The sequence below is a fragment of the Microtus oregoni genome, unplaced genomic scaffold (genome assembly GCF_018167655.1).
Source record: "Microtus oregoni isolate MIOR12 unplaced genomic scaffold, Mior012 000030F_ref0000283, whole genome shotgun sequence".
NCBI classification, from domain to species: domain Eukaryota; kingdom Metazoa; phylum Chordata; class Mammalia; order Rodentia; family Cricetidae; genus Microtus; species Microtus oregoni.
Window position 1 is genome coordinate 2,729,003 of NW_024543089.1, and position 72,089 is coordinate 2,801,091.

General features: G+C 42.9%; 1 protein-coding gene across 1 annotated transcript; it reads right to left on the bottom strand.

Moving 5' to 3' along the window:
* Positions 1 to 1,556: 1,556 nt before the first annotated feature.
* Positions 1,557 to 47,490, bottom strand: Map3k7cl (MAP3K7 C-terminal like). The gene is given in 7 exon segments (XM_041678531.1): positions 1,557 to 1,921; positions 12,184 to 12,299; positions 22,528 to 22,589; positions 35,244 to 35,352; positions 37,788 to 37,916; positions 46,301 to 46,399; positions 47,344 to 47,490. Coding segments are annotated over 7 exon segments (843 nt in total). The 3' UTR covers positions 1,557 to 1,740.
* Positions 47,491 to 72,089: the final 24,599 nt, after the last annotated feature.

The following is a 72,089-nucleotide window of genomic DNA, read 5'->3' on the forward strand; positions in this document are numbered from 1 at the left end:
GGTGGTTGCTGCCAATCTGAGAACCTGGGTTCAATCCTGAAGATCTACAAGGTAGAAAAAGAAAAGTGATTCCAAAGTGATCCTCTGACAATCACATGGGCACCATAGCACACATACACACACTCACTCGCATGTCTGAAGATCTACAAGGTAGAAAAAGAAAAGTGATCCCAAAGTGATCCTCTGACAATCACATGGGCACCATAGCACACATACACACACTCACACGCATGTCTGAAGATCTACAAGGTAGAAAAAGAAAAGTGATCCCAAAGTGATCCTCTGACAATCACATGGGCACCATAGCACACATGTACACACACACTCACATGCATGTCTGAACATCTGCAAGGTAGAAAAAGAAAAGGGATCCCAAAGTGATCCTCTGACAATCACATGGGCATCATAGCATACACATACACACACACTCACACACATGTGCATGCACACAAACACACAGATAATAAACATATTTTTAAAAGGAAAGAAATGCCTCTAAACACTGTCATATATGCCCTAGGGGGACATCATGCCTGGACAGGAACCACTGTCTACATCTAAGGTCATCTTAGCACCTCCTAGTCAGTAGTAGTGCTCTGAGGATTTCAGGCCCCACAGTCAGTAGCAATGCTCAGAGTACTTCAGATGAGAATGCTAAGTGCTTCCGTGGAAAAGGACTTAGTTCTTTTTCAGCACATCCTGTGGAGAAGACGTTCTAACCAGGGCAACTCCTAGCACAAAGGGCTCAAGAATGAAGCAAGACACAGAGCTTCACTTTTGATCATGTTTAATGAAAAAGAAGTCACGTGAATAGAAATGGACACAGAACAGAGATGGCGGGTGGGAAAGCATGGCGGCTGGAACAACAAGAAGTCGCTTTGCTTCTGACTTCACAGGCACATCCCGTCAGTTACTACTGACCTAACCCGATTCCGGAAACCCCAAACATCGCGATAGTATGCCATTCCACTGACCTTCCACAGACATGCAACCAAGTGTGTCCGAATGGTGTCTCTCCACTTTCCCCCAACCCAGATCCCCAAAACGCACGCGGCCAAGGCAAGCGTATCCACTGTGCGTTATCCCGGAGTGAGGAAGCGCAGCAGCCTTGGCTCTTTATTACACAGCAAGTCAGCACTGGCCGGTGAGCTCTGGGCACGGACACGACGGCTGCTAATATTTTCATGAGGAGAGCACTTAAGCTACGCAACCGTTTATTCTTAGGACAATCAATCGCTGGAGAGTTACATCTGACTCTGCCAGCTTCAGCTATGTGGAAAGACGTTCCTATGGTTTGTAGCTGAGCAGACGTGAAATATGAAAAGGCATAAAGTTTTAAAATGCACAGATGTGAAACTACACTGATCATCCAGGCTTGTTTTATGGCTCATGATTTTCAGTGGGACCAGTCAATATTCTATTTTTATTATTTTCTACTCTAATGAATAGTATGATCATATCATTCTAACTAGGAAATATACATATATAAATCTTTGGAAAAGAACTCTGATCTCTGAAAATATATACTGGTGAGAGCTTTGCAGTAATGACCTCGCTTAAAATAAAATATCCCTCTTTCAAGCTGGAAGCTAGGCAGCACTAAACTCATTCTAGACATTTGCCATGTGGGTAATAAAGAGAAGCAGTAGATTTTACTCTCTGTCCCCTTTAAGATACAAATCTTGTTGGCCAGGGCAAAGCAGCCAGCAACCTCGTATGCTCACATTTCACCGACTGATGTTAGGAGGACCCTTGCCTCTTCTGATACTGGATGCGGAGTTTTTCCAGTTGTTCTACACATTGAGACTGGGCCATCTTCAGTGTCCGGTTCTCTTCGGTCAGAGCCTCAAATTCCCGGACCAGCTGAGCAGCGTCCAGCTTCTCCTTCTCTGCCTGGTCCAGCTTGGCAATGAGCTCCTTTCTGAAATTCAGAACACAGGGAAGAAGCATGGGCTGTACTGCACACATACCCAGCAATCCACACTCCCCTCTCTGTGCTTCTCAGTGTCTGCCCTCTGACCGCCAACCACACCCCTTACTTTTTCCTCTTCTTTTCTTTCCCTTCCCTTTTCTTTCAGTATCTTTATGTTTTTATTAGCTTACAACGCAACAGGTTTCCTTCCACATGGGATGTTTATACATCTCTCCCTCTTTCGCTCCTTCCCACACTGTACCCTTCAGAGCCCAGTCCCCCCCCCCCTTCTACTATGTTCTATGACTGTCTCCACACTTCCCTTGAAGCCTTTTCTTCCACTCTCATGGGCCACTTCCCAGATTCCTGCCCTTTACTCATTTACATCCCCCTGGATGTGAGTATTTAACAATTAGAAGTTAGGATCCAACTCAAAAAAAGTCATGATCCACATGGATAAGTCAGTGTCTCTGTAGCAAGATGTATAGCAAGTCTTTTGGGTGTGTGCCTTGGAGAGGTAACTAGGTCATAGACTAGTTCTATTTTTAGATTTCTGAAAAGCCTCTCACTGGTTTCCATTGTGGCTGCAGTGTTCTATCCTCACATCAACAACAGACAAAATAAGGCCTCACTCTACAGACCCAAGTTGGCCTGGAACTCACTATGTAGCCCAGTGATGGAGGTGGGTCTTGTATCTTATCTGTTGCTCTCATTGGTTAACTAATAAAGAAAACTGCTTGGCCTGATAGGACAGAAAATTAGGTAGGTGGAGTAGACAGAACAGAATGCTGGGAGAAAGAAGCCGAGTCAGGCAGTCACCATGATTCTCCCACTCCAGACAGACGCAGGTTAAGATCTTCCCTGGTAAGCCACCTCGTGGGCTACACAGATTATTAGAAATGGGTTAGATCAATATGTAAGAGCTAGCCAGTAAGAGGCTGGAACTAATGGGCCAAGTAGCTGGCGGCCAGGAGCCGGGGCAGCAAGAACTTAGCCCGCAGCTCCTTTAACAGCCCAGGGTGACCTTAAATGTGCATCAATCCTCCTGCCTCAGTTTTCTAAGTGCTGGATTTATAGTTGTGAACTACAATGCCTAAGTATTGATCTTCTTTTTTATTTTAATTTCTCCAAAATCATGGGTCTTTGGAATATGTTTAGGACCCAGAGATCTTTCAATCACTCAAAACAGTGATCTTTCAAATTATTTAGTGTGTGTGTGTGTGTGTGTGCATGCAGATGTGTGTGTGTGCCACAACATGCAATAAAATCAGCTCTCTCCTTCTACTATGAGTTCTGGGGATCCAGCTCAGGTGGGCTACCTTGTATGGCAAGAGCTTCTTGCCTGTTAAGCCATCTCACTGGCCTGCGATATTGTTACAGAATATTTGTTGAACTATGTACAAATGTGTTGCGTTTGTTTTAACTATGTACAGCTATACTGCATTTAACTATGCATAGATATTTTGCATTTGCTTTTAACTATGTACAGCTATGTTGCATTTGTTTAACTATGTATAGATATTTTGCATTTGTTTAACTATGTATAGATGTATTGCAATTGTTTAACTATGTGCAGCTATGTTGCATTTGTTTAATTGTGTATAGATATGTTGCATTTGTTTAACTATGTACAGATGTATTGCAATTGTTTAACTATGTGCAGCTATGTTGCATTTGTTTAACTATGTACAGCTATGTTGCAATTGTTTAACTATGTACAGATGTATTGCAATTGTTTAACTATGTGCAGCTATGTTGCATTTGTTTAACTATGTACAGATGTATTGCAATTGTTTAACTATGTGCAGCTATGTTGCATTTGTTTAACTATGTACAGATGTATTGCAATTGTTTAACTATGTACAGATGTATTGCAATTGTTTAACTATGTGCAGCTATGTTGCATTTGTTTAATTGTGTATAGATATGTTGCATTTGTTTAACTATGTACAGATGTATTGCAATTGTTTAACTATGTGCAGCTATGTTGCATTTGTTTAACTATGTACAGATGTATTGCAATTGTTTAACTATGTACAGATGTATTGCAATTGTTTAACTATGTGCAGCTATGTTGCATTTGTTTAATTGTGTATAGATATGTTGCATTTGTTTAACTATGTACAGATGTATTGCAATTGTTTAACTATGTGCAGCTATGTTGCATTTGTTTAACTATGTACAGCTATGTTGCATTTGTTTAACTATGTACAGATGTATTGCAATTGTTTAACTATGTGCAGCTATGTTGCATTTGTTTAACTATGTATAGATATGTTGCATTTGTTTAACTATGTACAGATGTATTGTAACTGTTTAACTATGTGCAGCTATGTTGCATTTGTTTAATTGTGTATAGATATGTTGCATTTGTTTAACTATGTACAGATGTGTTGCATTTGTTCATGTTACAGAATATTTATTCAACTATGTAAAGATGTGCTGCATGTATTTAATTATGTAAAGATATGTTGCTGTCTTACCTTGCCTGCCTAAAGCACCCAATAGATCTAATAAAAAGTTGAATGACCAATAGTGGTAGAGGAGGTATAGTGGACTTCTGAGCAGAGAGAGTAAGTAGCAGGAGGAATTTAGGCTCAGGGAAGAAAGAAGAGGACAGATGGTGTGGGAAGTTCTTCTTAAAATGTGTGTTTTTACTGGTTAATGAATAAAGAAACTGCTTTGAGCCTATAGTGGGGCAGAATGGAGCTAGGCAGGGAAAACTAAACTGAATGTTGGGAGAAAGGAGGCAGAGTCAGGGAGACACCATGTAGCAACCAGAAGGGAAAGACACAAGCTGCCAGCTAGAACCTTGCCAGTAGGCCATGGAGCCTCATGGTAAAATATCAACTAATAGAAATGGGTTAATTCTAGATGTAAGAGCTAGCTAGCAATACACTTAAGTGATTGGCAAAGCAGTGATTTAAATAATATACTTTCTGTGTGATTATTTTGGGAGTTTGGTGGCTGGGAAACAAACAAGCAGCCTCCTATAACAGACAAGGAGATGTGGGGATGAAAGAAGCAGGAATGTAAGGCATACCGAAGGAAAGAAAAAACATAGATGAATAGAAACAGGTAAACTTAAGTTATGTGTTAGCATATTCTATACACTATAAAGCATACTCAGATATGGATATGTAGGACAAGTGGGTGAAAGAAAATCTGATGAGGAACAATATTTTTTCATGTTCTCCAAGTATATTCCCACAAAATCTTATGAACTGCAAAGGATAGACGAGAAGAGAAACCTGGGTGACTGCTTCAGCCAAATCAAGAGCATTGTTGTCACCATGGAGACAAATAGGTACCACATGCCTGTGAGGAACAGGCATTACAGCTGTGGTCTTGCCCACCCAACCTAAAATGCATACACTATACATGAGGAATATTAGACAATTACAGGAAAAATATCCCTCATTGGCAGGAAAGAACAAAGCATGTTCTGGGAAAGTTTTAATAATAAATCCAGTAAAAGACACAAGAGGATTTGTGACACTTCCTTTTGGGTTTTCTGTACGTTTGAAACCTTCAAAATTATCTATGAAGGGGCAAAAGTTAAATCAGAATATTTCTTTCTATACCTGATAGACTCCCTTAACCACTCAATTTGGTATTGGCTGAGCAAAACCAAGCTTTCCAAAAGATGGAGGACCCAGCAGGACCAAAGGGGATGGTGTGGAACACACAGGCACATACACTAAGTCCATGGGCTCCAGCTGATCTCTGGATCTTCCAAGATGTTTACAATAAAAACTTGGCAAATGAATAATTGAAGAAAAAAAAGTACTTCAGGGAAAGATCATTTATATCTTAAGAGAAAGGAAACCTAACTCAAAGTGCTCTAATTAAAAAAGCCACACAGCTAATAAAAAAAGGCATAAATCAAGCCTGTCCTGATTAAAGTCTTAGTGTTCTGTGTCCCTGAGCACAGGTAAAGCAGAAAATGCTGATAATTAAATATTGATCAGGAAAAGTTCTCTTGTAATGATCTTAAAGAAATTAATGAGAAAAACCCTACATGGGGTTGAGAAAGAGAACTGTGGCAAATTCTCCACCCATCAGGTCATCCCTGGTCTGCCTGGGGCCCCCTCTCACTTTAAATTACCTACATCACACAAACCATTTAGAGTTCCACTTTCACTGCACGGTCTGGGGGTGGCTAGTACCAGGTCCAAGGATAGCTACTTTCCTGGCTTTCTGTTTGACTTCAGTTAATCCCCTGATGCTTTCTGTCTGTCTTTTGTTTTCATTTCTAGAGATGACCAACTGCAGGATCACTGACTTTCTAACTGCAGGGAATGGTTGAGACTGTCTAGTTCCATCTCTCTACACTAGAGAATGTCAATAATAATTTCTCCTTTACTACAATCAAGAAGCCTCGGCTGATAGGTTTCTAAATTAGCTTCATGTAAGTAATTATATAGATAGCCAATAAAAACTGCCAAGATGTCTGCTGTCTCCTGTTTGGAACTTATTTATTTAGACACATTTATGTTCATCTATTAGCAAGTCATGAGTAAGGCCAGGCACGTCAAGCTACTGAAGCTATTTTATAAACAGATCATTCCAACAAGAATTCATTGTTTACAATGAGGCAAAATATGGGCCCAACTTTGACCTTTCAGGCTATCGTGTCTATCACTCATCCACTGTCATAGAATGTGGGGGAGGGAGGACATAGCTATGGGAATCTTTTTTTGATGCTAAGAATCTGTAGCCTAATACTCTACATGTTGTATCCCAGCAGTCTGAGGGCCACACCCCTAGGATCTACCATGAATCATCAAATGTTCCCATCCTAAGCCACAGACTTGGAAACGTTCTACTTGTAAAGAAAAAGGAGAGAAGGGAAAGTATTAGAGAAAAAAAAAGATTAAAAATATGTGGAAATTAGTTTCAAAATGTAGGAAATTCTTTAGGTTCCAAGAAGTTGATTCATTGATAGTACAAATACTTTTTGATCTAGAGAGATCACTCTTGGGCTGGAGAGATGACCCAGACATGAAAGGCTAGGCTAGCAACCCAATATACAGGACTGGAAGAATCACTATCATGGTCCTTGGTGATTGCAAAATTAACTAGGGATTTTTATCGAGAAAAAGTTACAATTCTAGACAGTTCGGCTCTGATGAGCTAGTAGGATAAACTTTATTTTAAAAAATTCAAACCCTTGACTTGGTGGCGCTTATATGTTCAGAGGCTCATATTTATATAGGAGAGAAAAAGCAGATGCCTCCAGATGAGTGAAGGATTGAAGATCTTACCTTCCTTTTTTTAATGATGGAGAGATAATGAATGATGTTGAATTGAGGCTTCCAAATTCAATCTGCCAATGGTGCTAATGGCTCATGAATAGTAAATGCATACATGTACTAGGAAATGAGGAGGCAGAAGCAGGCCAGAGGACAACACTGTACCCTTGCGGGGTGGGGGTGAGATTGAGTCTAAGCAAAGGTTTGTTTAATGTGAGTATGGTTGGCATTTAGACCTGAAGAGTCTGCTCTAGACAATGGCATTACAGGAAGCTTAGCATCATCCTTGGCTCTCAATCGCTAGACGCTAGACACAACTTCCTCACTTCCTGGTCAGGAATTCAGACATTTCTCTAGATATTAGCGTGGTCCTGGGTTGGCGATGAGGGAGAAGAGTCTCCTTATAAGAAACACTATTTTAAATAAAGAAGGCTGCAGGGCTCACTCTATTGGTCAACCTGAGCTGATCCTCAGGTGGGGTAATAAAGTAAAAAGGAAGACGCTTCTTTATTCTGCTCCTCTGGAGACTGTATTGTTGCTGCTTCCCTGGTAATGGAAATAAGTTAAAGATACACTCATTAAGAGTCCACAAATGCCTTGCCCATTTTAATAAGGTCTCAGGCAGAAGATAAAGGGAAAAAAATGTAGTCAAGAGACTGGACAGCCCTGGGTTAGATGATGTTAGAGATCCAATCATTATAACTGGGGCATTAAAAAAGTATAATCTCACAGCCAGGTGATGTCTGGAATATTGACATTTAACACAAAACTAGCTATTTAAATGAAAAGCATCCTTTTGGCCCTTCCTCTGCCTCCTCAAGCAAAGCCTTCAGCAGTCCATTTTCAGACTCCTTTGGTCAACTTGCTCAACTGGTCTCGGGAAGCACACCCTCGCTGCTGGGAAATGAACTCAGATCCCATACTTTCCCCAGGAAGGAAGTTGCACACATCAGACATCATGAGAAGGAGAATAGGTGTTTGCACCGTGTGCCCACCCACTATTATAAACACCTGGGGGAAATACCACTCTGGCTGTTCCTGGATGGCACGGAAAACCCAATTTTTAGACTGAGTAAATGCATAAGACCTGCGTGCCTGGGGTACAGAGAGAGGTGCAGTTCTGCGTGTGTTCAAACTTTACAACATTTTTACAAACCTCACCCTTGAGTGGAGTGCTGTAGACAAAACTGGCCTTTCTCTGTTCGCTCTATGACAGTGGCCTATTGAGCTCCTCTCTGTCCCCCAACTTTGAGAGACTTTCCAAGAACTTGCTTAAAAATCTTTCTTTGAAAATAATATCAGGCAGCAAGTGTTCCTATTTAAACACAAAAACCTCTGCTGGCAGTTTCAGAATGAGTTAAGTAGCATGACAAACGGCAAGCGAAAGGAGGGTTATTTTTACATTGAAGTTTTACAAGTTACCTAAGTACCCCTTCCCATAGTACAGCGCTCCCCTAGATAAGCTATTGTTCTCCATAATTGCTTTATATTAGTAAGACATAAGCATGAAGCTCTTGTAATGTTTGTGGTTTCCCAATTCAAAAAAAAAAAAAAACTTCTAATGCTTCACCTGAACCCACCACTAAAGTTATATAGTTACTCAATGATAAAATGAAAACCCTCTTAAAATTGGGCAATGTATCTAAGTAAATATTTCTCCAAGGAAACATAGAGATGGCCCAGAAGTGCAGGTAAAGCTGTGCAACATCATAGCCATCAGGGAAATGCACGTGGGTACCACAAGGACACACCACTTCCACCCACTAGCACTGGCGTCCTCAAGATAGCAACAGACTTTTAACAGATGCTAATAGTGGTCATAAGCCAGAAATACATTTCAATAAATAGGATTTACTCTGCCGTAAGTTTGTAAACTTTGAGAAAGTTTGACTGTCTTTATCCACCCAACAGATATGACCAGGAACAGCTAACTCTTCTCTCACTGGGAGTCCTCTCAAACTTGATGCAGGGAGACCTCCTCTGGAGACATGAGAGAAGTTCAGTCTCAAGCTCAAGCATCCGGCTGGGCACAAACAACCCCAATAAAGAAAACCTCTCTTTTAAAATACTTTAGAATCCTTATTTCTCACTTGCATAAGTCAGGAGCCAAAGGCATCAAAGTCAGCCACACTTTATGAAGGGTTGGGAGAGAAATTCTCATCAAAATCATTTTTTAATGGAATGCTAATTGCTTGGGCCAAATCCGTATGGCTGGATTTACCTTGCTTGAAAACAAAGGCTTCGGAAAAAGATTTGTTGTAAAATGAACCACTGGCTCACTACAGCGTAATGAGAAGCAGTGCTGCTAACAGCCCTTAGAGGATGGATTCTGTGCGGTGGTGACTCCAACCACACTTTGATTTAACAGTTTATCTTAGCAACCCTTACTAACATCAAGTCATATTTTAAATATGAGACTGTAGCAATACAAACAAAATATGTTTACGCAGAGGGCATTAATGCAACCTATAACAGGTTACTGTAAATCAACCTAATTTATATTTGACATCTATGATCTATGATCTTTCCTGGGGCAGAAAAGACATGCTAAAGAGAGTGCACGCCTAACAGAGAGAGAGAGAGAGAGAGAGAGAGAGAGAGAGAGAGAGAGTCATAATGACAGGAATAAACTTAATCGTGACTCCTGATAGCACTAACTCTCCAGTTTCTCCCTCATTTCTGAAGAAAAAAAAATCTGATCACCATGAATGAGGACAGGGGCTGGGCCTTCCTAGAGGAACTGCTGCATGTGGAGCAGACACAGACAGGACCAGCTATGTCCTGGGAATGGGAATAGGCTGATACAGTTGAGGCGGGGTCAAGTTAGGAAGTTCTATAGGGGTCTCTAGGCATGTTACTATAGGTTGTGAAACCCAGGCCAGAATTGGGTGCTGGGACTGGGAGTGCAGGTCTGTTTGTAGAGTGCTTGCCTAGCATGCAGGAGACTCTGGGTTTGACTCCCAGCTCTTCATAAACAGGTGTGGCTGTACATGCCTATGACTGAGCCATCAGGAAGGTCAAGAATGACCAGGAGTTAGGGCATACTTGGGTACACAGTAAGCTTGACTCCCAGCCTGGATCCATGAGACTGCCTCCAGAGAGAGAAGGGAGAGGAAGAGGTGGGAGTTCTATTAATTTTAAAGAAGAAAAAAGCCACACACACAGGAAGGAAAACACAATATTGCACCAACCAAGATTTGAAGCAGAAAATTTTAAACCCAGATAAAAGAACTGGGAATGGAGAAGAAGGAACTTGAGAAGCTAAATGAAAGGGGGGAAAAGTAAAAGATTTGTCCTTGCCCTGTATGTAGCCAATTGTTTAAAGAATTGAGATACAATTGATGAAGGAATAAGATGACTTCTACAGAAACACACATGGCCTTATGAGTCCCTAGGGGGCAGGCTTCTCCTTTGAGGTCCTAGAAGGTTTTTCCCTAACCAGCTAGCTGCTTCTTTCTGAAACCAACTTGAGTCCTTCTTCCTTTGATGCTGCGGTGGTACCCACAAGTTATCATTGTTCTCAACACAAGCCGTGGGAACAAGTTCCAGATCCCTAACATTAACCATTCTTACACCATGATCCTGTCATAGTTCAAAATGCGGCACACAAAAATAGTAACTCTTAGAGTGGGTGATTCTCATATTGCCAGAAAAATGCCCCTTATGAGGTTAAATTAAATACCAAAGTCCTCAAGAAGACGGACAGTGAAGAGTTATCTATAAAGACGAACTACCTAGGTGCGTTTTTCCCTGTCGTGCCATAACAGTCTGTGTGTGCCCAGAAAATGCACTCACAGGCTACTCGTCCTAAGTCCTCCTGTGGCTATAACATCGGCCACTCTCGAAAGTCACGCTGTGGTGACAAACGCAATCAAATCATTTTTTTTTAACAGCTTACCAAAACTCTGTGACCAAAAGGAAAGCCTTGGATTTTAAAAGTTGTGCCTTCTGATTTCTTAACAGTTCTTAATCTTTCATAACCAAAAGTTCAAGTCAATGTTTGTGTTTGAAATGAAGCAAAGCAGGGAATTTTGAAGAGGCTGGGCTCATTTGGTATATGCAGTTGTCTGTCTACCAAACCCACGGCTGCATAGATATCCAACCTCCAAGCAGCAGTCTCAAGAGTCCTAAGATTTTTCGTAAGCAAAGCACATGTCACCTTCTTTCATTCAGAAATTAAGTAATAAATAAGCTGTGTCACTGCAGTAAGATAAGGGAAGAAGAAAGATAAGGTTGAAAACCGTCGTGTTTGTGAGTTCTATACGCATCCTGACAATGATGTGTTTAGCATTTAGGTGTACATAATAGAGAAGGCTTCAGGAGCTCAACGGTGAGAAATGCCTGTCTAGCTATGCTTTATTGGGACCACGTCCTGGTCAGAGGTGTCAATACTACCAACAGATCTCCCTAACAAGTGTGTGAGAACCAACTGGCCAGAGGATGAGGACATAGTGTTTAATATAATGCTTTTCAGGAATAAAAAAGGGAACAGTCAGTGAGGAAAAAATGTTGGCAGAACAAAGCGCAATGAAGCTGGGTTTCATGAAACAGTCGGTAAAATTGAAGTGCTCCAATTAATTGAATTGTCTAACTTCGCCTAGCAGACCCGTAATGATAATAAACGCTATCATGATGAAAACTTACTGGGACTATAAAATGCAGTTAGTCAACTAATGCATTTACATAACTCTAAAAAGGGTTTTCATTTCATGGGGGACCTTTACTGCTTAAGCATCAATTAAAGTTCACTCCAAGCCAAAGTGCCCTGAGGTCTCTGGGTACAGCCAGAGAGAATATGGCATGGCTCTGGATGGTATTTTGGCAATTTTAATTTCTCTCACTAAAATCTCTCATTTCAAAACCAATTACGTTTTGAGTGGAAGCACGCCCACAGCTCCCTTTCTTAGTCAATGGGGAGAGGCATTTGATCCACAGAAGGTCTGTTGCGTGTGCCCACAATCCCCTCCCTTCCAACCCACCGACCGCAGTCTCTGCTCAGTAGAAGAGAGTACTTACTTCCTTTCCTCGAGCAAGGCGATCTCTTTTTTGACCTCATGGTACTCCTCTGCTATTTGGCAGTGCTGTTTAAACACCTGCATGGATTCTACGGAGTCGTGACATGGCGGCAGAGGCTGCACAAACGAGGAGAAAGGCAATCAGTCCACCGGATCAGAAAGCAGCACCGCCAACGAACACAGCGGAGATGGGCGGCTTCTGTTTGAGGCGATCCTGCCAACACTGCCTTTCCTGGCCTCTCGACCGGAAACTGGAGCCCCGAGACCTACTACACGTTAGCTACCTGCCCCATCGATCTGTGGTTGTTCTTAGAACTTGTAAACTGCTTTAGAAAAGATCAGAGGAAATACTCCAGTCGTCTGTTTCAATTCCCCCCATTTTTTTCCCTACGCCTATAATCCTGAGGCCAAGCCCACGAGAGTGGCGCAGTCCTGCGGGTAAAGAGGACCAGAACCCTAAACCCTGCTCGGGGCACATGAGGCGGAACACAGAACAGATCTGAATTTCTTCTTCCCTCCCATCTATGAGGAAAACAGGTCGCAAACTTTTCCTACATATAACATGGAAACCATACCTACCTCCAGAAATCATTTTTAACTAAGACCGCCATGGCTTTGTAATTCTTATTTCCACATCAGCAATGTGTGATTTAAAGCACTACTGTTTGGGATGGTCTTCTAATTGTCTTTTAGAGAGGTTTTGAATCACCCCCTAATTACTTATGGAAAATATGTAAAATCTGAGACGCATGGAAGTTGGTTGCTGAACAAGCTCTTGGGTCCTACTTGTCGTTATGGTCTATGCAGGCAAACAGTGTCTGACTAGGTACTATTCTCACTCATTTATTCCAGTAAAGTGTGAACTAATGGATCTTGTTCTTTGCTCCCATATTCTCCAAGCACAGCACACGGATTTCTTGGGGTGTCATATTTGCTCAGAAAGTAGCAGCAATTCAATATAGCGTGTGCGCTGGCTGACAGCTAAGAGCGCCCGTCTCATTCAAAGGAAGTAGAATTCTAAGTAGACATAGACATTATTGACACATCACACTGAACCTCATTGATGTGCACAATGAATACTTGTTAATAAGTTCTGCCATGTTTTCGAATTCTGATTGGGACAAATTTTACATTTGTGTGAAATCCTTGATGTCACTTAACTCACGTGGAATCTGACACTGGCCACTTTACGTGGCATCTTTCCCTGGACCCCTATGAACATATTCACAATGCCAGCCCAGCCAGCTGTAACCATGACCCTTTTCAACACAGAAATAAATGGAAAACCAGGACACAGTGCTACAACAATATAATTCACCCCAGGCGACAAAGCAGCTGCCAAAGGAATTCACGACTCCTGGCTCCTCCAGTCTGTAGCCCAGAAATCTCAACCCTTCACCAATTCTCACCTGTTACGCTGGCACGTTACCAGGTATAACTGTTAGCGGAATGAAAGCAACATACCCGGGCTCCCGAGCCAAGCTTTTAAATCATCTGTGCCCTGTTAGAAGACTTGCCTGCTGGCAGCCGTGAGAGTCCACATCCCATCCTGCCCTCATGAACACCACATTCAAGCAGGATGCAGCAATTCGGTGGCCACCCACAAGCACCTGAACTGCAAATTCCGCAGCGACCTAATGCCACAGCCAAGAATCTAAAGGACTGTGTGCCTGCGAGAATAAAGATGATGGCAGTCAAGGCGGGAGCATCCTTTCTGTGTGCTTTGAGAAGAAAACTGAACATCACAAGTACACTTCCTTCAGGCAAGGAAGCTTCCCCCCTCCTCCTTCCTTTGCTTCGCACCTTGCGGTTCTTTTAAATAACTAGCACGTTTTCCTCATGATTTTGGATTTGTGGTTGGTTTTTTTTTTTAATTTTATGAGTCTGGGTGTTTTGCTTGCATGTTTGTCTGTGCACCACATTCATGCATAGTCTCAAAAGCCAGAAGGTGTTGGGTCCCCTGGAAGTTACAGACTGTTCTGAACTGCCCTGTGGATGCTAGGAATCGAACTCCCATCCTCTAGAAGAGCAGCCACTGTTCCCTGGTGCTGAACCACTTCTCCAGCCCCTTTACTTCCGTTTTTATTGGGACATTAGCATGCTACCACTAAGTGACAGCTCTAGGCCTTTTACATTTTTATCTTTGGACAGTATCATACTAACTTGCCAAAAGCAGCCTTGAGTTCATTCACGGTGCATCCCAGGTAACCCCCAAACCTGTCTCCTCAAGCTTCGGTACCCAAGCAGCTGGGATTACAAAAGTTCACCACTGCATCTGGGCAACTGGCATCTCTTAATTGTAGAAATCAGTATTTTGGAAGAGGCAGGAGACCTGCGGGCGGGGAGGAGGAACAGGTGAGGGTAATGGGAGGCTGGATACAGTCAAAACACGTTATGTACATAGATGAAAATGCCATAATAAAACCTAGTTTTTACAACTAATATCAGCTTTCAAAACTATTTGAAAGGATTTATTTTTAAAGCTAGGCAGTGTGGTGATACTACTAAGGGCATGTGGGCCTAGCTAGGCAGCGGAAGTGACACTCAGAAGTGACTAGCATGACAAGCTTTCTTTTACCTATTTTAAGCCATAGTCCACGTTGATGCAAAGACAGTTTCCTCTGAGACTTTCCTCTTTGCCTAGCCCGGCTAAGATGTCTTCCTCCCGGGGTCTGCCGGCTGAGGCGTGTCTCATCTGTACTCAGCTTTTGTCCTCCCTGACTGTTTTGCCAGGGAATTTCAAATTCTCACCACATTTTAAAATTCCAGGCCATGCGCGGCTAACCACCAATGTTGCCGGGAAAATCAGCATGTGCACTGGCTGACAGACTCCATGGCCATCTGAAGACACTAGACATTTATCCGAGCCCAGAAAATTCATTGAAGAGTTTGTTTACCTGCACGCGGTTTGCATCCCAGAAGAAATTCCAATCAGTGAAAGTCTCCTAACTACGGCAACTTAGACTACCACTGTGCCACTCTGTGCCTCCTAATACGCCTGGCCGTGTTTTCTCACATAGGCTCTAGATCATCACATTGGCCCTGAACCGACTACGTGGCTGAGGGCGGCCTTGAACCTCTGATCCCCCTGCGAAGTCCGTGACTCTGAAGATGAGCAGATGGAGGAGAGTTTTTCATCATTGCCAACTGCCCAGCTTTGAGGAACTCTGTGATAGAATAAGATGCCGTGTTGGCCAAAACCGGTGTCCATCACCGCAGCGGCAAGGATGATGAACTGAACATAGCATATGTGGCAAATACTGCAGAATGAGCACACTGGCTCTCATTGATCCGGGTGATTCTGATATCATTAGAAGCATGTCAGCACGGGCTGGAGAAATGTAAACCAGCAAAGGTTTTAGGGGAAACTTACTAGAGTTTGTTTAAAAATAAATAAATACATATATATTTAAAAAGCAAAACCAGAACTACCCATCTGCTTAAGTAAGGAAAGATCTAAACCCAGGCACGGATGACTTCCTTGGTTGTTGATCCCGCTTAACACATGTTCAAACTGAAAACTTAAGGAAAAGCTACAAAAATTCCTGGAATAGATAGACAGAAAGCATTAACTTTGGGAAATAAAAGCAACAGTTTCTGTCAGTCATGGTGTACACCTGCAATCCCAGTATGTGAAGGTCAAGGAGGCAAAAGTTCAAAGTCACCCCTGACTTTGAGTTCAGCACAAAACTGCTACATAAGACTATTTAAAAAAGAAGAAGTAAAACAGCAGTAAAAAATGATGCTGTCTTTATTCCCAACACTCGATTTAAACTAGTCCTATTAGAGAGAATAGTGTTCATCAAAATCCCATGCTGAGTGGGGGTGGGCAGTTAGGCAACTCCACGTCTGTGCTTTCCTCTTCCATCAGGAGACACCGTCCTTGGTTCCCTGGCATTATTATGCTGCACTTCCTACACCCTGATGCCCTTAGTCCACCTCTCCTCAAAGGAACAAGGCTGCACTCCAAAGGAATCTCAAAATAGTGAGATGTGAAAGGAGCCTAGAACAGCCTGGGAAGCCGCTAGAGGCGGAGCCCATGCCTAGCGTTTGGGAGGCCCTGGGTTCAACTTCTGATATCCCGCCCCTCCGTGTCTCCCCCAACCCATCACCAAAAGCAATTGTTTAAGACCCTAGAACATAGCTGCTGTGTTATCACAGAATCTGTTTTCAGTATCACTCTGTGTGAAGATCTGTTACTGGATTTCGAAGTAGATAAATAAAGATGTTCTCCCAGCGTTGCTTCAAGCCAACTTTGAAACACAGGTTCCCAAGGCACAGATTGGGGCTTGGATGAGGTCAGAGCCCGCCCCCCCCCCCCTCAGCCCTCCTAGTCCCCCCCTCCCCCGCTTCCCGCGGTCATTTCCTCTTCACCCCCTTTCCTGAGAGAACTGAGCTTGCAAAGGTTTTAAATTACACCACCACAGAGTCGGAGGTGGGGGCGGGGCACATCATGGCCTCTGGTACCCAGCCCAATCCCCACGACTAATTTAACACAATGAAGTAAGACAGAAACCAAACCGCAGGCTCCGGTTCCAAGAATGCGGCTTGAACCACACCGTACCACCTCGGCCATCGGTTCACAGCCTCCAGAAGTGTCTTCCGTCCTTTGGAACTGAGCCCGTGAGAAGCACGCAGCCAAGCATCCCTCAGCAAGGGGCAAAGCCGGCTTAAGCCTTTCCGTTTTCTGCTTGGCTACTTCAGAAACTGCTGGCCCAGTCCCCTTCCAAAATGCAAGAATTGACTTTTCCTACCCCAGCTTCCCACACAGAAGATATATTTAGGAAGCCAAACATTCTACAGTGGCTGAGTGGAGTTTGTGTTTATTTTTTGATTCTCAGGATTACCTATTTGAGGGGAGCATAGAGGATACACTCCATTTTAGTGTCTCTCAAGATTAACAAGCATTGTCTGCCAAACCTAAGAGAAACTTAGCCCAGACTGGAGGAAAGAGGATCTGGAGCACATTCAATTATGGTCACTCAAATTTTATTATTTTAAGACTTTAAGGGTTTGAAAATTTATTATAGTAACTGACACTTCTTCAATACATACAGTAAAATCCTAGTAAGTGTGCTGGAATTTATACTGCGCAACTTAACACATTTTACAGCTTGGAGTAAAACCCATTTGTGTCCTTTCCGTTGATCCAGAGGATAGAAAAGAGCAATGGAGCTGAGGAGTTCTCAGACTTCCCACAAGGTATACCCTAACAACATGACCGGGCTTTCGAAATATTACTATGGCAAAGCTCTAAAATATCTATATATGACCTCTGAATGGTCACCAAATCCAAAGGATAACTAAGACACACATCAATGTGTGGACAACAGAGAAAATGCCGGCTGTTTTCAGTGCCCCGCGTCCCTCCAGCCTTTGCCGTCCATGGCTCCAGGAAGGTACTGAAGACATCCTGGTAGCGGAATCCAGGGATGCTGGTCTTGCTTCATCTTTCTCTCAATGTTTTCATTTCCCAGGTGTCAAATGATAAACTGAGGTAAGCACTAAAAGAAGTTTCTGGAGAGGCTGCCCAGATAACGGTATATTACACTCCTCAGGGGACACTGAAATCGTCTATTTGTAGAAGTGACATCAGATTGTGGACTTACTGGACCCTGTCTGAGGAAAGGCAAGTTCAGTGTGTACCACGGAGACACCTGTCGCTGCCAGCCCATCAGATGAGAGGACAAAGGCGCTGGAACTATTGCTCAATTTAGTTTTTTGTTTTTGTTTTTAAAGATCGTTGTTTTCCAAGTGTCTGACCTGCTGGAGAGAACATCCAAAAGGAGTCCAAGGCATTCAGCTTTGGTTTTGCTTGACGCATTAAGAAATAAATCACTTAGTCCAATTAAGAATTTCACCAAGGAAGACCATTTGTTTTTAACGTACATGAGTGCTCTATCTGCGTGTATGCCTTTGCTGTGGGAGAGGGCATCAGATTCCACTATAGACGAGCCACCAGGTGGGTGCTGGGAATTGAACTCAGGACCTCTGAAAGGGCAGCCAGTGCTCTTAACTGCAGAGCCCTCTCTCCAGCCCCAAGGCAAACTAGTTATGTTGACTGAGCAATTATTTATTTTTAATTTTTATTTTCATTCTGCCTCCTCGGTGCCATCCTTCATTACTGCTACAGTATGAGACAGCTGTAGTTAACTCCACACAGCGGCTGATGAGCGTGGGTCTTGGAGAGAGCAAGCTTTGTGTTAAACCACAGTGACTAAAATGTAAACCCTTCTACTTGGGCTGTAGGATGGACTTGGTCTTGCACTGGACCATAAAAGAATCCCATCATATTTCCAGATAGAGAAAAGATAAGAAGTCTATCAACACTGCTCCAAACAGAAGAAAACCACTTTTTCCTGAAGAAAAGCAATAAATTTTCCTTTACTCTTGAAGTATACATAGAATATCACTTTTTTTTTCTGTTCATATAATCTAAACCTGCTATACCAAATATTGCTCCTGATGCCCACAAGAGATCTGGAAAATTAAGCTCAAGAACGGAATGTAAAATTAGCCTCCCACCTGCCCTTCAGCAGAGGCTCGGGGCCTAGAAATGAACATTATAATGTTCATTTAATTCCACCTTACTCTGAGGTCCGTGACCCAGAATTTTGCATTAATAGAGACATCAAGAGAAAGGTCTGTCATTGCTATTCTTGCCCAAGGCTTTTTTTGGCTTCTGTGAAAATAGAAGCATCATGAATTACATGTTCAAACATGTCCACATTCTTGGCAAAGCAACAGAAAAAAAACTTGGGGGTCAAATTGGTGTTAGCTTATCTACCAAATAGATATTTTATAGCTACACTTTATAAATTACCAAGGAATGTGCAGAGGATATCAGAAAGTCCCAGCAAGTTTTACAAGGCGGTTTTAGAACTACATCACAGTAACCTTGCCGACCAGAAACAAAACAAATCTCAGCTTATCGAACTAATTTAAACAGCCCATGTGCCCCATGAAAGGGACTAAGCAAAAGATCAGCAAATTGATTTAGAGCAAAATTTGACCTCAAGTTTCTCACGTATAAAGTGGAGACGAAACCACTTCTATAATTATTGCAAGAGTCAAATGAGATCACATGTAGAAAAATGGCCCTTGCCTACTCCAGAGTCAGTGTGCAGTGGTGGAACTGTTCCCAGGGTTTGCAGAGGGAAACCGTAGTAACATCTGGCATTGTTTGTTCTCTGCTTGGTGAGTTTTCAAGTCTCCTGTATAGTGACAACCACAAGACTCCTCTCTCTCTCTCTCTCTCTCTCTCTCTCTCTCTTTCTTTCTTTCTTATATGGTTTCTCTGTGTAGTAGCCCTAGCTGTCGTGGAACTAGCTCTTGTAGACTTCAAACTTACAGAGATCCACCTACCTCTGCCTTCCGAGAGCTGGGATTGAAGGCGTGTGCCGCCACCGCCCAGCCAAGGCTCTTCTTTCTAACTGATGTTTATTTTCCCATAGTGGATTATGACAGTCAGAGAGAAAGAACTACAAGATAGAAGAACTCGAGTCTAACTGTAAAGAAGACTTCTTCCCCTCTTCCCTGTTTGAAAGTAGGGGGGAAGGTTTCTTTTGAACATAAAGTGGTTTCATTGCTGTTAAAACAGGACTTCTTGATGCAGAATGGTTTTAAATTGTATGCTTCTGATAAGCATGAGAACAAAAACTGTGTTCTTTCCCTCCTCAGTCTTTGCTGTCTTGCTGTATTTTTTTTTCCACTCATGCCTTGGAAAATAGAATAAAGATTATAAGCAACAGTTCTAGACACGAGTAGTTCTATCCAAAAGTCTTGACAGCTTGTGAACGTTAATAACAAACTCAGTCTCATCTCACCTCTCCCAAAGGTCCTTGAACATGTTTAGTTGTGAGGCTAGTAAAGTCCTTACTGTTCAGGAAGAGGTGATGTCATAACCGCACTGAAGAGGAAATTCAAAACCCCTGAGGCAGAAACTATGCATCCAGATGTCTAACCCACCAAAAACAAAGACGGAAATTTCTCACTGGAATAAAATAATTAAACCAATTTAATTTCTAGTACACGTCATATAGAATTAAAGCTGTAAAACTCAAATGGACTCGGTGATACTCTAACAGAAAATTATCTGGATCACCCGCGTGCGGTGTGCATTCTACTTGTGTGGTCTGTTGCGGTAAATCCTCTACAGCCTGAGCCACAAGGCAAGGAAGACGCTGATAGTCCAAGGAGGAAAATGATTTTTCCAACACCATACATACAAGGAAAAACAACAGCAATAACAAAACCCTTAGGATGCATGATCCATAATTTCATGGCGGAACAGGAACCTGAATTGACTTGCTGATATATTTTCAAAACACGCTGACCCCTGTTTTCACATGATTTTTATGACAATTAGACAACTTTGAGATGACAGTATAATAAAGAGGGAACTATTCCTTTTACGATCCCGACTGTTCTACCAGTGGTGTATCCATAGACAGCCCCTGGAGGACAGCACTCAAGCCATGTGAAAGAAAGGGAGCCTGCCTGGAAGAGGGAGTACTGAATAGCTCTCCATGCTGAAAAGATGCTGGACCAGTGTGGGAGTAAGGGGAGCATGATGAGACACCGGCAGCCTGAGAACCAGGCAGAAGAGCCTGCATGGAGCACGGAGGAACAGGAAGACGTAACTGACAGCTGGAGAGGGCATCTTTGGGATTACAGCATCCTCTCTTGATAGCTTTCCGCCTACTGTGCAATCTTTAGTGAGCCTTACATAGGTGGTCATGTAAACATCACTGGAAGGGAGTGATGATACCCCACGTCTGAGTGCTTGGTGTTGGTTCTGAGATGCTACCCCAGCCGCTAAGAGAACTGGCTGCTCTTCTAGAAGACCCAGGTTCAGTTCAACCACATGACAGCTCACAAACATCTGCACTTGCAGTTCCAGGGGATCTGACAGTAAGTAGCGCAAAGGTGGTACGCAGGCAGACATGTAGGTGGAAGCCCCAAATACAAAAAAAATAAATAAATAAATTTAAAACCTCCTTTGCCTAATGCCAGAATATAGCATCTAAAAAATTAAAAGAAGATAAATGAGCATCTTTAAAAAAAAAAAAATCTGGCCAGGCGGTGGTGATGCCAACACTCGGGAAGCAGAAGCAGGCGAATCTCTATGAGTTCAAGGCCAGCCTGGTCTACAGAGTGAGTTCCAGCACAGCCAAGGCTACACAGAGAAACCCTAGAAAAACCATTTTTTAAAAAATAAACAAATAAATAAAAAACAACAAAAGCCATTTCGATATGTTCTACTGGTGTGGTCTGCTGGGATGACCTTTCTATAGGTCATCTAGAAACTATTTCCTCATCAGCTGAACCAACAATTTTCTGAAGGTCTTAACTCCCCCTTGCTCCAATCCACTAGAGCAGCGTTTCTCAGCCTTCCTAAAGCTGGGACCCTTCAATACAGTTCCTCACACTGTTGTGACCTCCAACCATAAAATTATTTCATTGCCACTTCATAGCTGTAATTTTGCTACTGTTAAGAATAATAATATAACACAATATAAATATCTGATATATGACCCCAAAGGAGTCATTACCCACAGGTTGAGAACTGCTGTACTAGACGTTGTCAGAGAAATGAAGCAGGTAGTAAAAAAGTTATTATTCCAAAGAGTTGGCAATATGACAAACTGTTGAAAGAGGGGGCCACTTGTTTGTCCCAGCCGCCCAGAACTGAAATAATCACACAGAAACTGGATTAATTATATCACTGCTTGGCCCCTTAGCTCTAGCTACTTATTGGCTAACTCTTACATTAATTTAACCCATTTTTATTAGTCTCTATATCACCATGAGGTCGTTGCCTACCAGCAAAGTTTTGGCATGTCTGACTCTGGCAGAGGCTCCATGGCATCTCCTCTGGCTCCGCCCTCTTTCTCCCAGCATTCAGTTCTGTCTTCCCTACCTACCTAAGCTCTGCCCTGCTATAGATCCAAAGCAGTTTTTTTAATTCATTAATGGTATTCAGAGCACACAGAGGGGACTCCCACATCAACGAACTTTCTCTGCAGAGTATAATACTAAATCATTAACCCAAAATGGAGCTAAAGTCCAATGCCTGGAGACATCATGGCAAAGGAAAGTGGGACCAGGCACAGTCTCAGCTCCAGCTACTTCACTCAGCATTTGTAGTCCAGGTATCATAGCTGGATAACCAGGGCCCTTCCATAACTGTTTCTATCTGACCTTGGAGCTCTGAAATACCAATGTTTGTGACTTAGAAGCCCTCTTCCCTGCGTATCAATCCATCTTTCCCACTTTGCCACTTCCCGGGTCACTGGGTTTGTGGCACTACAGGAAACCAGGCAAACATTTGCAGAATCCTTACCTGGAGCTGCTGCTCTAGCTCTGGGAAGACCAAAGGAATGGTATCTTCGGATGGTGTATCGTCTAAAATACAAAAATACTATGATTACTCCGCATGCCCTGTGTCTCATGAGCATCACCCTTCATTTCTGGGCACAGAGAGCTTAGATGGCCTGACACAGTTTTTTAAAGTGTTTTGTGTGTGTGTGTGTGTGTGTGTGTGTGTGTGTGTGTGTGTGTGTCTGTGCATGTGTGTGCGTGTCCTCAAATGTCTACTCTAGGAGCGCTCCAATTTAAAAGCGCTACTTAATACTGTCACATTAACCCAAACCAAAAACTATGATATGCATGAAAGTACTTTAACAAGGTGCTGATGGGGTGGCCAGGGAACCTCAGCAGGGCAGAAGGACGTGTGAAAAACAGGAGCCTCACTTAGTTGTGCCCTTCACTCTTATCACAATCCACCGTTTACAGGCAGCTCTCCAGACCTCACTCGGGGTTCCTGCGAGTAACAGCCAGTGACCCAACAGGGAATCTCTCCCCATAGAATTGGGCAACATTGCCAACCTGGATCAGAATCCACAGCTGTGTTTCTGAACGAGCCTGAGGCCACACAACTGCTGCACCTGTGTCCTCGGTGGCCTACACAGTCCCTTAAACAAAAAACAGCTCTTGCTCCTTCAAAAAATAGAGTCTTGGAAGCCTGTGAGGAAACTTGGCAGAAACGTTGCCTCTGACATTCAAGTTACCCAATTTTTTTTCAAGAAGAGGCTGCTAATCCAGCCTTGGTGTTTTGTTTAACAGGATCTGTCCCTCTAGAGAACTTTAGTTCCATAAGGATACTCGCTATTCGTTTCTAAACCCTTCCCCCGTACATGCCAGAGAATACAACATACACACACAAACATACACATACACTTAAAACCAAAACCATTTCAAGTTATAATAAAGCAAGAAAATGCATTGTTTTTTATATTCTTATTAACTTAACCAAATTCACTGATAAAACTAATTAATGTTCATTTTTAATTATGCAGGCCATACACAACAAAGAGACAAGGACAGTCATGGTTGGTTTCCATGGAGATTTACTTCCATGACCTCTCATGGATAAAAGTCAGAGGAAGCTCAACTCAAGTCTTTATATGATATGAAGTGTTTACACATAACTTAAATGTGTCCTCACACATACGTTCATCTCTCAATAGCCCTAACAAAGTACAATGTGATTGCTACGAAAATCCTTGTATTCTACAGGTTAAGGGATAACAAGAAGAAAATGTCTCTACCAGTTCAGTATTTACATGGTTTTATGTTTTCCCTACCCTTGATTTAATCCCAAATAGCAAACTCGCAAACACACAGAACCGACTATATCCTCTCCCGGTTTACTGAGAGCATGGTTCAAAATAAAATGTAGTAAATACACAGGGTTTTTGAGGCTTCTGGGGGATTACAGCTCTTTGAAGGCATGGAAGACAATCACCAGAGAGATTATTTTTTTAATTTATTTGTTTATTAAAGATTTCTGTCTCTTCCCTGCCACCGCCTCCCATTTCCCTCCCCCTCCCCCTCCCCCAATCAAGTCCCCCTCCCTCCTCAGCCCGAAGAGCAATCCAGAGAGATGATTTAAACAAGGTTGGTATTAATCTCTACCAAACCCCTCAGGGGTCTGGTCACTCAATAGCAATTGGTATATTTTGGTCAAGAGTACTAAAATAATACTCCCATTTAAAAGTGACCTAAAATAATGGCAATATATCACCAACATGAAACTTTCTTTTTGACTTCAGTTGGCTGGTCAGTGGGTGCCCAGGATTCACTGGTACTCCTAAACATGGGCTTCAGAGAAGGGTAAAAAGCCTGTGCCCCTCGGATGCTCCCTTCCTATCAGAGTAGGAACAGTAAGTTCTAGCCAGTTCCTATGGCTTTCTCTATCCACACCATCATTGCCAAAGAAACTATATAGAATCATCACTACCTGACACATTGTAGTGAAGCCTCCCATTAAAAGGTTTAGAAGACCGATTTGGGTCTTGGGTGTATTTAATACTTCAGTACAGTTCCAAAAGCCTAGACATCACGATGATTTGAGCTCACCAGGTTCAGGACCAGAGTAATTTGGCACAGTAAATCAGAGCATATTGTACTTTGGCTTCCCAGCCCCGATTACCGCAGATGAGGAGACAAATGGAAGGAGAAGTCGCTTCCATTAAAATACAAACAGACAGGGCATGCTAGAATTCTAGAAAAAAAAAAACTGAGGCGTGCAGCTCAGGGCTGCCTGACACTTAAGTCATCCTGCCCACTGTGCAGGCACACTCCTTCTTGTTTCATTATTTAAAAAAAAAAAAAAAAAGAGTGGGCTGTTACCCATTCATTGCCCTGCCATATTGTAGACGGCCAGAGCCTGATACGACCCAGAATGAATGAAGCAATGTTGAAATCAATGTCTTTATATACAGCCAACCGCGCTGGGCCACGCAGGACTATGAAACTAATTTGTGGCTAAACACAGGCTTGCGATGGGACCTCTTTGACTGAAAGGCTAGTTGACATAATGGATGTTTTACAGACAAGCAGAATGAAAGCAAGACTTTTGTTTCAGAATGGATCAAACTGGATTAACCCAAGCAGGAAATAGCAGCGGAAACAAGCAAACCCAAGACAGATGCGAGGAGTCTACCAGCTCTGAACGCCAACCGGCATCTCCCTGCTCCATGCCATCTGCTTTAGCTGGCAGCCTCGCCTGCCAGAAATTTCGGGGTTTGAGGAGCTGCTCACGGAGCTACCCCGTGTTGGTGTGAGGGGTGTTTACTTTTAAACAGTGGCTGCCTTCTTTGACTGGCTTTAAAAATAGGCAAATATTCTAAAAGCAGATTGATGAATCACAGGGCTGGAAAATGACTGGAAAATGACTCAGGCGGGCTAGTAGTGCAGCTGCTGCCCAAACATTGGGCCAAATCGTTGTAAAACATTTCCACCACGATGATGGATCGGAGTCCCTGAGAGTGCTCAAGTTTGTTATGACAGTCCCAGAAGCACAGAGCAGACTGCACGGTAGCTGTACCAAGAGACCCCTGGGCATATTTAATTGTTTTTTTTTCTAATAAGGAGAAAAAGGACAGTTACTAGATACATTTAAAGTGGGACAAAATCCCAGAATAACTGCATTTTTACTATGATTTAACTGCCAGATACTTACTGGCTATCATGTGTACAGTAAGGTCTCAGACTCCATCCTGAATCAGAAAAGCACTTTATCCTAGCTTGTAATACATTGAGAAAATAATATCAAAGCCATGTGTACTTCATAGCATGAAGAAGCGGTGAGCCCCAATAGTAGAATATTCATGTAAAATGCCCAAGAGCCCGTGACCAACACAGCACAACCTAAGAGAAGGACCAATCAAAATCTATCCAAAGGAATGTCTTTTTTCTTTATAAAATAGTTTTTAAACAGGCTTGTCTGTTTTGTGTAGAGGTGTTTTACCTGCATGTATGTCTCTGTATCATGCATGTCTCACACCCACAGAGGACAGAAGAGGGAGGGCATCTGATCCCCTGAGACTTGCATCACAGATGGTTGGGAACCACCATGTGGGTGCTAGGAGTTGAACCCAGGTCCTCTGGAAGAGCAGGCAGTGCTCTTAACCTCTGAACCATCTCTCCAGCAAGGATGAGATACACAAAGGAGAGAGAAAAGAGAGGAATAGATTTCTTTTTAATAAACAGATGCTCACTGCCTGTTTGGCAGTTGTGATATGACTAAGCGCGACGTGATCCTGAAGGCAGAACTCTCTTGTCGGCATTCCAGCCGCACGGGCACACCACAGTACAGGTTATGATGGGCTCGCTTCAGCATCCATTGAGCAGATGTTGGTTGGTTTTCAAGGGCGTTCTCTTCTCAGAGACCCTTAAACCATTCGAGCTGTTTGTCCATGAAACAGATAAAGGAGATTCACTAAGTCTGGAAGCCAAAATTCACTAAGTCTAGGAATTACATCTGAGTTAGGACAGAACTCTGAACTGAAGGGGCTGAGCGAGCATCTGGCGCAGTTCACTGAGAGCAGAGTAAGGCACAAGTCACAAGAAGGAGCTCTCTAAAGCGCCATGACTAGTGACCTTGTGAGACGAGGAGCTTCCCTACCCAGGGTTCTTCCCACTGTACCACTCTGCTGCTCACCTTGGGAGCCAATGATTGCCCAGACTTGTATTTGGGAGAACAAGTTCTCCCAAAATATTGGAAACTACACTTTAGGTTGCATTCGAATTTTTATTTAGCTTGTGAAAATGATTCAAAAACAATTACTATACATTCTTAGTTTCCCTGTGCATCACAGAGAAGCTTTAATAAAAAAAATTATATGAAACTTAGAATAAAAGGGTGACCATCATATTTATAAATTTTGCTTTTGTATGCTAAAGCAATGTACTCTAAATTCCCTAGTTACATCTGTTTTTATTTTGTTTCAAGTGAGAGAAGTGAAAACTCCATCAAATGGTTCTGCAAACCAATATTTGAAAATTGCTTTTCTAAATACTCTCTTGATTGGGCAACATTTTTATTGGACTTTGGGATCAATTATTGCCCCACAGACATTGTTTCTATCATAGATATAACTGGAGTATAGAGTAAAAGACACTAAATCCTGTTATAAAGATCGTAAGTTTTCATACGCGGAGTCCAGAAGAAGACGATCCACATTTAGAAGACACTCCCAAGCCCATCCCACACCCCATACAGAACACAAGCTGTCCTGTTCTGAATCCTCTGAATAACTCTGTTTTGTGGGCTAGGGAGAGAGCGCAGTTGGTACAGTACTTGCTGTGTAGGCACAAGGGTCTAAGTTTGGTCTCCAGAACCATGTAAAGGGCTAGGCAGTATGGCTTATGCCTGCAACCTGGGTACCTGGGAATGAATGAACCTCAGGCTCAGTGAGAGACTTTGCCTAAAAGAATAAAGGTAGGCCAGGCGGTGGTGGTGAATGTCTTTAATGCCAGCACTAGGGAGGCAGAGGCAGGTGGTTCTCTAGATTTGAGGCCAGCCTAGTCTACAGTGCTACCCAGAAAAACTCTGTCAAAAAACAAAAAATAATAAATAATAAATAAATAAATGTGGAAAGCAGTAGAGAAAGATACTCTACTATGTCCTCCGCACCTCCCCACACACATATATGCACCCAAATGTGTATCTCCACATATCTAAATTAGCACACACACACACAACAACAACAGCAAAAGCCAGCAACACAACACACATAACATACCATATACAGACACCAAAAAGAAAAAGCTGGGGCTGGAGAGATGGCTCAGTGGTTAAGAGCACTGGCTACTCTTCCAGAGGACCTGGATTCAGTTCCCAGTACCTATCTGGTGGTTCACCAACACCTGTAACTCTAGTTCCAGGGATAACTGTAGTGCCAGGAGAGCCGGTGCCCTCTTCTAACCTTCTCTGACACCAGGTATACACATGATGCACAGATATACATGCAGGCAAAATACCTATACACATAAAATAAATAAAAATTTTAAACTAAACAAAAAATTGTGGTTGCAGTGGCACAAAGAGGCAGGTTGATTTCTGTAGTCCTCTGTGTGTTTCTTTGGGACTGAACAGCTATGGGACCGGGCAGGACAGAAACCTCTGTCAACACCCTGCTACTGTGCCACCACCCATGAATAAACTAATGCAGAGAAGGACTTGGTGCAGCTTACAGCAAATTTTATGTTTCATTGAAGCACTCTTCTGTTTCATTATTGTCCCTGTCATCTTGATGATTCCATCATTTTTCCTTTTTCTCTCAGAACGTTTTGATGATGGTCTTACTCAGATTCAGATCATTGGAACTCAGTTCCCCAAAGGCATCAAGCACAGCATGGTACACACAGCTGGCCCTCTATGATTATGGAAGTTCCACACCTGCAAGTTCAGTCAATCATAGACTGAAAATTCAGGAAAAAAAGACTTATGTCTGCATTGACAAGTTCCTATTTCCTAAATAATAAAAGATGGCAGGCATTTACTCAGCCTTCACGCTCTATTTGGTAAAGATAGCCAGAGCTGAATTATGGGAGAATGTACACAGGCCAGGCAAACACTATGCTGTTTTCTGTAAAGGGTTTGAGTATCTGCGGAATTTGGTGTTTTCAGGGGTCTGGAATCAAGGACCTCAGAAACCTCCAGAAGAGGACACTTATTCTCAGCACCCCACCAAATACATTTTCACCTCTCCTTTTCCTCCTACATCCAACAGCTTACCAGGGTAACATCCCCCCCGTTCTCCCCCTGACTACTGGGGAGCTATTTGCTTTCAGGAACACTCATGCTTTAAAAAAAGACAGGGTATTTATTACAGAACTTGAGCTTTCCTGGAACTTGTAGAAATCTCCCTGCTTCTGCTTCTTGAGTTCTTTAGGTTTACACAAACATACAACCATGTACCAGCTCATGAGATCCTCTCTTTGCATGGGCCCTACTTTTGACTGGGTAGTGATACAAAATCACCCAGGACCTGGCTTTGAAGCACTCCTATTTATTAATGCCAGTTTTGTTCCTTGAGGAAACATTTGCACAAACGGTTACAAAAACCTCCTATGGTGTTGTTAGAGGTATGAAACTGAGGTGATAATGCAAGTATAAACATTACGTACTCCATAAACATCTACCTCCTTTACAGCCTTTCCTTGAAAACTTAAGCAACAGATTCCAACCAAAATAAATAAAACCTGATTGCATCTCAAAGAATTTTCATTGATAGAATGAACTCCAAGTAGCTGTAGATATTGTATTATTGATTTCAAAAATGTATGGTGAGTCTCTAAAGTTTAAAATGGCTGTCATGGAGCCTCTGTCCTTGCTGGGTTTGTCAAGCATCCAGAATTCCAGCAGAATTTTCTCTTTTTTCTCTCTATCAAATAGATAGGTAAAACTATTGAATACCAGATTAGCGATTAAAAAATAGACCTCAGTATTCCTTGAGGTTAGACAAAAGTTAGGCTTCCCAGATTCTTCCCGAAGAAAAGATGAAGAGTATAGAGAGGAAAAAGTACTAGAAACATTTCAGCCCCAAGGAGAAAGGAAAATATAGTATCCAAAGCAGGAAAAGTTGATGGGAGGACACAGTGGCAAGGGACACTGCACCTGAAATTTCCTGTCTGATAGCTGAGCACTCTGGACTGGAGAGCCACTGCACCCGGTCAGAATGCACGCAGCGGCGGCTGCTTTGGCTATTCTATGGAATTCCCACTGCTAGACAGAACACTGGATTTTTGAGATAAAAACAAATACTTTTAGCAACTCTGACACAGTGGGTCCTGGATTTTTAAACTAAATACTGCATGGTTAAATTGTGCCCTAATGTAAAAATTCTAACAACTTAATTTTTTTTAAACAAAATAGAAAAGCTTTTAGGCTAGGCTCCTGCCAACATCCCTAGAGAGAGAGTGGGGTGAAGAGAATGACTACAGCATCTAAATATATATGTGAATATGCCACCCTTGCGACTCAGTTGGCAATAAAGACAATCCTGTAATTAAATGAAATCTTGCATCTGCCCACGTCTAAATTCTCCCCCACTAGAAGGAGCCTGTGATTCTCATAACTCGAGATGGAGGGGGCTCATTTCTTTTCAGCATGTGTTGCTGTGAAAACTAATTCACTGGACGACCTCATTTAGGAAGTTAACACTTCGGAGTTCCTGGTTTGGAAATACTATTGAGATGACTGAAGGCAGGGATGGCCGCCTCCAGGAATTACAATGATCTAAGTATCGTTTAGTGAAGGGCTCTAGCAGTGACCTGGGAAGGGTGAGTGCACCTTACGGACTCCATCCATTTCTGCCCAAAGCCTGCTTCTGCACTTGTGCCCTTGAAGGTTCATGGAGACTTCGCTGTCCTGTGGCTCGCTTTCTATTGATGAAGAATCACCAGTTCTCACTCTCAAAAGCCAAACCGTCGCCCGGCTGTGCCAATCCTTCTTTCAAATTCATTTTCAGACTCCACCATTCCCTCCTAACGCAGACTCACGTCACTTTATATCGGTATAAAGCATCTCTTCAGTCACTTTGTATCCGTATAAAGCATCTCTTCCATTCGCTCTTCTCTCCACATTCCAGACTCTTCCACCCAGTTTCTACCCTCCCGTTATATCATATGCATACCTGTTCAGGGAGTTTGTAGACTCCATCCAGTTTCTACCCTCCCGTTATATCATACGCATCCCTGCTCAGGGAGTTTGTAGGCTCTGCCCAGTTTCTACCCTCCCGTTGTTATGTCATATGCACCCCTGCTCAGGGAGTTTGTAGACTCTGTTGCTTCTGATCAAATGCAAACTCATTAGATGAACTTTGAAGATTGACCAGGAAACCCTGGGCTGTGACTGTCTAAGCGGGTATCCTCCAAGCGTCTCCAGTACAGTGCTCTGCTCAAGTGTGATGTGATCTCATATTTCAGCTTCTGTGCTAACAGACTGGGTTAGTGGAGTTTTTGTTTGTTTGATTGATTTGTTTTTTCATTTTTTAATATGCTGTGCTCTTCCTGACTCCTAGTTTTGCTCTTGATTTCTGCTGGGAGCATGAAGAAGAAAATGACTAAAGATAGGTATTCTCATATATATTCTTTATACCCAGAAATTTCAAAGGAGTCTGACAGTTTCTCTAGATAACATGGGCTATTAACAAATCTCAGCCTTTTAGATTTATGGAAGGGGTCATGTCTGGCCCTGTTACACACATCCTAACAGCCTTGGAAGGCACAGGAACTAAGAAAGGCCAGTTTCTTAGACAGGAGAGCTAGCACTAGCCTCTCATTGGGTTACTAATCCCCCAAACAACAGCTACACTGTGAAGTATATCTCAGCATCAAGGAGCAGTGTGGAACGTCCATAGGGCAATGCTCCCTAGTAGTTTATATTTGTCTTAATAGTCCACAATCAGCTACCGCAATTATGGGGACAACTTGAGTATTTAATTTGTGTCAAGCACTTTGCTAAATGCTTCACCTACAAGGTGACATCCCATTCTTACTTCCATAGGCAGCTGAAGGAGAGCTGAAATCCAACAAGGCTGATGGCTGACTTATCCCAGATCGTGGTGATAATGGTGAAGATGAGCCCCAAGGCACCTCTCTCTCTAACTTCAAAACCCTAAGCTTCTATATTAAATGTCTCAGGAATAAATACCAAAAAATTCTAAAAAATTAATGAAGTATTAACCATATTAGTCCTGTAAGAAATGAATTCTTGGAGGCTAGAGAGATGATCACTGGTTAGGACCATTTGCTGTGTAATCATGGGACCAAAACTCTAACCCCAGCATGCCTGCTATATTGTGTCCTGGAAATGCCTATAATTCTGGCTCTGAGCGATCCAGTCCTCACTTCTAGTATCAGTATAGCACACACACACACACACACACACACACACACACACACACACGTAAACAAAATCATAGACATGAGTGGTATGATCAAGATATATTTTATACACGTATAAAACTGTCAAAGAATAAACGATCTTCAGAAAAAGAAACAAATGGCACTATTCACAAGTGAATGTGTCTCCCTTCCCCTTTGACTCTGCATATTCATCAAGAATAAATCCACAGTGAGGAATTACTCCTCATAAGTCCAGGTTCCTTCCCCCATTCGCTATTAAGTAGAGGATAATTTCCTTTGCTTTTTTTTTTTCTTAGTAAATATGTGGTCCACAGGATACACACACTGGAATTCAAAAGGCATGTACAGCTTGCATGATGGCAAATGTCCCTGTGTGCGTGCCTCTGGGACACTCCACACACCCCTTATTTGAGAATTCAGAGGGTGTGTCCCAAATATCTTCAAAGCTTCTTTTGGTGAACTGACAGCTTCGCATGGAAAATTTCCAAGCCCTTGGCTCTGAGTGACCCCTGAAAGGTTGCACATCTGGTGTGTATAAACACGTAAGAGGACCTTTTTCCTCGAAGAGAAGTACTGAGTCTCTGAGATCAGCATAGTAGGAGTAGGGCCTTTAGGCATGTGTTCTTTGTTCTTAATGTTTGTATTTATTCTTTGATAATTTCACATATTTATACAATGTATTTTGAGCATATCCATCCACCATTACTTCCTTCCAAGTCCCCCTAGTGCTCCCAACCCATATCCCTAACAATTTCATGTCTTTCTGTTTTTGTTTTTCTAAACATGTGTTCTTGATGGATGCTATCAAGTGATATAAACGGGCAAGGCTAAGGAACACCGAGAATTACCCTCTGCCTTAGCGTCTATAGGCAGACAGCCTTCCTACACAAATTGAAACACATTGATCATGACACTAAAATAATTAATCATGATAGATTCTTTTGACTGGTTTGGTGTTTTTTTGTTTTTTGGTTTTTTTTTTTTTCAGGTTTCTTTATGTAGCCCTGGCTATCCTGTAATTCTCTTTGTAGATCAGGCTGGCCTCAAACTTAGAGATCCTCCTGCCGCTACTTCCATATAAGTCTTCCTAAGCATCTCTTTGTAGAAGTAGAGGATGAGACTTACTTAAGGTGTAACTGTTTTCAAAGAGATCTATTAAGAAACACGAATTTCAAAAATGGACATTTGGAAAACATTTAAAATTCTAAAAAGAGACTGAATTAATTTAAATAAATTTAAATGTATTGATTAAAAATGTCCAAGAACTCTCATCTAGGATCAAAAAAATTCAAAGACAGCGCTGAACAAATCTCAAGTCACCATTTTGGACTTTGAAGAAGAGTTTATTCACTCGGTCGAAGAAGAGTTTATTTGCTCGGCCCAAGGAAGAGACTCCCTTCTCTGTGGTTCTTTCCTGGTATGGTACATTTCTTTGTCTTGTCTAAAATTATGTAATACTTTCACTTGGGTAAAGCAAGATTTATGGACTGAGAATTTCTTCATAAATCTGTTGATTAATTTAACAGGACAAGTCCCAGTGGGACGTGAGGAGAAGGGCAATTAGATGCCTCCTTTCTTCCCTCGACTACTCTTTGTATACAGGCCATTACCTGCAATTTGGAGCTATGAAGTGTGTTGAAGACTGGAAGGGATTTTCTTGTACTTTTTAGAGAAGTAATAAGACATAATGAAGGGACTTGGACTTCCAAGGACCTGTGTTGGGATCACAACTCCATGATTGAACTAACAGAGTGGTCATAAGGCCTCAGAATTCCACCCTGTAGATACAGAATGCTCACGGCTACACTGCATGGTTGTTTAAACTGATACGAATAACAAAGATCAACTCCTAATGCAAAAAGAATCAGGATGGTAACGTTTGCGTCTGTGATAGAGTGGATCTTCCTAGTGTGAAGGTTTCCCCTTCACCAGAGTCTTACAGAATAACCCCAGAGTGGAAGACACAGTCTGTGAAAACAGGTCTTAGGAAGACTGCCAGAAAAACAAACAATAAAGAGCCAAAGTTTTTTTTTTGTCTCTTCATACTCTAGCATGGCCTCCTGTGGTGACCACGGTCTGGGAAAGTTTAGGGTAGATGAATGGCGGTGTAATCAATCACCCAGAATCTGGCTGTGTCATACCAGAATTTCCAGAGCCAAATTTCTTACTTTACATTATTTTGGGTTGATTCTGCCCCTTTTCACACATTAATTGTGTGTGTGTGTGTGTGTGTGTGTGTGTGTGTGTGTGTACGGGTGCGCACCTGCACGCACACGCGAATTTGTCTGCATGTGACAAGCTTGGGTGTCATTGTTTAAGGGCCACCCACTTGTTCTTTGAGACAGGGCTCTTACCATCCTGGAACTCACTGCCTAGGCTGGGCCAGAGAGCCCAGGGATGCTCCTGTTTCTACCTCCCCGGTGTTGGATTCACAAGTGTGCACCACCATGCCCAGCTTTCTCACAGGGTTTTAGGGAACTGAACTCGGGTCCTCGTGTTTGCAAGGCAAGCACTTTATTGCTGAGCTATCACCGCAGCCCTGGAACATTAGTTTTTAAAACATCACGCCTATATGAACACCACAGCAAGAGAGACAGTAGCAAAGAAAATAAGACTTGGTTCTCAAAAGACCTGAGGTTTAAATGGTAATGTGTGAGCAAGTGATTTTAACAGAGGACATTAAACTAGAGCGACGGCTGATACCAGCGGTTGTAAACCCGACCTTCCTTTCATAGATGGCGACCTCCCACCCCTTGAGCCCTTTGTTCAAGGGTGGTGCAATTCCGTAAGTGTGTTAAGAGGTCACCGAGGGGAGCCCTGACGAAAGGCTCTAAATATGGCAGGCTCACCTCAGACCTTACTATTTAGAGAGGCCCCTCCTCACCTGTCCCATTCATCATTTCTGCTGAAGTCTGTTTGTTTAGCCGGAAGTGTGGGGACACCAGTGAGAAACCAACATCACACACGTGTGGCTGGAATGGGGACAGTGATATTTTTATATTATCCAACCAACTGCCAGCTCTTAATAACCATTTCCTCATGCCATCTTAACAATGACACCGTTTTCTATCCTTGGAAATTGTTATAGCTCTGTGCGTCTCATCCCAAAAGAAAGCTGAAATGGGGAGAAGAGGCGGAGTTACAACACCCCAGTCAAGGCGGTGGGGAGAACTGACAGGCATTTCTCGACGCCACAGCCTAGCCGTGTGTGATGGAATCTCAGACGCTTCTCATCAGGTCATGCAAACATTTCATTTTAAACATCCTTCATAGAATCACAGAATACGGTGAAAATTCTGGCAGTGCGGTAGGCACCCCTTTCCCCAGGAGCAAGCGTACCTGGGGCATCACTGAGGCTGAACGCGATGCGCACTGGCTTGTCTGCAGGTACCCTGGCTGTGCTGATCATGTGGGCGCCTGAGGCCCGGCCTTCTCCTGGGTCTTCCAGCTGTAAGGACAAGAGATACCCATTGTCACTTTACCCAGCGCTGGTCTAGAACACCCCATAGACCCTCAGAAACTAGAAGGGAAAGTTAGTAAGTTGCCTTTTCTCATGTTGTAGATTCCTGGTCCATTTTAACTTTTTTCTGGCTTCTACAAAAATTACTTTGATAATGGACATTCAGAGTGGATGAAATGTGGTTTTTAAAATCTCTATTTCATATTCTCAATATCCCTTCCCATTTATAAGTTTAATCCTGACTTTGGAAGGTCACCTATAATGTTGTTGGTTTTTTTTTTTTTTTAATGGGAACAACATAGAAAAGATACCATCTTAATAGATTTCAGATAACGTCAGACTCAGTTACCTTTCTAGCTTAAAAGCCAATTTAGGGGATGAGGAGATGGCTCAGCTGGAGAAGTGCTTGCCATTCAATTAGAAGAATCAGAGGTCAATCCTCATGTAAAAAGGAGGGGGCAGGGTGGTACACACTGGTGACCTCAGTAACGAAGAGACAGAGACAAGAAGATCTCTGGGACCCCCAGGGCAACTTGCCCAGCTTAACTGACAGCAAGCCCCAGGGACTAGTCAGAGACCAGGTCTCCCAGAACGAGGAAGACAGGGCCTGAGAAATGACTCCGAAGGTCGGTCTGTGTCTTTCATGCTTGTGCACACCCGCACACCCATGCAGACACACAACACGCAGACACACAAAGCCGAAATTAAAAACAATGTTTTGTTTGGGAAGGAGTAAAGAATCAATACAATGAAATCATTTGAAGTCAGTCCCAAACCATCTTTAACCATGTTACACTTGTTGCATGAATATCGCATTCGCAACTATCTGATGTCCTAGAAATCTATCCGACATTTATGCTTAAGGTTTCAGCTCATGAGAGCAGGCTCCAGCAAAACTTGCCCGTGGGGCACACAGCTGTAATTACCAGGGCTTGGGCCGTGGCAGTGGGAGGATCGGCCGATCTGAGCTAATAACTACTAAATAGAAAGTTTGAAACCAGCTTGGGCTACATGAAGCTCTGTCTTTTAAATCAAAACAAAACCCAAAAACATCCTATGAGGATTTGACTCTACCTATTAAATTATCATCTAGTCAATAAACTTAGAGCTAAGGAGTGAGAAACATCCTTTGCGTAAGATAGCAAGAGCAAAAACTGTACCTAAGGGAATTTAACATAATTATACTTTGAGGAAGATATTTGATAATTTGATGTTCAGTGGGTCTAGGAAAACATGTTGTAATAAACACATAATATGGTTGTTATTTAGATACATATATTTAACATTTCTATTTTGGGTCATTCCTCTCTTAAACTCGCTCCTCTCCATCTCATGTAGGCAGAAAAGAAAAAAAAAAAACCTGCATGACATTTTAAGGAAAATGTCTCCAAAAATGGCAAAATATAAATAATGTCTTTAGCCATCCTTGGCAGGATCCTGGGAACCTCTGCTCCAGAACATTTTCTCATGGTCAGGTCTCTTACTTTTTCCCATAGCTTCTCTGTCTAAAAATAGTGTCCAGAGGGCTGAGTGCTGTTTTTACAGTTACTTAGGCGGGCAAGCTCAGGACACACATTTGTACCAGTACACTCAGATGCGCATACATTTTGAACCATCTTAGGTACCATATGGAAAGAAAAAAGACTTATATTAACCACCCAGTAAAGCTAATAAATAAATAAATAAACAGAGCAACTGTCTGTGAGCCACTCAGAGCTCTGCTAAGCCCATTAAGTTAACCCTATGAATAGCTCTGAGCCTCGGACATTCTACACACCGTGGCATGTAACCATAAGTTACAAAAGGATGGTATCCTGGATTTGCCATGATTTAACACAGGATTTCTTGCTTTTACAAAAACAACCCTCTGCAACACTGCTGTGTAGATTCCTCTGCCTGGTATCAAGTATTCTTTTAGCCACCTGCCTCTGAAGAAATAGCGCAGATTGTCTCAAACACAACAAAGCAAACAAAGGCCCCAGAAGTTGCAGCTGAAAGGCAAAGTCTTGCTGCTGGGCATCCCACAGCACCCAGTCCACCTGAGCGTGACTTCGAGGGATAACCTAGCTTGCTCCTCCTCCGGTTCACCCCTCCACACTTTCCCACGTGAAGAAGCGCACGAGGTTGAAATCTGTCTCTGGGGCTTACTCAACAGACCTCTGCTCCGGTTTCAAGCTAGAGAGATGAAATTGATGAGCACAGCTAAGGACCGCACAACAGAAAATATCTGTCTCCCTCTGAAAGAATGATGCCAAGGTCCTGCGGATGTTGTGATCCACACAGCGTCTATGACTTGCCTTTCCATCACACCTCCTGGGGAAAGCGGCTGCTGGTCCCTTCTCCTGGCCGCTGTAATAGAGCCTTAGTTAAGCTGCCGGTCGGTGCTCAGAGCGGTTAGTTGCGTCTCACACCTGCTGCCTTACCTCACTTAGTGGAGAGTCTGCACTTGTGTAATCCAGGGCCAGCCACTGCCTTGGCCAGTCGTTGCGTGTGTGGAGTCAAGACGCAGCGAGAAAGCAGTCTGCACCTGCTGCATAGCAGCCACTGACACGCTGAGGGGCAGAGACAGCTGTCCCGGCTCTACACCACTACCTGCTCAGCCCCAGACCCCAGAGTCCCAGCCCACGGGACCTCCCCGTTCCGCTTCCTTGCACAGCCCCTCTCTCCTTTCCTTGCCACTCCAACAGCCAGGATGTTGTCATGTTTCTAGAAAAAGCAAGAGCAAAAGAAAAACCCTCCTCCTGTCAGAAGCATTGATAAACAGCGAGTTGTTGAGAGTCCAAATGTTTTAATTCATTAGTCCTGGCAAACCTAAAATACAAACAGTCTTGCTTCACGAGACAGGAATGTCTTCGCGGTGACCCAATCTGTGTCTGTGTCTATTCCAGCAAACTGGCAAAGATAGCATGACTCTAGTCAGCAAAAATGTCAGCGCTGCTAGGCCCAGCCAACTTGGACAGGCCACTAGCTGACTCTTGGATCATAGCTGTGATGATCCCATTAAGAAGGCGAGGTCTGAGGTCGAGCAGGGCCTGAGCTTGATGACTTGATCCATTCTACAAATGCAGACATTCACAAAGGGGGTCAGTGGTGAACAGGGAACATGAGAATCCTTTGACCTTCGTTTTACAATTGTAAACTTGAATGTCTTGGGTATTTAAAAATAACTGAGCCATGATGCTAAGGTTAGATAGTTAAATATGAATAATATTGACAGAATGCAAACACAAGCCACCAACTGAAAGAAAATACCTGCCAGATTCACACAGGCATTCAAAGTCTGCAAGGAAATCTTCAACTGAGCAATAGGGAAACAATCAAGTCCGGAAAGAGGGACAAGACTCTTGAACAGACATGTCATCAGCAGGGGTGAAAGGATGACGGGTAAAGCCATGAAACATGACCCGCTTTTATGTCACTAGAGAGTCGCAGGCTGAAACAATGCTGCACTGCTGTACACCTGTCCCCATGGCCCACATCCGCAAACAAATGGTCAAGTACATATGTAAAAGAATGGTACTTCACTTCTCCTGGGAATGCAAAGTGGGAAAGGAACTTCGGAGTGCAAACTGATCATTTCTTCCTAAGCTAAACACATCCTTACCACGCAATCCATCAATCACAGGCTGCTGAGTGGCCCAGCATCCAGTTTCACATGACATTAGATTGGAATTATCTCGATGCACATATTCAGCCTCAAAGCAATAAAAGTTGTCCATCCTTTGGGAGCTGAATGGGAGGTGAATAGTTGCTGTGTCTTGAACCTTAAATGTCATCCAAAGGTCCATGCACTGAAAGCTTGCTCTGCTACCCACAGCACAACTGGGAGGGGGTGGAAACTTTCAGGGGTGGGGTCTCACTGAAGAATTTAGGTGACAGAGGTGTGTGCCTTAGAGAAGATTATCAGTGTCCCAGCCCCTCCTCATCCTCTCTCTCTGCCTCCTGAATGTAGTGATGTGAGCAGTTTCTTGTATCACATCCTCCATGATAAATTGCCTCCCCACAGGCACAAAGGCCACAGGACCACGTGAGTATGGGCCACAGCCTCTAAAACCATGAGACCAAACTAATTTTCCAGGCTTATAAGTTGACTTTCTTAGGTCCTTTGCCAAAACAGTTAAAACTAATGTGGCATCACTTCTTTATTGATTGCCACCTCAGCTCTCCAGGTCCACCTCTAGGAAGCCTGATGGTGACACTGATGTTGCTGAAGTTATCAGTAGCTGCTAGCATCTGGATTCCAGTGAAACTGAGTTAGGGATGGAAAAACAGACTGAGGCAGCCCCTTTCTTAAAGTGACAGTTCACACTACATACATGAAAATCATCTCTTTCCATGGTTGTGGAACTAGTACCTGACAGACGCAGCAGCTCTCTGTCCCAGAGTCACAAAGATCCTGGAGGCTTCCCAGAGCACAGGCTGTCACACTGATGGCTACATCTTCTACATGTCAAAGATGTCTTCAAGACGGTGGTGGGGCAGATGTTATGGAGGTAAAGATTGTGACAAAGGATAATTTGGCAACAATAAGTAGGGAATAAATACAAAATGTCAAAACATTTTAAATATGCTCTGCCTGAACCTGGGAATATAAATTGAACCTTTTCCAACCATAACACCTACTAACTCTTTTGTTGTCTTATGAGTGATGGTGCGTCTCTGGACTTGTTACCCACAACACACTCAAGACAACAACAAACAGGAAACACAGTGAAATTTATTTCCACAACTGAAACCCAAAATAACTACATGGCACTTTAGGAATGCAAAAGAATTAAGCAAAATTCTAATATATGTGCACCTGAAAATACTAACACATTAACAGTATGTGTCTGAGTGATACTAATACCCAAGAATTTTATTTTATTCTTTTCAGCAATAGTACTTCACTGTTTGTGTTAGTCAGCTTTCCATATCCATGACAAAATACTCGAGGTAAATCAAATTAAAGGAGGAAGGACTTGTTTCGTCTCATGTTTCAGGGACTTCCTTCCATGGTAACTTGGGCCCATTGGTTGGAGTCTGTAGCAGAATCGTGCATCATTGCAGATGTATTTGATGGAGAGGGTGTTCTCCCTCATGGACAGAAGCAAAGGGAGAAAATTCAACAGTCTCCTAAGTGTCCCAGCTGAGGATCAAATCTAGAACATATGGGTCTTTGAAAACCCTCTAGACTCAAACTAGATCATTGTTATTTGGGGAGTTATCTTAAGCAGAAGGGGACTTTGGGCTGGGAATAGTGTGCATGCCTTTAATTCCAGCACTTAGAAGTCAAAAGCAGGAGGATCCCTGATATGGGATTCCCCTCTGTATGCTATGAATATGTTTTATTGCCATTGGTTAATAAAGAAGTTACTTTTGGCCAATGGCTTAACAGAATATAGTCAGACTGGAAAAGATATAGAGAGAGAGTAGGTAGTGTCAGAGAGAAGCCACATAGCCATCGCAGGAGACAGACACCAGACACAGGACAGAACCTTACTGGTAGGCCACAACCACGTGGCAATAGATTAATAGAAATGGGTTAATTTAAGATATAAGTGCTAGCCAATAAGAGGCATGAGCTAATAGGCCAAAGAGTTGGCTTCATAGTGAGACCCTAGAGTGTGTGGAGAGAGTGGGGGGGAGTTGGAAGGGGGCATGGGAGGTGTGGTGGATCTAGGAGGAATTAAAGGAAAGAATAGGGAGTAGTATGATCAAAATATTTTAATGGAATTCTCAAAGAACATAAAATGTTTTCAAGAAAAGCTAACAATGAATTAAAGAGGGGTAAGAATACAAGAGGCAAACGATTGTTTCACACTGTGTTCTGGGCACAACACAGCTGATGTCATCATGGTCTCACAGGCACTGAGGTTGCCTTCAGTGACCTGCATAGGATTAGACCTGTCAGTCGTCAATCATGTGTGGATCAGGGAGGGTTCACCAGGAACCTTACACTCTCTGCTGCACTATTGGCTGTGATGGATTCTGGGGTGGGGGTGGCTATTTTATCCCTCCTGATGAGCCCACTGACTGGGCTCTGATGGTCACACAGATGGCTCTAATTACATTTAATGTATCACAAGCAAAACAAAACTACATGAATAGAGGAAAGACACTTGAAGTGATAATGAAGGAGGGGGAGAGAAACAGAAGAGACCTGACAGTAATCAGAATATACTATATATATGGAATTGTCCAAGAACAAATACATTAAAGCTACTTTTTAAAAGATTAAAGTACATACACTTACTGACTAAAGCTAAACCAAGGAATAGTAGATAAATATTTATGAAAACTGGGACAAAGAACATAATGAACTTGCACATGCGTGCACACACACACACACACACATGCACACACATTCACCTATGTGAGTGTAAATCAGACACTTCACAGCTCCGTGCCCTAGTTTGCTTGACTAGGCCAGCAAATTTGCTGTAAAGAGTCTGATAATGAATATACTGAATGAATAAAAAATAAGATGCTCAGCATCCTTAGCCATGAGAGAAATGCAAATCAAAACTACTTTTGAGATTCCATCTTACACCTGTCAGAATGGCTAAGATCAATAACACAAGTGACAGTTTATGCCAGCAAGGATGCGGAGCAAGGGGAACACTCCTCTACAGTAGGAGCGCCAACTTATACAGTCATAATGATGATCAATGTGACAGTTCCTCATAAAATTGGGAATCAAACTACTTCAAGATCCAGCTATACCATTCTTGGGCATATACCCAAAGGAAATTTCATCCTACCACAAGGATACTTGCTCAACTGTGTTCATTGAGACTTTATTCATAATAACCAGAAACTGGAAAGCACCTAGACGTCCCTCAACAGAAGAGTGGATCAAGTAAATGTACATTTCCACAATAGAGTATTACTCAGTTGTTAAAAAAAAAAATGGCATCTTAAAATTTGCAGGCAAATGGATGGAACTAGGAAAGAAATCATCCTGAGTGAGGTAAGTCAGTCTCAGAAAGAGAAATATGGTATGCACTCCCTTATAAGTAGATGGTTCAGCAGTTAAGAACACTGGAGGACCGGGGTTTGGCTCCCAGCACCCACATGGCAGCTCACAACTCCAGTGTCAGGGTATAAAAAAAAAAGACAACTTCTTCTAGCCTCCACAGGCTCCAGACTCTTATCACGACACACTTGATGTATGTGCAAACAAAACACCCAAGCACATAAAATAAATAAATAAATTCAGATGAGAATGTGCCCGGCTATAGTAAGGATGTAGAAAGAAGCATATTAAAAGACATAATTTTGGGCTGGAGAGATGGCTCAGAGGTTAAGAGCACTGGCTACCCTTCCAGAAGTCCTAGGTTCAATTCTCAGCAACCACATGGTGACTCACAACCATCTGTAGTGAGATATGGTGCCCTCTTCTAGCCTACATGCAGACAAAACACTGTATACATAATAAATAAATAAATCTTAAAAAAAGACATGGTTGTATGTGAGAAACTGTAGGTTTTTTTATTAAACAGATTTTTTAAAAATGTAAAAAAGAAGTAGGTGGTGGATAATTACAAACTTTTAAAAAATATAAAAAGCATAGCAACCATACATTTGGATTTTAGATAAAAAATTAAAAATGAGTTGAAGAAATAAGATGATCAAGGAAAGTAGATGTTTGAAGTGCCTGGATAATGAATTAACCATAAAATCAATGATTCTAGGAATTATTGTTTTCAATGCCATTGATTGATATAATAGTATTCTTTGGTTATGTTTTTAAAAGGGGTGCTGTTGCCTTTTGGGGGTACACACTGGAATATTTACAGATGATTAGAAATTTAGACTATCTTTAGGATAGCATTTAGAAAACTAAATCTATCTATATTGCAATAAAAAACAAAATGTAAGACTTAGTTACACTATTTCTTCTAGGTTATATTATTGGGAAACATGTGGATGTTGGATTATATAAGATAAATATGATTTTCTTATTACCTAAAGCCATTAGAGGAAATTTTATTTTCTCTCCAAGAGCTCAATGTCTAAGCTGTTGTCAGAATAGGAACACAAATGTCAACTTTAATCAATGACAACTGAAAAACTCTGGGAGAATAAATCTTTTCTTTGAATCTTTTAAATAAACCATTTTTAAAAAACAAAGACAAAACATCATTTTATTCCAGTTGGGAAAGCTCTGGTTTATCTAATGTAGGTTTTGTGGCTAGTTCTTCCTAGACCAAGAGCCTGAGATGAAATTTTGCCCCACTATCTGTTTTGGTGTGGCCCAGCACCTAGAAATGTTTTTGTTTTTGTTGTTGTTTGTTTGTTTGTTTTTCACTTTTAATAAAATTTGTGACATTTGAAAATTGTAAGAAATACTAACATTATTGTCTAAAATGCAGTTTTCCTGGCATTCTTTTAAACAATGTATTTGCTATTTTTCCAAATAAAATTTTATTGGAGTCCTTCAGGGTTTGTCTATTGTCTGTGTCTGCTCAGTTTAGGTAGGGAGTGAGCAATTATGATCAAGGTTGTGTGGCTTGCAAAAGTTCCTCAAAGTCATTCTACAACTTCTTCTTTCCTCTTTTACTGAAAATGGATTCTTTTCTCATACAATATATTCTGATTCTAGTTTTCCCTCTCTCTATTCCTCCCAGGTCCCTCCCTCACCTTCTCTCCCCTCCAGATCCATTCCCTTTCTGTCTCTCATTAGAGAAGAACAGGCTTCTAAGAGATAGCAACCAAACATAACAAAATTAAATATAATAAGATGATGCAAAAATTATCATATTGAAGTTGGACATGGTGACCCAACAGGAGGAAAAGAGTCCCAAGATCAATCACAGGCCAGAGACCCACTTGTTCTCACACTCAGGAGTTCCACAAAAATGTTAAGCTAATAGCTGTGCTATATATGCAGAGGACACGGTGTTGACCCATAAACACACTGTGCTTACTGCTTCAGCCTCTTTTAGGTCATACGTACCTTGCTTAGTTGGTTCAGAGGGACTTGTTCTCCTGTGTTCCTCCATCCCTTCTAACTCTTACACTCTTTCTGCCTCCTCTTCTGTGAAATTTCCTGAGCTCTGATGGGAGGAATTTGATGGAGACCTCCAATGTAGCCTTTCTCTTCACAAAAATGTCTGACCATGGTTTCTGCATTTGTTTTCATCTGCTGCTGGAAGCCTCTCAGATGATTGCTGGATAAGGCACTGATCTATGGGTACAGTAGAATATCATCAGGAATTATCAATTTTGTTGTTGTTGTGTAGACCCATAGTCTCTGGTCTCTGGGTTATCTCATCTCTGGTTCTTGGTTACCCAAGCAATGCCAGGTATGGGTTCCTTCCTGTGGAGTGGGCCTTATGTCAAATCAGACATTGGCTGGCTATTCCCACAAGTTCTGTGCCACCATTGCTGTAGCATATTTTGCAGGCAGGACAGATTGTAGGTCAGAGGTTCTGTGGCTGGGTTGGTGTCCACATTTCTCTTTCGGGAGCCTGCAGAGAGCCTTCCTGAGCCAAAGAGACTGGTAGGTAGGAGTGAAGGTTACCACATGGGCACCAGCTCAGATTCTCCATGTTCAACAAGCAGGTGTTGTCCTCAGAAGTAGGGCCCCATTGTCAGTTTGGGTAGAGCAACCGCTTGTCTTAGCAGCAGCCAGAGTTGTTTGGGGATTTCTTTGGGACCCCCTTGGCTAAGAATGCAACCCCAGTCACGCCACTGGAAGCCTCACCTGACTACACTCTGGATCCCCCATTATTAGGAGCACCCATTAGGATCACGTCTATAGGTTCCAGGGAGTTTCTACTGCACTAGGTCTCCACAATACCCCTAAGTGCCCCCTGATTCAAGCTGAATTTATTTATTTATTTTATGTACATAGTGTTTTGTTTGCACATACATCAAGTGTGCCGTGATACGAGTCTGGAGCCTGTGGAGGCTAAAAGAAGTTGTCTTATACCCTGACACTGGAGTTGTGAGCTGCCATGTGGGTGCTGGAAGCCAAACTTAGGTCCTCCAGTGTTCTTAACTGCTGAACCATCTCTCCAGGTCCCTGAATTTTCTTTAAAAGACTACTTCACAGGAAGTAAGCACAATTCATGTCTCCACTTTTGATCTAGATTCCAATTCTGATGGTAACGTGTATTCAGCACAAGGGTAAGACTACACAGAGCTCCTAAAAACCAAGTCTATTATTTAAATACAAACAAGATAATACATTTAAAACACAGCTCAACTGAACACAGTGCATTTTTGAAATGAAACAAATGTACAGAGCATGAACACGGGACATTCAGAAATGCAGGTTCTCTGGATTCCTCCTGCCAACACTGCATCGCAGGTGAGCACTGGGCCCTTGTGGGGTTTCCTTTCTATGGCTTTTACAGCCTGTAGTTGCCTGGTGCCTGTGACATCATTGGTAGAACAACACACCATGCAGACAGCGATGAGCATCTGACGTCCATGAAAGCTGTTCATGCTCTCTGCTAATCAATGAAAACAGGCCTCTTAGAATCAAGCCTTAATCCGCTATATTCCCTGGGCCTCATTTTAAGGTCTTATTGTTACTTTGAATTATTAATGAAATTCTTTCAACTGTTCCTTAAAACTTCAAATTGACTGAATCTAGGAACTCCGGTTTCCAAATCTAGAGTTTGTCAAGCTGACAACCAAGATGAATGGTTACAAGAGCCGGCTGTTTTTGTATGGAAAACCTTCTATTTCCAGAAAGAATTAAAACAAAAACAAACAAACAAACAAACAAAAACCAAACCTCCCAAGTGAATGATGGCAAGAAAAAAAAAGAAGAGTAGATCTGAGTGACCCATTTCTTCATTTCTGAATTATTGCTAACCAAGTTAACATGACCTTAGCTTCCATAGAGCACAGCTGGGCTCAGAAACCTGGGAAACTCATGAACCTACTAGTTCTACAAGCAGATTTTATATAAGTTGATATTAAAATGATATAAACTGACTTTCTTCACCTTTGGGACAGCTCTAGTGTAGGCCAACTCCATTTCCAGTTGGAGTTCCTCTGTGAGAAGGCTGCTACTTGCCTGCACGTACCTCCAGATCTATAAGCACAAAAGGAAGAGAAGAATTCTTGTCCTGAGCCTTCGAACCAAGCCTGAACGCCACGGTCTTCACTGTAGTTAAGAGGGGGAGTACTGCACCACATGAGACCTGTAATGGGTCCACAGGTGACCTTGAGTATGGAGAGACTTATTTTCTCACCTCATCTTGAAGGAATTTATGTTAGGAAGGAAGGAGGAATAAAAGAAGAAGGGAAGAAGGGAGCAGGAAGGGAGGAAAAGAGGGAAGGAGGAAGGGAGGGAGGGAGAGAGGGAGGGAAGGAGGGAGGGACGGAGGGAGGGAGGGACGGAAGATGGATGGAAGAGGAAAGTGGGTGAAGAAAAGGAAATTCAAAGGTTCTAAGCTAATACCTTCACGGATAGAATGTGTTGGACTCATGAAATACCTTGGCTTCAAGATAAGGATGAGACACTGCGTGCAGGAGACAGACACCAACGGGCAGATATTCCGCTATCTGCACTAATTCGTGTGGTATTTAATGTGCAAGGCTGCCCTTTAACATTCCTGTTTTATAAAGGAACAGAGAGTTAGAAAGTCTCAAATATTTGCCCAATGTTCCATGACTCAGGAATTACACTCAGTTTCTTGCCAAAAATAAATCTTTTCAACAACGCACCAAAATTTTCTTCACCTTTGAAGAAGATGCTTTCCTATTGCTCCTTGAGAAGTTCTTTTTTTTTGTCTCTAAATATTTTTATTAATTCTTTGAAATTTTCATACAATGTATTTAATGATATTCACTCTCACTCCTCCCCCCAGTTCCTCCCAAATCTACCTCCCACCTTCCCACAACCTCCGAACTTCATGTCCCTTTTTAAAAACAATGAAGGGAGTCCAGTTTGTACTGCCCATATGCTCTTTGGTGTGGGGCCATCCACTAGACATGGCTGGCCTCTCAGGGGCCACACCCTTAAAGAAAACTGACTCGCCTTCCCCAGAAGCCACCAACAGCTAACACCTTCTTGGCGAGTGGCAGAGGCTTGTGAGCCCCTCTCTCCTCCATGCTGGAATACTGACCATCTTGATCTGGTACAGCGAGCCCCTCTACCCTCCAAACTGGAATACTGACCATCTTGATCTGGCACAGCTCTTGGGATGTCAACCACAGCTGCTGGGAGTTCATGAGCACACTGGTCCTTTCACGTCCACAAAACACTGCTGTGGACAGATACTCTTGGACCTTCAGGGTAAACAGCTTCTTCTCAATAGAGGAAGAATACAAAGGGGCTTGCTTATTTTACCGATCAAATACTGTAGATACAAATTTGACAGCTTCCTCCAGTGAACTGAATCATGAGTTATGCCTTGTGCAAGAATTTACTATGACATCCCTATAGACCAGTGGTTCTCAGCCTTCCTAATGTTGTGATCCTTTCATACAGTTCCTCATGTGGTAGTGACCTCAATCATAAAATTATTTTTGTTGCTATTTCATAACTATAATTTTTCTACTATTATGAATCATAGTGTAAATATCTGATATACAACCCCAGAGGGGTCACGACCCACAGGTTGAGAACCACTACTATAAATAGCATTAGAACTAGATAGAATCTCAGTCAAATGCCTTCTTCAGGAAACCGTACACAAGAGAACAAAAGGACAGTGCTGAGAACTCAGTGTCCACATTTGGAGGGATACTTCCAGTAGCAGCCTTGTCCTCATCAATTTTACTTTCTAGACATGTACACATACCACCAAACACAACCTTTGAGAGCAAACTATGACCCTGAAAAGGAAAGAATGTATAACGTTTGAATGTTTACAGAGGTTTCTGTCCTGCCTGGTCCCACAGCCCTTCAGTCCCAAAGAAACACACAGAGGACTACATTAATTATAAACTAGTTGGCCTATTAGCTCAGGCTTTCTTGTTAACTAATTCTTACATCTTACAGTAACCCATAATTCTTGTCTGTGTCAGCCACATGGCTTGGTACCTTTATTAGTGAGGTATTCTCCTCTTGCTTCCTCTGTGTCTAGGTAACGACTGCAGACTGACCCTTTCCTCTTCCCAGAATTCTCCTGTTCTGGTTACCCCACCTCTACTTCCTGCTTTGCTACTGGCCAACCAGCATTTTATTAAACCAATACAACTGACAAATATTTACAAGGTACAAGATCATTGCCCCACTGAAGGCGTAAGTCATAAACAATGCCACACCAGTTTGGAATTGTGATTAATAGGGTGGTATTTATTTAAAGGGGAAAAAACTTACAGATCACTGTCAGCCCTCTGCGCAACCAGGAAGGGAGTCTAGTCGCCGGCGGAACAGGAAGTGAAGAGAGAGAGGAGAGGGAAGTGGCCGCTTTTTTAAAGGGAGAGAGACCACGCCCCAATAGGCTGGTATCTTAGCAGCTATAGGCTGGAGGAGTAGGAGGACCTCCCGTAACACCTCCCCCTTTTGTTTAAATAAGAGAGTTCTAAACCTACTATGAAATTATATACAATAAGTACAAATATCCTATTCTAACTAGCTTAGGTCTTGTATAATAAATAACTTGGCCAAGTCATGAGAGAAAGTAACTGCATTTATATAGTCTTCAACCCCATCGAAGATCTGAGAAGGGAAATAATGTTACCTGGGTAATTAGGAAGTTCAGTAAAACAACTTCCAAAACATGCAACAAATCACAGAGACAACTAGCTACCTAGGCAATCACCCAAAGTCACATTAGCAGCGTTGAAGCAACCAACATTGGCTAAGGCCTAACATAACTGACATACCATTTTTCAAAGGCAAGCAACTTTTCAAAACTATCTTACCCTGTCTTGGCAGGATATGACAGCCCTGTTTTATCCATTGATGCATGCTCTGTATCTTTGTCAGTGGTTGGGGTATGGGCATTTCTTTGCCCCAAGGCCAGTTCTGCCAAAAAGAAGGCTCCAGGTGGAGTGTCTTTGGTGCTCAACATTCTCTCGGGAATAGAGCGGTGTTGCCAGGAGCAATTGTGTCTCACTACCGCAAAACTCTGAGTTAGATTAAAGGCCATTTTCTACAGCTCTTTGAAGAAGTTGAAGATTATCTATCTATACTGAGTATAATCTCTATATACCTAAAGAACCTGATTAGTCTAATTATAAATGACAAACTTAGATGACTATTAGTCTATATAATTCTCAATATCTATCTAACTTAAAGACTAAGACAATAAACGACTGTGAAACAAATGAGGACAATGGCCTCCAAATATAAACAATGTACAAATATACATTGCAGTAGGTAAATATATATCAATACACAAACATTATATAAGTATCTTAATCAGAGGTAGAAATGTACACTGCAATATGGTAAATATATACAATATATATATCAATACAATATATGTCAATACATAAAAAATGTTTTAAGCAGAGGTAGAAACATGCATGCTTACAATAGTCAATATAATTTAACTTTGTGTCAATATACAAGAATCTATACCAATATATTTGTCTAAAAACAGTAACTCACAATTACAAATCTATTATCCCATCATCCCTCTTTTTTTTTTTCAAAATGATCCCTGAGCTTATAAAATTCCTCCCCCAACCCTTAATCGTACACTAATTATAATCAACCCCTAAATGATGTCCCTAAACCCAAGGGCAAACTTTACTGGGAGAGGGGACGTCGTCCTCTAGAATTACTTCCAGCTGTCATGGGGGCGACGTTCTTTCTGGGGGATCCTGTGAAAGTAAAATGATGGTTAAATTTCAAGATCAATGTCTTTTAAAATTGCCAATAGTCTCTGACTATTTTGTGCAGGTCTGGCCAAAATGTTGAATAAGATGTGCACCATTTCAGCTAACCAAGTTGGAACTGTCTTGTGCAGCTGGTATCCAAAGCAGGTCTTGTAGTAGTGCTATCAGTATCATGACGTCATATCAACCAGGTGGAGTTGTTGTTATGGGGCCCCATCTTCTTCCTGGAAACTTCAAATGTCACTTCAGGAAAAACTCATTGTTCAATATGAAAAACTTAAACATTAATCATATAGACATATATATATATATATTCAATGAAAGACATGATAGATATATTCAATGAAAAGTATGATAGATATGAAGAAAAGCAAAGATGTTTTCTAAACTCATATTTCTTTCTGTCCCACATCATGGCTCTTGACATGAGACAGAAACTCCAGAAACTCTGGGTTTTTCTCTTACTAACAGGCTTGGAATTGGAGAGGGACTGAGCCAGAGTCCAACTTCAAAACCAGCTTTATAAATTTAGAAATATGGTTTAATTTTACTTGCACAACCCATTCAGTTTTCTTGATATTTCCTATTGAGCAGGTATTTTTCCATCTGTCAGTATCCAAATATCCAGGGTCCCTTGAATTTTTCAAAGATGAGTGTTTTCCTGTGGAGATAAGAACAGAACCCTGCCCCATTCTGTATGTTTTTCTTATCACCTGTATGAATATCATCATTGTGGATAAGTTGTCATTTCTCCTTTCCAAGAGGTTTCTCCTCTTCAAATCGAAACTTTATTAATTTTGATGGTATCCACAATTTTTCTTCTCCTGTGGAAACAAGAGCAAAACCCCTTCCCCAATGTAGCACATCTCCTGGCTTCCATTGAGAGGTCAGCACATCTTTGAAATAAATCGGTTGATTTAGTTCAGCAGACTTTTCCATTATCCAATGTCTCTCTGCTGCTGTCGTTCCTTTCTCATTAGCGTTAAGAAAATTCAAGGTTAATAAAGCATTATGTAATCTATTCCTGGGGGTATTTTCGGTCCCTTTCTGTTTGTTCAGCATATCCTTTGTAGTACGATTTGATCTTTCTATAACTGCCTGACCTGTAGGATTATTTGGTATACCTGTAATGTGTTTTATATTATAATAATCAAAAAAGCATTTCATTTTCTTAGATACATATGCTGGACCATTATCTGTCTTTATTTGTGCAGGTATACCCATGATGGCCATAACTTCCAATAAATGTGTGATTACTGAATCAGCCTTTTCTGAGCTCAGGGCAGTAGCCCATTGAAAACCTGAATACGTGTCTATGGTGTGGTGTACATATTTTAATTTACCAAATTCCATAAAGTGGAACACATCCATCTGCCAGATTTCATTTCTCTTAGTACCCTTTGGGTTACACCCTGCAGGCAACGGTGTTTGATTATAGAAAGAACAAGTAGGACATCTCTTTATAATGTCCTTAGCTTGTTGCCAAGTAATGGAAAATTCTTTCTTTAGGCCTTTACTATTGACATGATGCTTCTTATGAAATTCTAAGGCCTGCAACACACTTCCAATCAATAACTGATCAATCTCAGCGTTGCCTTGGGCTAGAGGACCAGGCAGACCTGTATGGGACCGGATGTGGGTTATGTACATCGGACAAAGCCTGTTCCTGATTATGTCTTGTACCTGGATAAACAATGAAGTCAACTCTGTGTCATCTGGTATAAATTCAGCGGTTTCAATATGCAAGATAACTCTTTCTGCATATTGTGAATCTGTAACTATATTAAGAGGTTCTTTAAAATCCCTTGGCACCATAAGAATGGCATATAATTCTGCCTTCTGGACAGAATTATAAGGGCTTTGTTCCACCTTACTCAATTAATCTGACTTGTAACCTGCTTTCCCTGATTTATTTGCATCAGTATAGAATGTACGGGCTCCAGTTATTGGAGCATCACATACAATTCTAGGAAGAATCCAAGAAGTTCTTTTTATGAGGTTAAGTCTACCACTTTTGGGATAGTTGCTATTAATTTCTCCCAAAAAATTAGCACAAGCTCTTTGCCATGGTTCATTATCTTCCCATAACTTTTCTATTTCTTCAGTAGTAAAAGGCACTATAATTTCTGCTGGGTCTATACCTGCTAGTTGACGAAGTCTCAGCTTACCTTTTATAATTAATTCAGAGACTTTTTCCACATAAGTTTTTAATTTTTTACTTGGTTTATTAGGTATAAATATCCACTCTAAAATAATATCTTCCCTCTGCATTAGAATCCCTGTAGGAGAAATTCTGGAAGGCAATATGACTAGGATGCAGCTAAGATTTGGGTTCACCCTATCCACATGTGCCTCCTGTAATTTTTCCTCAATCATTGTCAGTTCCTTTTCTGCTTCAGCTGTCAGTTCTCTTGGACTATTCAAATCTTTATCACCATCTAAGGTTTTGTTTAAATGAACTATTAGATCAGGTGTTATCCCAACAGCTGGTCGTAGACTGGAAATGTCTCCTAACAATCTTTGGAAGTCATTAAGAGTCTTTAAGCGGTCTCTCCTAATTTGTGCCTTTTGCGTTTTAATTTTCTCTAACCCTATTCTGTAACCTAGGTAATTAATAGAATTTCCTCTTTGAATCTTTTCAGGGGCAATTTGTAATCCCCACCTAGGCAAGACTTTCTTTACTTCTTCAAACATCCTTTCTAAAGTATCTTTATTTGAATCAGATAACAAGATGTCATCCATGTAATGATAAATGATGGACTTGGGGAATTGTTTACGAATTATTTCCAATGGCTTACTTACAAAATATTGGCACAGTGTAGGACTATTGAGCATACCCTCTGGGAGGACAGTCCATTGATATCTCCTATTAGGCTGAGAATTATTATAAGTAGGCACTGTGAAGGCAAATTTTTCTCTATCCTTTTCTTGTAACGGTATAGTGAAAAAACAATCTTTCAAATCAATAACTATAAGAGGCCATCCTTTTGGTAACAGAGAAGGCAAAGGAATTCCAGATTGTAGTGGGCCCATAGGTTGAATTACTTTGTTGACAGCTCTTAGATCTGTCACCATTCTCCATTTACCAGATTTCTTTTTTACAACAAACACAGGAGAATTCCAAGGGCTGGTTGATTCTTCAATATGGTGAGCATCTAGTTGCTCTTGCACCAGCTGTTCCAATGCCTGTAGTTTATCTTCAGCTAGAGGCCACTGTTTGATCCATATTGGCTTCTCAGTTAGCCATTTTAAAGGTAGGGCTGTTGGTACCTCTAAAGGTTTGGTATTTGCTGTATGTTCTTGTACAGCCTGAATGGCTGGTGACCTTTTTCCATAATACCTCATCATATCCTTCCCAGAATTATGAGTTCCTGGAATTACAGGAATGTTAACCTGGGTATTCCATTGCTGTAGCAGGTCACGGCCCCATAAATTTATGGCAATATTGGCTATATATGGCCTTAGTCTTCCTATTTGCCCTTCGGGCCCTATGCATTCAACCCATCTTGTGCTTTGTTTTACACGAGATAGGGTTCCAATTCCCAGGAACTGAACATCTACCTCTTGAAGAGGCCAATTCAGATGCCAAGATTCTGGGGTAATGATACTTACATCCACACCTGTGTCTAATAAGCCTTCAATAAAAGTGCCATTTATACAGACTCTTAGCTTTGGTCTTTGATCATTAATAGAAGTCTGCCAAAATACACGTTTACTCTGTCCTACTGGGTTTTTTGACTCATCCTCCACACGTATTTCATCATTTAGACCAGTATTACTTTTTACAGCAGAAATTGGAGCTTTTAATTTTCTTGTTGAGGCACGTTCTCCACTGTGACTGGGAATGACTGGGCCACTGTTGGCTTGGGGGCCTGCAAGATGCCCCTCAAGGAGTTTCCCGACGGTATTGGGTTGCCTTGTTTGTCTGTTGTTGACCTGCATTCATTGGACCAATGTCGGCCTTTACCGCATCTCCTACATATACCTGAAGGCCTAGGTCTCCTATTTTTGTCATTCCCAGAGGAGATAATATTCCTAGAAATTCTGTGCCTGCAATCCCTTTTCAGATGTCCTAATTTACCACAATTAAAACACCTGGCAGTTTGATGTCTCCTCATTGCTGTGGAAATCGCTTCTCCTACCCAAGGTTCATCGTTATAACTAAACGTCTCAACATTCATCTATAGGTGCTGATCTAGACTTTAAAGGCCCAATTATCTTTTTGCATTCTATGTTTGCATTCTCAAAAGCTAGAGATTCAAGAAGTATTTGTCTAGCTTCTGGGTCTGTTACCCCTATGTCCAGAGCCTTAATTAATCTTTGCAAAAAGTCAATAAAGGGTTCTCTCGGTCCCTGCCTAATTCTAGTATATGATTCAACCCTTTTTGCTGGATCTTGTATCCTATTCCAAGCATTTAAAGCTGCTTGGTGACATAGACACAGTACTTCATCATCATAAAGAGCTTGGACCTGTGGATCAGCATATTCTCCTGCACCAAGAATTTGATCTTGGGAAACCTCAACACCTTTTGCTCTTCCTTGCTGTTCCATATGTTTGGATTCTTCTCTGAAATAAATTCCAAACATCAAGGAAGGTCCATTATCTAAAACTGCAGACACTAACTGATGGAAATCATGGGGGATAGCTCTAACATTAGAAGCCCAAGTCCTTATCATTTCCTTTACATATGCAGAGTGCAAGCCAAAATTAACAATAGCTTGCTTAATTTCTTTTAGATCATTCATTGCTATTGGCGTCCATCTAGCTTCTCTGACTCCCTTTGAGCCTTTAGAAGTTGACGCTTTGTCAGAATTAAGTATAGGGTATGCCGCTAAAACCTTGAGTAAGCCAGTTCTAATATCTGGTGTTGGCATTATATCCTGTCCTTGTGCCTTATTACTCTGTTCACCAGCTCCAATCATTTCTTCAATCATTTCAAGTCTTTTTATTATTGTCTTTATTATTGTCTCTTTTGAATCCTGAATCTCCTGGCCTGCATGAGTTTCTAGTAAAGATTGTATGGTTCTTAGGAGTGCCATGATCTTCCTAAATGATAGAATATTCAAAAGAATACTGAAGCCTAGTAACCAGTAAATTAAGTTATCCCCATTGTCATATAAACCTTGCATGATATAGCCCATTGTATTGGCAACCAGAACAGTAAAATTCGCGTTGGAAACGAAAACTGCCATATTACCTATTATCCAGCAGGTGGCGCTGTTGCCAAGTCGCGACGAAAACAGAGTCCTGTTTCAGAGTCCGCCTAGTATTTGTTAAAAACTGGAAAATGTAAGTTGCTCAACAAAGTAAATGTAATTAAATCAATTCCAGAGACGGAACCAGAAACCCAGAATCCAGGGGTAGAGAAGAGCAACCTGGAAGCCGCTTATGCCTCCACGTGACAGAGTCACCCTGAGGGGTTGCAGCTTTCAGCAACCGCGTGCTCTAGTTCGTGCCACTTAAGAGCTGTGCAGGCAAGGGAGATTTAAAAACGACTCAGAAAAGAGCAAACCACACGGCAGAGACTACGCGGGCCTATGGAGTTTAAATCCACATTGGGAGGCCAAGGCTGCCGCCGGCGGCTGAGGAAGGGAGGGCTCCCGCCAAGCAGAACTCGCGGCCAGCAGCGAGCGGGGAAAGGAGAGGTTCTAAAACCAAACGTTGGGTGCCAACTGAAGGCGTAAGTCATAAACAATGCCACACCAGTTTGGAATTATGATTAATAGGGTGGTATTTATTTAAAGGGAAAAAAACTTACAGATCACCGTCAGCCCTCTGCCACAACCAGGAAGGGAGTCTAGTCACCGGCGGAACAGGAAGTGAAGAGAGAGAGGAGAAGGAAGTGGCCGCTTTTTTAAAGGGAGAGAGACCAAGCCCCAATGGGCTGGTATCTCAGCGGTGATAGGCTGGAGGAGTGGGAGGACCTCCCGTAACACCCCACAGCATTTAAATTTTGAAAGGAAGACAGGAAATTTTTCTAATATCCTTGAAATTGGGGTTTCTCTTTCTTTACCTCTCTACATAGAATCTTCAGCTAAATCTCGCTACTTCATTTTTGGAAAGGCTATACTTGTAACATAACACCAAACCTGTAGATTTTCCAAACCCGAGCTTTGAGCCTCTTTTGGTTTACCTTTGCTGTGTTGGCAGAAATGGAGTTGCTAGAAGTAACTTGTGGGAGTGAACTAAGGAAAAGTAGTGTATGTTTGCTGTCCATATGTTTTTGCAATTGTCTCAGAGTGTCCAGAGTATGTTATTGGGCTTTCCCATTTAGAAATGGTACCTAGGATTAGCCCCATCACTGTCCCAAGAGAAAAAACTTCTGATACTAAGAGTCATAGTTTATACTGATTGCCAATTTGAAAGGATCTAGGCTCACCATGAGGAAAATCTCTGGGCACATATGTGAGGGTTTTTACATCAGTTTAATTGACGTGGGAAGATGCATCCCAAATTCTGATGGGACCATAAGCAGGAGAAAGTGGGCTGAGCACAACAGCATTCATCATCGTCACCTGACTCGGATGCCGTGTAACCAGCCAGCATTCTGTTTCTACCACCACCATATCTTCCCTATGACGGTGCAATGAGCTCCTTGAACTGTGAGACAAAATAAAACCTTTTCTCCTAAATTACTCCTTGTCAGATATTTGGCCAAAGCAATAACAACAACAACAAAAAAAAAGGAAATAATACTGAGTGGAGATGTCTCAGGTTCCACCCCTCCCCACAATGGAGCCACTGCCCCTCTTTTCGGTGTCCTCAAACACCCCAGCTTTGATGTCAGCACTGTGGTTTTGAGGATCAAGTCCCTCACTGCTGTCACTTTCTCTGTGTGGTCACCCAGCCTTGTCCTCAGAGTCCTCTGTTCAAGGTCACACTAAAGCACTTAGAACATTGGATGTCTGTGACTTGCAGGCTTACCTCCCAGCCTTCAGACAGTGTAGACACCACTCCTGCATAGTGTGGCAAAGATGGACAACATAGAGAACTGTAGTGACCAACCGGATGAGAAGCTGCTGATAGGGCAATGATATTTCCGGGTCATGATGGTGCACTCTTAATGATACCAAAGTCAAGCATATCAGTTTGTTCGCCAGTTCAAATATCCTCAGTGTCTTCGGGAGTAAGGTCAAATGTAAAACCACACAGAGGGTATGGTGAGGAATGAATGCCTTAGCTATTCACTACTGAGCACAAAAGCCATTAACGTACAATCTGGAGAAGACCAATGTCGTGTGTGATGTCACGCCATTCTATCTATCTTGCATCTCGGTTTTGTCTCTTACTCACTGGCTGTGCTGCCTAGCATCTCTCAGCCTTGTTTTCTTTTTAGGAAGACAGATATTTAAAAGTGATAGTTTACAACGTTTCTTGTAATTCTAACTTGCTAATTTTAGGAGACAAAGCTGGCCCTTAATTGAAAATATAATTACTCCCAGAAATCTCTCCCTCTCTTTGATTCAGGAAAAAAAAAAAGAGTGAACTGGTTTGTAATAAACTAAAAATACATTTTACAGCAGCCATCAAGAAAAGCACAGAATGGAGCTAATCCCTTCTTTCCCGGCTGAAGCCGACCTCCGATTTCACTGCCAAGCCCACTTAGTCATCAAATATCTGGTACCCAAGCAGTACCCGTTCAGTCCCTGATTATACCGTGAAACCCGAGAGCATCCCAAAAACTGACAAGGAAGTGATGGTGTTTTGTTCATCAAAACACTTTTCAAATGAAGCCATCACATCCTAAAATAGTGTAGTAGAATCATCCATCAGGACATCTTCCTGGAGGCGAGGCGTAGAGAACTGTGCTGTTACAAAAATGACTGAACGCAGAAGCCTAACAAGACACCTGTCAATCCGCCTTTTTTTAGCCCCGCTCCTTTCCATTCATGCGAGTTGTCTGACACAAACACATATTGCTGACGGTTCCGTGTGTGCTTGAGCAATGACACCATTAGAACAAAAATGGAGTTTTGGATTTTTCCATCCACTTCTTAAAAGGACATTTTAAGAATTACAGTATTAACCACAAATGAACGGCCGCCCGGCCTTTCAAACGAAACACGGAAATAGCATGCTAAGCCCATCTGTAGAGGACCAGGTCCCTACTGCCGCTGTAGCTAAATGGGGCTGAGGATTTCCTAGAAGAGACCAGGAATAGGATCTGACATTTTCCTGGAACAGAAAAATCCAGGGAAAGTCAGGAGATTATCTCCTTTAGGGATGTAAGGATCTCAGATCTTACGATTTGTATGAATATTCGTTATGTTGAGTAGGAGGGACACACCTGTGACAAGGACAGGTTTTGTACAGGCTTTTCTGTTGAGATGACAGCATAGTGCTCAAGATGAGCAAGACCACAGCTCAAAATCAAAGAGGCATTTTTGCAGGTTGCCAAATCAACCCGAACAATTTCAATTAAACAAATCTGTACAGTTCTCTATGGTCTCCGTTCCAAGAAAAGGAAGGTTATTTATATATCAGGAAATCATCCCTTCTGGACTAACTATAGCCAATTCACACTAACTATAGCCAATTCGCACTAATGATAGCCAATTCACAGCCTGTATGGTAAAAATCAGTTACATATTCAAATTGTTCAAAGTGCTTTCTGCAGAGCCCAATTAGCACGATTTTAGACTCTTCTTTCCAAATTTGGATTCTGAAATTTGCGATGAATAAGAATGGTACTCCCTTACAAGAGAAAGAGTTATTCTAACACACTATAGTGATGTAGTAAATTACATAATAATCATAAGTTACATATGACCACTGTTCTTTTTGTGCATGGAATATAAAAAAGCATTCAAATATGATGTTCAGGAAAGTCATCATTATTGACGAGAGCCATGGGATATCCATGAGTCAACTATGCAAGGAGTCTCCAGGCACAGCCCAAGCCTTCCTCTCCTGCCACACTGAACTACCCACGATCCTTCTCGTTCTCACACTATTCAACCCTCAGTTTCTAGGTAGCCATTTATAGAATGTATAAGCGCTATACACTAATTTAAAGGCTTCTAATACTAGTTTATTGAATTCTTACAACAATGCTGTAAATAGGAACATCTTTCTGGGCAGTGACACATGGTCTCACTTCTGGGGGGGTCCCCCACTTATATGGTGCTCTGATGTGGTCATCTCAAAAATCTTAACAAGGGTATCCCCATTCCCATTTTATTCCAGTGTGAGACGAAGACTCTAAAAATTATGGAACTGGTCCTCTCCAGGTTAAAGGCTTCAGCACTTTACAGCTGGGGATACGAAGGCAAAGAGAAACTAAGCAACTGCCTAAAGAATGGCCACTATCAGGTCCAGGTTGCACCCCCAAGGTGACCCCAACTTTGACCACAGCACATAGGGGAGACAACGGGAGCCATCAAGGCTCAGGTCCTTAGCAGTTCTGTGGGAGATTTCCTTCCATCCCAGCCATTCAGTGCTTCCCAGAGGGGCAGAACTGGGGTGGATAAAGAAATGGACACACCTTCATAAACAAGTCCGATTTCAAAAAAGAACTGCTTAGCTAGATGAAAGGTGAGAGGGTTTTAAATGGTCGTGGCAGGGGCTTAGCTATTTGAATGACGAGCTAAACAGGATACCTTTGGGGCTATTTCAGACTCTGATTCTCAAATTAGAGCTTTTAGGAGTGGGATCTGGAGCCCTACATGGGGAAGAGGTCAAGGCTGAGCGGGTCACATCAAAGAACCTTTTATAGACCTGCAAGCAGCCCAACCATCCCACTGTCCAATGGGAAAATATAAATCAAAGACTTGCATCAGCTGAGCATCAAATACGAAAGAAAAGAGGGTTCTGAGTCAAGGGCCAAGTCCCCTGTGGAGAGTGGCATCTGGCCTCAGAGCAGCGTCTGGTCCAGCCCTTTCTATCTCACATCATACCTAAAGTAACTGTGGGTGTCTCACGCTGACGAAAATCGACCACTAGAGGAATGGGATGTGGACATCTATGAACCCAGGTCCTGATCCACCCATCATAACAGGAAAACTAGTAAGATCATCACTATTTGTTATCAATTGCTTTCTGTCTTCACTAATTTGGTTTGGTTCTGGTTTTTAAGACAAAGTTTCTACTATGTACCTCTGGCCGACCTGGAACTCACAGCAATCCACCAGTCTCTGCTTCCCAAGTGCTGGCATTAAAGGTGTATGTCAACCACACCTGCCCCAGTGCCGCTGCCCTTTCATAAACAAACAAATCTCTCATCTCATTCATTGTGTCATAACTTCCAAAGGTCAGTGAAACCACTCGCTATGGTCCAAGGAGAACCAAAGAAATCCACTATTCTGAACCAAACACACTCCGTTGCCATACACCTTGCCCAGCACAGACCAGAACCAAATGAGAAATGCTAAACAGACCTAGAAACCAGTAGTAGGGGGAGCACTATGTGAAAACGAGAGATTTTAAAGAAGCTCAAGAGTCTCCAACAACATGCACGTCCTTTGTCTGAATTAAGTGAGGCAAATACAAACCCAACCCTGCTTACACTAGTATGATTTTCTAAAAAGCCCACAAGGGCCTCCTTGTGTGTTAATATTTAACCAATTACTAATCTAAGCCAACCATTGTCTCCTTATAAGGTCTCCCAAGATACCACTCCGTTCACAGAATCCAAGGATCGGGTGAGAAAAGAGCCTTTCCTGACTTGAAATACATTCTGCATTCGTTGCTTACAAGACAATCTGACGTAGCATCCCTTCGACAGCATCCTTGTTTCACATGCAAACAGAAATTCTAACACAGAGTGGGAAGCAGCAGTATGGAGGCCCTAGTTGGCAGCAGAGGCACTTAGAGAAAAGGTTATCTCCTCTGGGTTTGTGAATGCTGAAGTCACCTTCACCAACATAAAGTCAGAAGGGAGTTCAAATTGGACAAGGCTCTTTGCTGCTCCTCGCCTGGTCCTTGGGTGTTGTGTGTGTGTGTGGGGGGGGGGGGGTTGCTGAAGACCTCACTGTATCTAATAGCACCACCTTGCTCTTCAAGGAAGTTCCTGGACAGAGAGATGTAGTTGTGAACATGTTCAGGAATGTCCAGAAATCATTGTATCTATCTACTGCCCTACTGACAAGAGCTAATGGGGGGGGGGGGGGGGGACAGTAGGTGCCAAAGCCAGACTCATGCTGTTTGTTTGTTTCGGGACTGGTATGTGACTTTTCTCACCACGGTGACATCATAGGGACACAAAAGCAACATCAGAGCTGGACACAGTGGCACAGGCCTTTAATCCAGCACTCGGGAGGCAGAGGCAGGCGGATCTCTGTGAGTTCTAGGCCAGTCTGGTCTACAGAGAGAGTTCTAGGTGGCCAGCCAAGGCTACATACATAGTAAGACCCTGCTCACTAAATAAATAAATAAATAAATAAATAAATAAATAAGGAAAAAAAGAGGCAACTTAAGGAAGGAAGGCTTTGCTTTTCCTCACAGTTCAAAGGTATGCCCATCAATCATGGCAGAGAAGGTGTAAGTAGCTCTAGCTGTGGTTGCAAGAGGATAAGGCGACAGCAGGCCACACTGCGTTCCTGCTTGTCCCTTTTAATCCAGTCCACACTCCAGCCTGTGGGACAGCACTGTCAGCATCTCTGGGGTGATCCCTACAGATGTGCCTACAGGTGTGTCTCCCAGGTGATTCTGAATCCAGTCAACTTGACAAAGGAGAATAATCCTCACAACAAGCTTCACAAATTTTACTATGGGCCCCAATGCTGAGATACCATACAACGAGCCAACATGTGATATTTTGATCACATTCAGGCAATAAAAGTTTGCTTTGAGTCAGGGGGCAAAGCTAGCCACTCGCTGAGCAAAATTAACCATAGAGGTTTTGGAGAACTGAGGACAGATAGGAGACAGGAAGTAGTAAGGAGGGCCTGTGAGAGGATCTCAGCTTTTTTGGATGGGGGGGGGGGCGGGAGAGATGAGAGGTCACTGGTCACTTCTGTGCCACTTCTCTGATCATTCAGGTTCTTACCCCATACCTGACTCTTGATTTTTTTATTGATAAAGAATAATTAGATAAACATGTCAGCTCGTTGTATGATATCTCAGTATTAGAGCAACCTCGAACCTGAGTCTGGAAGAACCTAAGGAGAGCGAAGGGATTTTATTCAAGTGTCTCAGCAGTGAGTTGTCCCTTCTTACGTCTTCTACTTTCTGCCTGCCCATGAGGCGGGGTTGCCAGCACTGGGAGACCTGAACAAAAGGAACTAGGACACAGTGAAGGTCAGAGAAAAACAACACAGAAGGAGGCCCAGCAGTAGAGAGAGGGATGGGGGATGGGGAGGTCCAGCAGTCAGACAGAGGGGCAGTGGAAGGGGAGGCCCAGAAGTCAGAGAAAGGGTGGGAATGGGAGGGGGAAGCACAGCAGTCAGAGAGAGGGTGGGAATGGGAGGAGGGGGCCCAGCAGTCAGAGAGAGGGTGGGGATGGGAGGAGGGGGCCCAGCAGTCAGAGAGAGGGTGGGGATGGGAGGGGAAGGCCCAGCAGTCAGAGAGAGGGATGGGGGTGGGAGGAGGGAGCCCAGAAGTCATAGAGAGGGGTGGGGGTGGGAAGAGGAGGCCCAGCAGTCAGAGAGAGGGCTGGGGTGGGAGAAGAAGGCCCAGCAGTCGGAGAGAGGGGCTGGGGAGGGGGCCACAATCAGTCAGAGTGTTCAGATTCGCACAGAACAACTGAAACAGAGACAGGAGAATGCTTAGAGGAAAACAATGAAGAAGTCCAAACTCAGGTCTAAGAACATTCCAAGGCTAAAAAAACAAATTATAAACTTCCAACTCACATTGCATGAAATGAGTTAAAAGAAAGGAAGGCAATACTGTGACCCCAAAATAGTGGTGGAAAATATCTAATGGAATAAATATCTTAAAGCAAAAGAGAAAATATAACTAGGTACAAATTACAAAGGGAAACAACTTTGGAGGGAAAATGACCGCAGGCCAGAAAGCCTAGATTCAAATCACCTGCCATATACATCATGACAGAGGTTCTGAAGCACAGCAGAAAACAAAGAGAGGAAACATAAAGTAGGGAGGTGATGAGCAACTGACAGATGAGAGAGAAAGAGAGAGAGAGTGGAGAGAGAGAGAGAGAGAGTGTGTGTGTGTATGTACAGAATCCATAGTGCCATTAAGATGATTAGGAAGAAAGATTATATGGAGACTTACAATTGTAGGGAGAGAGACACGTGGGTTGCACGCAGAAATAGATCCATACATACCTTCATAACATTGCACATGGATAATGACGCACCACCTAGGAATGCACATAAAATATTAGTGAGCTAATGCTAATTTTCTCACAAAACCTCTATGAGGATGAAACCAGAAGTAACTGCATGCACCGAGGAGAAAACCAAGGTACAAAGCATTTGATTGGCTGACCCGTGAACACAGAATCAGGGCATCCAGAGCCAGGATACAAATCCAGATCATCTGGCTTTAAAACAGCGACCTTGGGGTATTCTTCCTTCTCAAATAGCAACTCTTAAAAGAAATATCGGACATGAAGAGACTGGAGGGAAAGGGGTACATTTGTGTGTGAGCTTGAGAGTATGGAGGCCAAAAGTTGATGCCAAGTTCCTCAATCACTCTTCATTTTTAAATGTTTTTACATTTATTCATGTATTTTGTGCTGTGTGTGTGTGTGTGTGTGTGTGTGTGTGGTGTGTCAAGTGTGTGTATGTTTGTGCATGAGCCTGTGATAGTCACAGAACAACTCCTGAGGGTCAGTTCTCTCCTTCTACCGTTGGGCTCCAGAGACTGAACTCATGGTCTGGAAGCACTTCACCCGCTGGCCCTTAAGAATTTTTTTTAATACAGTTTATTTACTGTGTGTCTTAGTTAGGGTTTCTAATGCTGTGAAGACACACCACGACTATGGCAATCTTATATGGGAAACATTTAATCGAGTTGGTGGCTTACAGTTCAGAGGTTCAGTCCATTCTCATCATGGCAGGGAGCATGGAGCGTGCAGGCAGACAAGGTGCTGGAGAAGTAGCTGAGAGTTCTACTTCTTGCAGGCAACAGGAAGTCAAATGACACACTGGGAGGTATCCTGAGTATAGGAAACCTCAAAGCCCGCCCCCACAGTGACACGCATCCTCTAACAAGGCCATACCCACTTCAGCAAAGTCACACCTCCTAATAGTATTGCTCCCTATGAGATTATAAGGCAATTACATTCAAACTACTACAGTGTGTGTGCATATATGTTTGTGTGGAGATGTCCGTGCCTCGGCATTCATGTAAAGGGAGTGGATGGCTTATGGAAGTCAGTTCTCTCCTAACGTTTGGGTCTCAGGGACTGAAATCAGGTCATCTGGTTGATCAACCAGCACCACTGAGCTATCTCACAGCCCTACACACACACACACATACACACACATTTTTTTGTAGACAAGGTCTCTCGGTTAACTTGGAGCTCACCAGTTCATCTAGGCTGACTGGTCCAGAGCCCTAGGGATTCTTCCGTTTCCACAGCAGTGGGTTACAGACACACACCATTGCACTCAGTTCTTAACTGGGTGCTAAGGATCTGAACTCAGGTCTTTGTGCTTGTTGGACTTCTGCCTAGCTCCTGTAGTGTGATTTGAAATTATGTATGGTGATGCTTGCAGCAATATTCTTTGAGGGTAAAACTGCTCTGGTTATCGTGGCGAGGGGCTATCTGTTGTGAGTCCGTATGAATATTAGGACTAGTCGTTTTAGTGTGGTGAAAAATATCATGGGAGCTTTTTATGGAGATTATATTGAACTTGTATATTGTTCTGAATATTAATTATGATAATCTATAAGCAGAAGCGGTCTCTCCACCTTCAAGTACTTCTTCAGTTTTCTCCTCCATTATTTTAATTTTCAGTGTAGAGCCGTTTTCCTCTCCTTGGATAAATTTACTCTGAAGTCTTTGGTTTGGTTTTGTGTGTGTCTGAAGTTACTATGAGTGGAATTACCATGGTCTTCTTCCTCTGCAAGTTTATTGTAATGTATAGAGGAAACTGCTGGCTTTTTGTATGTTAATTCTGTGTCCTGCTACTTTGCTGAAAGTTTGTTCAGATCTAATGGTAAGGCCTTTAACATTTCCAAGCACGGGATCCTGCCATCTAAAACAGAAACGGCCTGATTATGTCTTCCTACCTTATCCATTTATTATTTCCCTCATCGCTCTGCCTAAGCCCACACGCTAAGCTGAAGAGTTGAGTGCACTCTTGTCCAGTGCCTGCTTTATATGAAATGCTTCCAGTTTTCCCCCATTTAGCATAATGTTGGCTGTGAGTTTGTCCTGTGTAGGCTTTATTACGCTGGAGCGCATTCCTTCTATGTTACAAGCCGTTTCAACACTGTGTCTATTCCTGAGGCTCCATCTTCCACAGCAGATAATTTCTCTTCATAAGTCAGATTGATATAGTTCAGAGTTTGTGGACATTGTCCCCCTCTTAGCTCTCAGCTGTAAAGTCTAGTGCACCGTGGTTTCTTCTTCCCCGATAAATCATCCCTGAGATGAGACTGGTCAAAGCCTTCAGTAGGAGCACAACCTGGGGCTGAAAGGACTGGCAGTAAAGGAGACAGGTCCTGCGTATGTGACCGAGAGACACAGTGGGAAGCTAAGTCCTGCTTTAACAGATCTACCACTCTGTGGGGTCTCAGGCCCATGAGAGCTTGTGTTCTTAGACATAACAGAGGCAGGAACTGGTCTGGACAGGGTATGCTCACATGTGCAGACACACACACACACACACTGGTCTGGACAGGGTATGCTCACATGTGCAGACACACACACACACACACACACACACACGGCACTTGAGATTCCAGTCTCAGTTCTGAGTGTTAAGAGATCAGCGGAGAGCAGCAGGAAGAATCGTATCTGCTGAAGGCTAATCACCAGCATGGCATGGGAGCAGGCATCAGGGAAAGGGGAGATGAACCTGTAGGCGAATTTTCCAAGGAAGCACAACTTTTAGTGCTGGAGACACAGAAAACTGGTCAGGACCAGCCCAGGACTCTTCAGCCATTAACTGGGTCTGTGGAAGCTGCACAGATGGGCAGAACTCACGAGGCCCCCAGAGGAACAGGAGCTTCCAAAGACAATTCTTTTCCCCTTGTCAAGAATTGCAGCCTTCCCAGCATGAGACCATCCTGCCTACAAACACCAGGCCTTTGCACGGTGCAAGGACCCAGAGTCTCCCCAGGAGAGCTGGCTACCTACTAACAACTCTTAATTAGTGTGAGAGAACTCGGTGTGTGTGTGGGGGGGGGGGGGGGTGCCTTAGTTCTGTATGCCCCAGAGAACCGGCCACTGAGTGTCCGAGGCATGAGAAGACTGCAGGAAGGATGCTTTGGGAAAGATGCACATGCATAAAGAATGTCACTAGGTGGATGGGGATTAGCTGGAGGACCCACTGCAGGTCATAGCAACGGTACCTTAGGCATGATGCTTCCTGAAGTGCTGTAACAGGAGAGGCTGAGCACACGGTCTGTACTCGGACAGGTCAACAAATACCCAGCCCTTTCCTGTGTGTAGGTCCAAACGCTCCTGGCTCAGGACAGTGTTGGGTTTCCGTCCTGGACTAAGGGAAGGAAGTTCTCAGATTCAAAGTGAGTAGGTAGGCTGTTCAGAGCAGAGTCTCAGAGATCTGAGATGTCTTCACAAGAATTGTTTGTTCTGTCCACAGTGAAGGGGAAACGAAACAACGACGATGCTTGTCGCCAGGGAAGAGATCCATGCATTTAGAATTATGGGATGGGGCTCTTCTCCAGAGACTGCCACAGTTTATAGAACCACAGCTCTCGCTTCGAGGAGATATGAGAGGTTACTCTGATAGGAAAACCGAAATAACCTCAAGTTAAAAAGGGAAAGAAGAAAAAAACAGAGGGAGACATGATTAAGCGCACATGCTATTCTCCCAGAGGACCTGGGTTTCAATCCCAGCATCCAAGTGAGGTGGCTCACAATTGCTTGTAACTCCATCTCCACAGTGATCTGACACCTCTGCACTGGCACCCATGTGTATGTGCACATGTATGAACACACACACACTTTAAAAAGTAAAATTAAAAAATGTTTAAAAAGAAAAAATTAGGCACTAGGTGTATCTCAGCTAATAGAGACTTTGCCTAGCATGAGGCCATGACGTTGAGTCTCAGCCCTGCACAAGCCAGACTTGGCGGTGCACACCTGGAGTCCCAGCTCTTGAAAGGTAGAGCTAAGAAGATCAGGTCATCCTCGACTCTACTTGGGCAACATAGTAGATCTTCAGGAAAAAGAGAAGCCTGAGACGCCCTTCCGTGATGATGGTGTAAGCGGTGTCTGGTTATTCCTTGCACCTCTGTACCAGGCCAGTTAGGGAAAAATAGTTTTCTATGTCGGGGCCCACAGGCCTTGACAGCAGAGGACTTAGAGATCACATGATTTAACTGAAAAGCAGCTGAGTCCGAACACTGTGAAACTTGCGTAGCCTGCAGCAGGTGTGCCAGCTCCCTGTGCATGCTGTGCTGCCGCATGGAGGATGCAGGAGAGAGAACTGCTCTCTAGGGCGAGAAAACCACCTGCTGCCCTAGCACTCAGAGGCCGAGGCAGGACGGTCCTCAGCTCAAGGCCAGACTAGGTTGCGCTGTGAGACTCGGTCTTGTTGGGAGCTCCTTCAGCTCCTTCAGCCAATAGCCGCTCTGAGGGATCTTAGCTTATTCCAACTGGTGGTTCTCCTAGGCTTTGTGTGTGAGCTGCAGCGACTTTTCCAGACCCTTTCACTGTGCCTTCAAATCTTCTAACATTTTTAAACGTCAGCTCACACTCAAAATGAGAAGACCGGTTCACTAGACCTTGGGAAAACAGGTACAAGTTGCTGTACAGGGGAACTCTGCACAGAAGCAATGTCAAAATTCTACCTGCTACATTGGCATCCTTAAATCTTTAAAGGATGCTTAAGGTCATGACGATGGTGTCCTAATCACAGCAGAGGGTCCCATGAATGCACAGGTGAGGAAGATACACAGGATTCTCTGTTTTTGAAACAAAGGAACCAGCAACAGATGCCCTTTGCCAGGCAGCTTGAGTTAACGCTTCCTAAACTTGGCTGTCAGAGTTATCTTACTTTTCCTTAACAGCTCTGCCACTTTGTGGTGGAGGAATACAGATATGCGATTTGCTTCCTCTGGATTGTAATTTCTGTCTTTGGGGAAAAGGCAGGAATGATAAAGTCTTTCTTGTGTATTATAAAGGGTGAAGATGACTTATTTTTAAAGGATATTGCAAATTATATACAGTGAAAATACAACAAATTTTTTATTTTCTTACGTCCACCCTGTGTGCACAGCATGAGAGTGGGCCCTTTGCAAGAATGAGAGTTTCTTACCACTGAGCCACCTTCCTCTACCCGACTTTCATCTCTCACACAGTGGCTCACAACCACCCATAACTTCGGCTCCAAGAGATCCAGTGCCTTCTTCTGACCTCTGCAGACACCAGGCACACACAAGGCGAACATACACACATTATGCAAGCAGGAAAAAGTGTATAAACAAAGTCTTTCACTTCGGAGAAAGGGGTACTCGCTGATGCTATCAGAACCACGTACAGTGAAGGCAGACTCCAGTCCGGACCATGCACTGCATGGCAAGTGCGGATGCCAAAGGGTAGTCTCAGGCAGCATTCCCAGGATCTGCCCACATTGGTTTGGTTTTGGATGGGAGCCTCACAAGGACCTGGAGTTCACCAAGTTGGCTAGCATGACTGGCCAACAAGCCTGGGACCCTTCGTCTACACCTCTCTAGCACTGTGATCTCAACCTGGGTCACCACATGTGGCTGGGTTACCACGTGCAGCTTTTTCCTTTGGTTTGGGGGTCACACTTGAGCCGTCATACCTCCATGGGAAATACCTTACCAACTCAGCTCTCTCCCTAGTCCCGCAAGAACTGAACAGTGCAGTCTAAGTAATATGCAACCTGATGTTTTCCTTATGGGTTCCCAAAACTGGGGCTGGAGAAATCACTCGGTGAGAAGGGACATTTGTTGCACAGCATAGGGGCCTGAATTCAGATCCCCCAACAACTGCACAAAAGAGAGCCAGCCATGACTATACAAGTCTGTAACCACAGCACTGTCGGGGGCAAAGACGGGATCACTAGGCTTGCTGGCCACCAGCTTATCGCCAGGTTAGTGAGAAGGCCCTGTCTTAAGGAAATATGGGCTATAGCAGGCCTAGATGCTTTGCATGATCTTCTGGCCACTGTGTTTACATGCATAGGTGTATGCACCTGCATGCACGTGCACAAACACCACACACACAAATGACATACATACTCACAAAAAATAAAATAAAATGGATTCCCTAAATATGCAGACACAACAATTCACCAAGTCTACAGTTTGCATTGATAGATACTTCCATGATCTTGTACAATCATAACAGTTCAGTGTATGACAGCTGAGCTAAAATCTAGGAAAAAGAAGAAAAAGGGCTTTCCTACTTCTCTGAGTTCTAATATTAAGGCAATAATGGCTAACCCCCTTCAACCATTGTAAACAAGCATAAATTACAGCTTTGCAGGTTTTAATTAAGTTGGAATACTTCTCCTCTGCCTAATTTATGAGGAATCAATTACTGTAACCACATATCACCTTATTTGACCATAACGCTTACACAAGAAACGATTGATTTCAAAAGAACTCAGAAAGAGGGCGATGACCTACACAGACTCATAATAAATCTGTCTCCTGGCCCGAGGACGGTGTTGCTGTCACACTCAAGGGCTGAGCAGCATCTCAAGGGCAGTCACAATAACAATTGTCTTGCGCCATCTCTTTATGTTTTGTTCGTAACAACGACCTGTTCAACTTACGAAGGCTCTTTTCTTCCTTCCCTTTCCAAGCATCCTTCTGTTCTCTGTAGTGCTGACACTCTATCAGTACTCAAAACCAAACCTATCATTAAGATGCAGTCAGAGAATGTCCAAGGCCAGATGGTCTGGAGGCATTTCTGGGAAGTATAAGACAGGTGGATTGTTATGAGTTCAAGGCCAGCCTGGGCTACAGTATGAGACCCCCACCTCAAACAAACAAATATATAGACTAAAGAGATGCTCAGTGGTTAAGAGCACATACTGCTCTTGAAGAGGACCTGAGTTCAATTCCTAAAGCCCACAGTTGGCAGCTCACACCTAAAGAACCAAAGTTCCTCCATTTTGCCCTCCATCTCCACCAAGTGTCTTGTGTAAGCTATTTCCCATAAAACATTCAAGTCCTCAGAAATGGCTAGGGGCAAAAGTAGCAGGTAGCCCTCTAGAAGTACAGATAACCGCAGAATGTCCCCACCCCAAGGTCAGCCAATAGGAAAACTTGACAAGCAACAGGCAAGGTTCAAAACTAAAATTTCTGGTCGGTGGTGGTGCACGCCTTTAATCCCACCTTTAATCCCAGCACTCGGGAGGCAGAGGCAGGTGGATCTCTGGGAGTTCGAGGCCAGCCTGGTCTGCAAGAGCTAGTTCCGGGACGGGCACCAAAGCTACAGAGAAACCCTGTCTCGAAAAACAAAAAACAAAAAACAAAAAAAAAAAAAAACTAAAATTTCTGAAAAGTCCCTAGGCATGAGCCAATGAGGGTTGAACCTGTCACCCACAACCTGCTAATGTAACTTTTCTGGGTTTTGCCTTTAAATAACACCCTCTAGAAGGACTGGGCACCTCGTCTTGTCGCTGCTGTGCCAGTTGCTTTGATGAGGCCCCTGCCAGCTTGTATTGTGCACACAATAAACCTTGCTTTTGCATTTCGGTGAGTTGGTCTCCTTGGTGGTCTTTTGAGGTCCCCACAGACTGGGCACAACAATACCAACCTCTAACTCCAGCTCCAGAGGATCCAGTGCCCTCTACTGGCCTCTGCAGGCACCTGCACTCATGTGCACAACCCCCCATACAGATATGCATAATTAAAAATAATAAAAATAAACCTAAAAATGTTAAAAATGCAGTGTGTGAATATGGTGTGACTACTCCCTTCAAATTCGTGCCATGTATTTTCCTCCTCCTGACTTTGCGTGGGTTTCAGGGACCAAATTCAAGTTGCCAGGCTTCTTCAGGAAACCCTCACGCACTGAGCCTCATCACCACTCGCCCCTACTGCATGCTGGGAGCGTATCTGTCCATCTAGCACCACTTTGCAACTTGTTCCCCTAGTAATGGAAATTCTTTCCTCCATGGTGTATTATAGCAAGCGTCCTTGTGATTCTGTGAGTCAGGTGATTCACGATACTCCTCTCCTGATGACCAGAGTCATCAGGCTAGGACTACGCAGAGTGTTCATCAATACTCAGCCAGAACTCTTGGGGATGTTTCTAGTAGATTCGTTCTGGGAGGAAGGAGTCCTCACTTTTTTGCAGTGGTGAGACTGGGCTGTTGTATACGTGAGACAGCTGAGATGATCACCAGTGGTCTCCCAACCACGAGAGGAAGCAATCCTCAAACAGAGACAGAGTAGCCTTCTTCCAGGGAAAGCAGAGGAGAGGAGAGAGACCCTTTCACTTCTCTGTGCCCAATGCCAGCTCCACCCACATTCTGTTTACTAAGGCAACAACCCTCCCTTGTATACTTAAGCGCCCCTGAGTTGGTTTCTGCCACCTGTAATCCCGCGTGTCCTGTTCAGCGCTGCTCTGCTCTGGATCCAGGTTGTACTCTTTCCCTCCCTGTGCTCAGACACACTCTCTGGACACCATGCTTTCAAGTCAGTGGATCTCCAGTCATGCCTGGACGGCTGCCTGCAGAGCCCAGCTGAAACACCGCCTTGTTGAAAGGCTCCCCGTCCCCCAGGGCTGGAGAGACAGCTCAGCAGTTCAAAGCACTTGCTGCCCTTGCAGCAGACACAGCTTTGATTGATTCTCAGTTCCTACATGGTAGACAGCTCACAGTCATCCATAACTCCCGTAGCAGGGGATCCCATGCCCTGTTCTGACCTCTATGGCACTAAGCACTCATGTGGTACACATGCA